At 41.5% G+C, this 72,089-nt stretch overlaps 1 protein-coding gene across 2 annotated transcripts; it reads right to left on the bottom strand.

The window, feature by feature from the left end:
* Nucleotides 1-18,753: 18,753 nt before the first annotated feature.
* Nucleotides 18,754-48,760, bottom strand: LOC117408586 (zinc finger and BTB domain-containing protein 5-like). Of its 2 annotated transcripts, XM_034013709.3 has the most exons (3): nucleotides 48,524-48,760; nucleotides 37,248-37,364; nucleotides 18,754-24,271 (listed from the first exon to the last, which is right to left on the bottom strand). In XM_034013709.3, the coding sequence occupies exon 3, from the start codon at nucleotides 24,266-24,268 to the stop codon at nucleotides 22,112-22,114; it is 2,157 nt and encodes a 718-aa protein (XP_033869600.3). In that variant the 5' UTR covers nucleotides 24,269-24,271; nucleotides 37,248-37,364; nucleotides 48,524-48,760; the 3' UTR covers nucleotides 18,754-22,111. The 2 variants fall into 2 exon arrangements, with proteins under 2 accessions (XP_033869600.3, XP_033869599.3); XM_034013708.3 differs by lacking the exon at nucleotides 37,248-37,364 and having other exon boundaries at nucleotides 48,524-48,759.
* Between the last annotated feature and the right edge of the window lie 23,329 nt (nucleotides 48,761-72,089).

Here is a 72,089-nt window from a genome sequence, read left to right as displayed (position 1 = left end):
CTCTGCTCAGGAGAGCAACCACCAAGAAAAGGTGTTAAAACCAATCCTCGTCCAGGACAACTGGAAGCTGCTAGAGACTGGAAAATGCTGGCAGATGTTGGTCAATGGCTTATTTTTCCGCCTGAGATTGCCACCACTAACCTTCGACCAGATATTGTCTTGTGGTCTGGATCAGCACGCCTTGTTCACCTGGTAGAGTTAACAGTGCCATGGGAGGATGCTGTAGATGAGGCGTATGAGAGGAAGAAACTGCGGTATGCTCAACTAGCCACTGAAGCAGAACAGTGAGGATGGAGAGTCAGGGTTTACCCAGTGGAAGTGGGCTGTCGAGGATTTGTGGCACACTCTACAACCCAGTTTCTCAGGGACGTCGGATTCAGTGGCCAAGAGTTGCGTCGCACAGTGAAGAACTTATCTGAAGCAGCAGAGAGGAGCAGCAACTGGCTGTGGTTGAGACGGAAAGATTTTGGCTGGGGATCTCAAGCACAATGGAAAGAAAGAAACACTGATATACGGGTAAGTAAGCTGGGCTGAGTTGAGTGGGGGACGGAGAGGGGTGATGCTGGGATGCCAGCATCACCGTCGAGCCCTCTTGAGGTGTCGTGGGCTAGTCGACGAAACACCAAGGATGGAAGGTGCCCTCTTGAAGACCCCAGGGATGTACCCTACTTAGCTCAATCCAGACGTTTGTCATGCTGATGCCCTGGGGAGACCGCACTATGGTTGATCCCCGGAGCCAGCATCGCAGCCGTTGTGTGTGCTGATGCGCCAGGCAGGCAAATAAGCTGATCCCTGGAGCCAGCATTACACTTCAGCCATCAACACCAGACAGAAGGATATCTACATCATCGTATGGAAGGAAGCGCAAATGGATGGAGACACATAATGATTATATTAGTTTACTATGAAGGTACGTTTTGGTGCTTATCTTGGCGAGAGCCAAGTTCAAATCAGCATGAAGTTTTAACATCTACTCTCATATGTAATGGAAATCAACCAAAGTTCTGAAGATAAACTGTAGACACAACTAAGTCAGCACACACAGCATTGGGACATTGTATTATTTTTTTTTTAAACCATTAGTAAGTTTGTTTGAAATGAAAATGTGAAATTTGTTTTGTGTAAAATTATATATATAATTCTATATTAGGGCTGTCAAGCGATTAAAAAAAAAATAATCGCAATTAATGTTTAGAGTAAAAACAAATCTCAGTTAATCTTGGTTTTAATCACATATTTAATTGATACATTTACTGCATCCATCTAATTTAAGTGTGTTTTTGTACATATGCTATTATTATTATTATTATTATTATTATTATTATTATTATTATTATCATCCAAAAAACAACCCTATTTTCCTATTTCTGGATTCTCTTCATAGTTTTATATGTATTCACAATCCAGCATTTGTTGTTCAATTGTTTGCACCAACTGCTAAATTATAATGGAGTCAGTTTATTACTCACCTTACTGCATTTAAAATTATCAGTTTCCTTTACTCATAAACTGATGTTTTTCTTTGCCGTTGCAATAATAATAATAATAATAATAATAATAATAATAATACAATTCAATTCTCTATTAATAACTTGAAATTGCCGGAAAATAAAAAAAACATTCACTGAGTAACGATTATATTCCATAACTGTAAATAATATCATTAAAAAACATATGTGGTTACTGAAATAAAACAAAGCTACAATGTTAACAGGTCTGCAGTCTGTAGCTATTGAAACAGCACTGGTTATAGTATCGTACTGAGCTTGATTCATGGGTTTGCAGCGATCCTGAATTTCTAAAAGAGTACTCTGTCGAAACCTGACGGGTTTCATTTGTTGTTATATTGTTAGTGTCTGTAGCAGAAGAACTGCTAGGAAGTGTGTTACAACACGCAGGGGGGTACAGCAGACTAGATGGACTTCTGTGATACTGGAACTCAGTTTGACAATAGATACAAGTAACCCTCTTTCTGTCCAGTGAACCATAAGAACGTTTAAAAAGAAATAAACGTCCTTGCGTGCTTTGTTACCCAATGCGGTTCCGTGACTAATTTAAGGAATACAGGGGAGGACATGTAATTGGATACAAAACTGGTTAAAAAACACAAAGCAGAGAGTAATTGTGAGAGGTGTACAATCTGATTGGGGGGGGGGGGGGGGGGTGTACTTATAGGTGTACCACAAGGGTCTGTACTATTTATATTTTAGTTTCGTTTTCTCTCGTCTCCTCTACTCTCGTTCTCCACTTCCGAACACCCACCCTGAGCGTAGAGAGCTGCAGGCTTTTATTTACTCATTACCCCTCGGCCATATTCCACACAAGTTTTTTTTATTACTACTGGCAGAGGACGAGCTGCCGACCTCGCCTCTGCCTGAACACATTTAAATAACAACAAAACAAAAACGCACGGCTACACTGTCATACATATACATAAATAAATCAGAATACTCATCGTTATAATAATAATAATAATAATACAAAACAAATATGCTTTATAGGAGCAGGGCTTTGCCCTGCCCCCTTCTCATGTACAGGACTACTGGCCCTGTTACAAGGCCGAATAGCCTTTTCTCGTTCTCAAACTTTTGTTATGTTCTGTAATCTTGCTGATTCTGGTTCATCATCCATAATTAAGTGTTGTTAAATCTATGACCCCTGTGCATCAAACTGCACATTGTTAACATCTTTTCAGAACACAATTATAAAAGATACTTGTTCAATTACTGGTAACCTGAAAATAATAAGAACAAAAAACAACTTTAAGGCTTCCAGGCGTTTAAAGCAGAAAAATATATGGTTTTAGACATTTTGTTAATAGGAAAGCATCATTTTATAATGTGTGTTTTTTGTAGGACAAAGGTTTGTATTTTATAAATGTTGATTAAGTATTAATTGTTATTGCGAGTGCATTTCGTGCTGTGGAACTTTCAGCTGCATATTTTAGATATCCTGGCTGTCAAATGTCTGTACAGCCTGAGATCACAGTAATGTTATGAAATAATTGCAAATAATAATAAAAAAAATGTCAATTTTACACTCCTAAAAAAATAAAGTGGGCACAGGTTTTTTTGGTTTTTTTGTTACCATTACACGATTTACTGTTAGATGTGATAATAGTATTAAGCAGTGTATGTTTTAGGGTAAGGCAATATCATTTTTATCAGGAATTACGAGTTTTCATGTCATAAGCGGCCTCTTGTGAGATTTTCGAAAGCAGTCTTTGTTCAGCAAAGACTGCATTCTAAATTTCACCACAAGGCAAACTTGCTCCACCCCCTAGTTAAAGACCACACATATATTTTCTTCCTGCTGGTTAATGCAAAGTACAGTGATGTTTTGTTCTTTGTTCTAATACTGGGATACTACAGGTAAAAATATAAGGTTCAATAGGTATAAGATTATAGCTGAAACACTGAGCTACTCAACACTTCAGAGAAAAAGGGAGTTTTAATTTGTTATTAAAAATCACATCTTCAATAAAAGAGACATCTAACTACTATAAATAAAGCACTTAACTATCAGTCTCTGTATTCTTCAATTCTTCAGATCTGAACTTAACCATACTATATAAAACCTATTTATGCATTCCACTTTCCACTATTGCATTACCTACAGTGCTCATATAAACACACCAGTTTTTGTAAAACAACAAAAGTCACATCTAATAAATTACAAACATACAAAACTTGCAATTATATTCAATACACAACAAATCAAAACCAATTTATATCAACACATATCCTACATTAAATAATAAAACGCTTTATATAAATAGTGAGTATTTCAAAACTCCTATGTGTAAAAATCATTATTATTATTATTTATTTATTTCTTAGCAGACGCCCTTATCCAGGGCGACTTACAATTGTTATAAGACATCACATTATTTTTACATACAATTACCCATTTATACAGTTAGGTTTTTACTGGAGCAATGTAGGTAAAGTACCTTGCTCAAGGGTACAGCAGCAGTGTCCTCCACCGGGGATTGAACCCACAACCCTCCGGTCAAGAGTCCAGGGCCCTAACCACTACTCCACACTGCTGCCCAATCATACATGCACAGCACACTGAGCTACTTCAGTATAAGCAAGATGGGCTGAATGGCCTCCTCTCGTTTGTAAACTTTTTTATGTTCTTATGTTCTTATGTTCTTATAACGTTTACCAGGGACAGTATTTAATACAGGGTTAAAGTAGGTTTAAGAAAGAGCTGAAGTTAATATTCCAATATAAAAGTAGTATTACTGAACAGGTTGTATGTAATGTTTACCAGGGGAAGTATATAATACCAAATTACTTGTGGGTTTTAATAAATTACTACAGTTAAATGCTTTAACTAAAAAGTATTCACAAGTCAGTCACCATACATATAAAACAAAGAGGAGGGAGAGAGAAATGCGAGATTTGAGAGACAGTCTTACTAAACTCTGTAGGTATCACGCAATCACTTCCAGAATTTGTTTCCAAAGCATGTCTGGGTATGGTCTGTGGAAAAGGTGGCAACCCTACTTACAGTGAGTGTGTGTCAGTATGTGTACAGTTCTGTATATGCCTGCATGTCCACAAGGTTATTTTAAGTAAACAAGCATTACTGAAGAGTTCTATCTTTACTTTTCATTACCTAAAATAATTAGTTCAATGAAAGATACGCTCACAAAGTTATGACCCCCCCCCCCCCCCCCCATGCGTCTTTTAAATGGGTTACACGCGCGGCTTCGTTGCAACAGATTCAGGATTTGCGATTGTTATTACTATTATTATTATTATTTATTTATTTCTTAGCAGACGCCCTGATCCAGGGCGACTTACAGTCATAAGCAAATACATTTCAAGGATCACAGTACAAGTGATAATACAGTTAAGAGCAAGATAAATACAATGACTTTGGTTCTAGCAAGTACAAGTATGACAAAATACGATTCAATAACGGAGCAGATAACAGTGTCAGTGATAGTTATATCAGGATATAATTAAATACAAAATACTACAGATTAAATAACACTTGACAGATTACAGTACTCTAAAGTACAGGATTAAATGCAGTAAAATAGGGGGCAGATAAGAACAAGTAAAGCGCATTTAAGGAAGAGTGATAAGTGACCAGGGGGAAAAAAAGAGGAGTTCTACAGGTGCTGTCTGAAGAGGTGAGTCTTGAGGAGGCGTCGGAAGGTGGTCAGGGTCTGGGCAGTCCTGACATCTGTAGGAAGGTCATTCCACCACTGCGGGGCGAGGGTGGAGAAGGAGCGGGCTCTGGAGGCAGGGGAGCATAAAGGAGGTAGAGCCAGTCTTCTAGTGTAGGAGGAGCGGAGAGGTCGAGTGGAGGTGTAGGGAGAGATGAGGGTCTGGAGGTAGCTGGGTGCAGTCTGGTTAAGGCATCTGTAGGCTAGTACAAGAGTCTTGAACTGGATGCGAGCAGTGATCAGCAGTCAGTGGAGTGAGCGGAGCAGTGGAGTTGCGTGGGAGAAGCGAGGCAGAGAGAACACCAGGCGGGCAGGGAGGCCAGCCAGGAGGGAGTTGCAGTAGTCTAGGCAGGAGAGTACCAGGGCCTGGACCAGGAGTTGGGTGGTGTAGTTGGTGAGGAAGGGTCGGATTCTTCATATGTTGCTCAGGAAGAATCGGCAGGTGCGTGCCAGAGTTGAGATGTGCTGGGAAGAAGAGAGGCAGGAGTCCAGGGTGATTCCGAGGTTCTTAGCTGAGGAGAAGGGAGAGAGTGTGGTAGATTCCAGAGGAATGGAGATAGAGAGATCAGAGTAGGGGGAGGAGGAGGAGGGAAAGAAAAGGAGGTCAGATTTAGAGAGGTTGAGTTTGAGCTGATGCGAGTGCATCCAGGAGGAGATAGCAGACAGACAGGTAGAGATATGGGAGGTGATGGTAGAATCAGAGGTGGGGAAGGAGAGGAACATCTGAGCATCATCAGCATAGAAATGGTATGAGAAACCATAGAATGCGATAAGGGGGCCCAGGGAGCGGGTGTAGAAAGAGAACAGGAGAGGACCCAAGACTGACCCTTAGGGGACTCCTGTTGAGAGAGGGTGAGGAGTGAAGGTTGCTCCACGCCAGGTTACCTGGTAAGTGCGGTTGGAGAGGTAGGAGGAGAACCATGCCAGAGCAGTGCCAGAGATTCCCAGGTCAGCGAGAGGATAGTAGAATAGAGTGATCGACAGTGTCAAAGGCAGCAAAGAGGTCAAGGAGAATAAGGACAGAGGAGAGAGAAGCAGCTCAGGCAGAGTTTATTGAGTTGGTGACAGACGGGAGGGCAGTTTCAGTGGAGTGAGCAGAGTGGAAGCCAGATTGGAGAGGGTCGAGCAGAGAGTGGTTGGACAGGAAAGCAGAGACCTGGCGGTGTACATCCCGCTCAAGGGTTTTAGAGAGGAAGGGTAGGAGGGAGACAGGACGGTAGCTCTGGAGGGAGGTGGGGTCGAGGGTAGGTTTTTTGAGGAGGGGAGTGATAGAGTCTTGTTTGAAGGCAGAGGGAAAGAGACCAGAAATTGTATTGCCTGTGTGCAGTACCTTACACTTTTCTCTATTAAATGTAGTTTGCCATGTGTCTGCCCAGTTCTGAATGCTGTCTAGATCATTTTGAATGACCTTTGCTGCTGCAACAGTGTTTGCCACTCCTCCTATTTTTGTGTCGTCTGCAAATTTAACGAGTTTGCTTACTATACCAGAATCTAAATCATTAATGTAGATTAGGAATAGCAGAGGACCTAATACTGATCCCTGTGGTACACCACTGGTTACCTCGCTCCATTTTGAGGTTTTTCCTCTAAACAGTACTTTCTGTTTTGTACTTGTTAATCACTCCCTAATCCATCTTGAATCCCTATTGTGTTCAGTTTGAGAATTAATCTTTTATGCGGGACTTTGTCAAAAGCTTTCTGGAAATCTAAATAAACCATGTCATATGCTTTGTGTAACAGGTGCAATTTGAATTTGCACTGTTCCTTTAAATTTGTATAGCTTGTTCAATAGTGCCTTGTTTTGAGGTCAAGGGTAAGAGCCCATCTGCGCAGGAGCAAGTCACTCCGGGCTTGCTTCTTTCAGGTGAGGCTGCGTGTTTGAGGTGCTCTGATTTATAATAATATCATTTTGATTTTTACATGTATTTTGTTAAACTATTTGATCGGTAGATATATGTTTATGTTATAAGATACACATATAGAGCATTATGTGTTGTGAAAAAATTTTAAAATAATTTTTGTATGCTAACTCCGGGCTTGCTTCTTTCAGACCCGACGCTGCATGTACAAATTAATAAAAGCTGTTGATTTACGAAAAAAAGAGGAAAACAAGTGTCAACGCAGAGTACGTGGGAAGTGGGGTTACATTTGCAATTATCCATTGTCGATGTTGCATCCTCAAAAAAATCAAGCAGGTTAGTAAGACACAATCTCCCTTTCCTAAAACCATGCTGACTGTCTCCCAGGATACTGTTACCATATATGTAACTTTCCATTTTGGCTCTTATTATAGTTTCTATAAGTTTACATGTAATAGAAATCAGGCTTATTGGTCTGTAGTTACCTGGCTCAGTTTTGTATCCCTTTTTGTGGATCGGTATTACGTTTGCAATTCTCCATTCGTCGGTACTACCCGTGTCAAGAGACTGTTGCATGATCTTGGTTAGTGGTTTGTAAATAACTTCTTTCATTTCTTTGGTGAGGCATACTTCTGCACATTTTCATACTTGTTAATTTATTTTTTTTTAAATACAAGTCATACATAAAATGCTTTTAAAATATTACATACATTGTTTGTATTTAATGCATGCACATCAATTACAGTTTCATCAGTGTTTTCGTTCTGTCCAAAACAGGAAAACTGTGCAGTACAAAAACTAGTGTAAACTAACTTATTGTGAGGAACTTTTTTTCCTGAGGTTTGAGAAGTCAGAGCTGTCATGTATAGAACAGTATATCAATTTTTAAGCCATTTTAATGTTTTCAGTTGTCCTGCCTCACATTGGAAGTGCCACACATGCTACGAGAGGTACCATGTCTATTCTTGTTTTCAACAACCTCGTAGCCGGACTGAAGGGAGAGGGGATGCCAAGCGAACTCAAGCTGGACTGAAGGGAGAGGGGATGCCAAGCGAACTCAAGCTGGACTGAAGGGAGAGGGGATTCCAAACGAACTCAAACTGGACTGAAGGGAGAGGGGATGCCAAGCGAACTCAAGTTGTGATGGAATCATTCCAGTTCTTCAGCCGTTTCATCTTGCCACTTGTGACAGTTTGGCTCGCAGTGGTGACGTCACGGACCAGGAAGTAGAAACCAAAACAATGGATGGGCGGTTAAAGCTGAGTGCAACTGCACTCAGCATATTTATTAATAAACAAAATATTTAAACAAACCAACAAAACACAAAACAAAAGGGCACGAGGGCCAAACGAATAAACAAACAAACAAGTAAGTGTCGTGCTGGACAATCCAGCACGTTTTAGCAATTGTTTTTCGAATGTTGCTCGCTCTCTCCGCTCCCCGTACTCTCCTCTGTACACCCAACAACCTCGAGTGCAGAGAGCTGCAGGTTTATATACTCTGGCCGAGGGATTAACTAGTTGGTAATTATCTTATTATCCCTCGGCCAGAGTCTGCACGCGTTTGGTAAGGATGCATGACTGTCAGCTAGTTAAATAATCAGTAGCTGATCAGCCATGCATCCTCACTGGGTTTTTAAATATAATAATAAAAGACGTGGCGCTTTTACCCGCGCCGCAAACAAAAATACAAATAATAATAAATAGAGGCGGGACACTCCGCCACACACTTCATAATGAAAATGGTGCTTTCTGAGTGGAGTGTTGTTAGCAGTTATTTGGTTTGAATGGTTAGAGCACGAGGTTACAAAGTTGTTCTCTCTCTACACCTGCTCCCTGGGCCCCCTCATCGCATCCTATGGTTTCTCATACCATTTCTGTGCTGATGATGCTCAGATTTTCCTCTCCTTCCCCACCTCTGACTCCACCATCTCCTCCCGTATCTCTACCTGTCTGTCTGCTATTTCCTCCTGGATGCACTCGCATCACCTCAAACTCAACCTCTCTAAATCTGACCTCCTTTTCTTTCCCTCCTCCTCCCCCTCCTCTGATCTCTCTATCTCTGTTCCTCTGGAATCTACCACACTCTCTCCCTCTTCCTCTGCTAAGAACCTCGGAGTCACCCTGGACCCCTGCCACTCTGGCACGCACTTGCCGATTCTTCCTGAGCAACATCCGAAGAATCCGACCCTTCCTCACCAACTACGCAACCCAGCTCCTGCTCACCTCTTCAGACAGCACCTGTATTTCCCCTGGGACACTATCACCCTTTCTTAAATGCGCTTCATTTGCTCTTATCTGCCCCCTATTTTACTGCATTTAATCCTGTACTTCAGAGTACTGTAATCTGCCAAGTGTTTAATCTGTAGTATTTGGTATTTAATCATATCTTGATGTAACTATCACTGTCACTGTTATCTGCTGTATTATTGAATTGTATTTTGTACTTGTACTTGCGTGAACTACAGTCATTGTATTTATCTTGCTCTTATTGTATTACTTGTACTGTAACACTTGAAATGTATTTGCTTACGATTGTAAGTCGCCCTGGATAAGGGTGTCTGCTAAGAAATAAATAATAATAATAATAATAATAATAATAATAATAATAATAATAATAATAATAATAATAATAGAGCACCAAAAATCCTTGTCTCAGATAACAGCTCAGCTTCAGGTACCGACATCTGATGGGTGGGGAAATAAGGGCTACATCTTCACAAGTACTCACAGTTTGATGACACGTGGCATGGACATGTTTTAACCCATAAGAATAATGTAGTTCACAGTACTAACCTGACTAGCGAAGCTGATTGTTACATTGGAACCACTTCAGCCGGTTTTAAAGACAATAGTCTGGAGTTGTTCAACCCTTGTTTTATTTTATTTTTTATAAAAATTAAGTACCATTTTGTATGCATGAACATTCTGTAGACAATTTTAAAAAAAGTCAACATTGTGTACATCAAACTATTTAATCCATATAAATAACATAAACACCTCATTAGTTCAAGCTTTGCAGATAACTCTTTTATTCTGAATACAAACACATCGTTTTCATTTATTTTTTTTATTTACCAATATGTTACTCATATGCCTAATAAACCTCTCCCAAGCAAAGACCTGTTTGTCTCAGTCCAACTCTATAACAGTGTTGAAGGAAGACTCCACTGAAAACAAATGTTCAACCATTTCAAAGAAAACTTAGTGGATCAATCGGCATCAGATAATGTTGTGTGTTACTGCTTGACTAGTCAGGTGTCTTTGACTTTCACAATACAAATACAGCATAGGCTGTGACAATAATAGGGAGCCTTGAGCTATCTGGAGCATTTACATCATTCTTTGAGGTGAGGTGGACTAAGTGAATCCTCAATGTCTGCTGAAGTAGGCAATCATAAGTATATCTCCTCTCTAGAAGAGGTTGCTTCACAGGTGAGGTCAGAACTGTATACACATATATTTCAAAAACTTAAGAGGAACAAGCTCTGTTAAACAAGCTCAATACTACAAAAGGAAAACCATTGTAAAAATGAAATGGTGGGGCCAGTGCATTGCTTTTTATTGGAAACGTCTTACCCAATGAGACAACAGTTCAGGGAAATTCAAACCCATGCTTGGGGGCCAAATGTGCCTTTCAGACTATAATCACTGGTATATTGTGTTGAACTGATACAAATTACAAACTGTATGCTGTATATTAAACACAAATGACCAATAGGTCCAGGGGTAGAGGGTGTTCATATTTGGTTATGGTTATGATTGCAATGCTTTTATCTTAAATGTGCTCAGAATTTGACTGGCAAAATAAGCTAATCATCTTTATTGTACTGTATTGTGTTAAAAAATCATCACGAATGCCATCGTCGGGAAAATGTTTGGACACCCCTTCTGATTAAACCTGCAGTCCTTTCAGAAAACTGCATATCCGTGGAATGGATACCGTGGAAAATACACGTTTGGTTTCACAGACCCAAATTAGCAATTAATCTTAGACTGCCTTCTCTAAGGTAACATTAGGTAAACCAAAATTAGTGGCTAGTAATGGTCTGTGAAAACAGTCATTAAAGTATTTACATTCAATTAATTACAGGGGGAAAGAATATGGATGACGCAAACACTTTCAGGATACTTTGACCTTTATTCCAGCTTTTACAACAAGTGAAATGTGGTACACATAGTGAAAGTACAGTAATATTATTCACTTTTGGCATTTCATAACTAGGTGTCTACCTAAAATCGCAATTTTATGGAAATCGGGAAATTGAGGGGTCACTGCGAAATTCACCTCTTTAGGGGCCAATGCATACCGGACAAGTACGGAGAGAAAAAAAAAACAACCTTGTTAAAATTAACTACTGCACAACGCAAACTACGTATCTTCCTTCTGTAGATAGGTATTTTTTTTTTATTCCTTAGTCGTCCTGTGTGCATTGCACTTAGGCAAAAAAAACAACAAAAAAACGTCCTTAGACAAATAACATTTAAAAAAAAATACTCCAAGGTGGTTAACATTCTTGTTTATAAAAATACGATCGATCGCTATTTAGCTTCAGAATCACACAGTAAAACGAAAGGCTACTACTGAGGCTGCTGAACAGAACGTAAAATAAACAGCTTTCAGAAAACAAACTGGAAAGTCAGCACAAACAAAAAGTATCCCTGTCGGTTGTAGCCAAGTTAAAATCAGTATTACAGGTATGATCTAGCACAGCCACCTCACTTCAAAACAACCTGCTGCTTACTTTTTAAATGCAGACCCGAATAGGCACGTTTTCTTTGTTTTGACTCGGTACAAATAAAATAAATTATTGGATGGGACAAATAACATCACATTGAACATGCTAGGCCACCTGCTGTAATGTTTAGGACATAACGTTAGTAACAAATAGAACATATAAAAAGAGGCTCCATCCTTCGAAGGCCCTACGCATATAAAGGGGAGTTGCTTCTTTGAGGAGACCCGACAAACAGGCAGGGGGGTGACCGTCTCCGAGATGACCCGACATACGAAGAAGCTCACGAACCAGAAAGAAAACACATTGATTAGTAATAACATGTAAAAGCAGTTCCGGCTCTTCAGTGGCCCAACATATACATTAGGGGAGTTCCGTCGCTGAGATGACCTGACAAACAGGAGGGGGGGTCACCGTCTTTGAGGTGGCCCGACATACAAAGAGGCTCGCAAACCAGAAAGAAAACAAAGTTAGTAGATGTTAGAACATAGAGCGGGGTATTCCGCCTCTTCAATAGCCCAACATTATAGAAGGGGGGTTCCGTCGCTGAGGAGACCCGACAAACAGGAGAGGGGTCATCGTCTTTGAGGAGACCCGACAAACAAGAGGGGTTCCACCGCTTGGGGCCCTCAATAAATAGAGGCATCAGTACCTGAAAGAGAAGAAGACAAGGAATCATGCATGCTAAAGGAGTCCCTTGACTCATGGAGAACCCTCCTCTATGAGGTAAATGAAGTGATGCTTAAAGGGAATGGAGAAAGTGGAATCACTAACCCCCAAAGGATGGACCGCCGGCTCTCTGCTGAAGATGTTTATGAGAAGAAAAAAGAGAACCACCAATGCATATAGAAAAGAAGAAAACATTTAACCCTTTGTGGTCCTATGTCGGACCTGGTCCGACATCAAAAAGACCTAATAGGTCTCTAGTCGTTTTTTCTCCGGAAAAAGCCGAGAAAACCATTCAATGGCTGAGTGAGACCGATAGGAGCCGAGAGAAGCCGGGGGTCGTATCTCATGAATACAGATAGCCCCGGCACCACATAGATAACACGGACACAAACAAACAAGATAGCTGCTTCTGCATCCAGCGCTCAAAGAATATCACAGACATTTGCAGAGTTTTTTTTAGATGTTATAGTAATAAAATAATGACTTGGATCACATTATAGAGGAGTTTGGTGATAAAACGAGTGATCAGGTGATTATTTAAATCGGTATGCACTACTATGTAGATGTATGTGAAAAACAGAGTGAACAAGGGGTGCGGCGGGGCTGGAGATGTAGTACTCGGTGTCCTGTTGATATGCAGTGCCTTTTAAACCTGTTTTATTGTGAAAAAAATACTTTTAAACAGCTCGTCTAAAATAAACTGTGCGTGTGGAAATAAATTGGACCTGACGCGCCTGAGAAGCACTGAATAAATGGACAGCAAAGGGCTAACCCTTTGCGGTACATTGTCGGACTGGGTCCGACATTGCAATTATTCCTCACAGGTCCTTTGTTGGACTGGGTCCGACATCATTATAGCAACGCAATAAACGGGTGTCTAGTCCTTTTTTCGCCGGAAAAAGCCGACAAAACCATTCAATTGCCGAGTGGGAGCGACAGGAGCCGAGACAAGTCGGAAAAAAAAAAAAAGGCGTATCTCATGAATAGTCATACATGGTATCAGGTATCAGATAACGGGGGCGGACTAAACAAGTTGGCTGACTGAATCAGCGTACAGAAAACACGGACATTTGCAGAGCTTTTTTGAGATGTTATAGTAATAAAATAATGACTTGGATCACATTATAGAGGAGTTTGGTGATAAAACGAGTGATCCGGAGATTATCGATCGGTATGTACGACTATTATTATTATTATTATTATTTATTTCTTACATAGGTGAACGCTATAGCAAACGAAAGGGTGGGGCAGGGCTGGAGATGCCTAGTGAGTGCTTTTTTGATGTGCAGGGCCATTTAAACCCGTTTGACTGAAAGAAAATACTTTTAAACAGCGCGTCTAAAATTAACTGCGCGTGTGAAAATTAGTTAGACCTGGCGTGCCTGACACGCAATTAATAAATGGACCGCAAAGGGTTAACACAAAAAGAAAGAAAAACACTTAACGTGACACAGGGGTTAGTAACTGTACCCTACTAACTACGTGAAGACCCTCTGCACAGTGGAAAGGAAAACCCCCCTTTCATTTTTATTTATTTTCTTTTTAAGGAGGAAACCTTTTGTGGCCCAGGCGGATAGGTCGTCCCCACTGTGGACATACTAGTAATAGACTGATGGGCAGATGCTATTTCGACTGCTGATGAGGTCCAGCGTCCCATATTTTATATTAAATGCTGGTTAATCTTTGCTCTTGCTGCTGAAGTGGCTGCCCCAGTTCTGAATGAATGCGGAGAGTGGAATTGCGGGGAAAGACCTGCTCTGGAAACCAAAATGGACAGCCGAGAACAAAACCAATGTCTTGAGACAACAGACCCGCTTGCATTGATGGATAGGGGGTCGGAAGGAGATTTGGGTTCATGTTCTGAAATGTATTTCAGCATGGAAGCATATGGGCATAGATGAGTTTTTGATCCCCCAATTTGACCTGCTTGAATTGAACAACAAAGGGCCAGAGGATGAAATGGCCTTACGTTGTGCAATGTAACTTCAGTATGGAAATGTACGGGACAGAAGAGAGTTGATTTTTGACAGCTGAATACATTATCCTTGCCGCAGCTGATCCGTTTTTGAAATTCAAAGGAAAAATAGGAATCTTGAATGAGGTTCAGGTCACTGCAGCGAATACCTAGAGTAGGAAAGCTGGAAATAGAAGGAACTAAACCTTTGGAGCATCTCAAAAACCCCAAAAATACTGTTAGGCATATGATTTCCATAGTTAAATCGTCAAATGGAGAAAAGCAACCTAGGCGTAGAAAGTAATCAAGTTACCTAGAACGACTACACAGCTAGCCAGGCGAGCAGGTGGAGCCGAAAAGCACTTTGAAGTTCCTTGCAAGAGGAAACGAACAACTGGGATTCATAGTACAGTTGGAGAAGCGAAAGACATCAAGTGAAATTGGTGTTGAATTCCTGACAAATCGGATTTGATAGTAACTGGTGCCAGATGTAAAGATTATTTTGCATGAACTATGAAAGCCATGTGGTTAAATTGAGTCGGATTAATCCTGATTTGGGAACAGAAAATCAATAGATGGTTCAGCCGGTGAAATAAGAGGAGGGGTGATGGAAGAAGGAGTGCTGCAGCCATGTATGCTTGTGCTGTATTGAGTAGTCCGCTGATAGAAGGGTTCAGTTGAAAATTAGCTGGCTGAACTGGGATGTCACCACTGGAGTTCGCAGAACTGTAGGGACCAGACTAAAATCTGGAAATCGCTGTAGTAATTGCATAACTGGTGAACTGGAATAATAATATGAACTGTAGATTTGTTTTCGCACATGAAAAGTATTCATTTCTTTGATCAAACATGACTCCATATATATGTGCTGCTGCGATAGTTGGGTATATTTGAAGAGCTGTGGATTTTAGATGCAATAGGTTTTCAATTTCTCCAAACCTCATAAATGAAGCGTTTGTAAAGGCCAGGTCGAGAGGTGCTGAAATGAAAACATCATATAATACAGAACAGGTCAATTCACTGTTGAATGAGAGCCGACCACATTTAATTGTTTTTTTCTAGCTTCTGATGAAATATTAATGTAGGAACCCAAGTTTTTTGCTGTTGATGAAAGAGCAAGTAAATCGAAACATGAAATGTCTGACCTTGGAGAAAATGCGAATTACAAATTAAAATGGTCCCACAAAGAGAGCAGTGTGTGTTTCTTGATCTGAAAGTTCTGAATAGGGGAACGAATATAGTTGAGTTTAGATAGAGGGCTTGATTAAAACATCTAGTGCCAGTATGATTCCTAGAAATTGCAGTGGCTAAACAGATATTTTCCATCGCTAGATCTTGAGAGATTAAAGTATTTCAGAACGGTAAAAATGGTAAACAAGGAGAGGTAGATGATGGCTCTTAAAGATCCCACACAGGCGTTGAAGAACGGATATCGCATAATACTGATGTTGGATTCCAGATAAGTAGACTTTGATAGGGAAGAGCTTGGAATGAAGTAAATGCTTTCAATTATATTAATAGTTCTTCAATGTCTACTGGCAGTGCCACACATTAATTATTAGCCTTTAGTAAACATTTCAAACCAAGCTGCAGGTAATTATTTGATTAGAAAATACAGGGCTTAATTTCAAAAGGATATAGATACTGTAGCTTAAAAAAACAATTTGTGGTGTTATACTACCCTCTAGTGGTTAAGATTAAACATGCATGAGTCCACTTCATGAAAGCAAGAGGGTAAAAAACTACAATAATGAGTTGCAAAACACAAAACCAAAACAATGTTGCCATGAGTAACTTTTTTCTTTTTTTTTTTTTTTTTTTTTTTTTAAACTGGGGATCCACAGTTGAATGAGAATTGAATCAAAATAATGTAGTACCCATTATGGTTTTGTGCCTCAGTTACTGAAAGAAATTAGCAATGAATCGCTGCAGCTGGGAGATTGAATGAAAATAGTGCAACTGGGCGTGGAGAGACGAGGCTGTATTGGCATTTGCAATGGCGAGAAAGTAAACAGAATTGGTAATGTTGAATAATGAGTGAATCCAGGCGATTGTGCACTGAAGGGCATCATTGAGAGCTGAATTAAAGCTTGCTGTCTTTAGATATTATAAAAGGGGAGAAAAATAATCTGCGCTACTGGATCCTGTAATGCAGAAAGAGTCAAATGTCAGCGGCTTGAACCAGCTGGGGGAGCGGCACTGCTGCTGCTGGAGTACTGGATTGCAACAGAAAATACCTTTTATGAACAGAGCTTTCAGGATTCTGTGAACCAGTCAATCTTTACAAAGACGTGCTGGAAATGCATGCCAAGGAAGATTTCTCTAGCGGTCCACATACTAGATACAGTTGCTGCATGATCAAGTACTGTACTGCTGCAGCTGATATGGAAGGTCGGTGTTGTGGGGAGTCAGACACGCTATGTTGGTAGGATAAAATGATACCGGGCAGATTTGTTTAGCCATTTCATCTGCTGGCTCTGGAAGAGGGGACGCCCTCATCAGAGATTTGCGGATTCTAGAAAGAAAATTGCTGCGGGTGAGTTTTCTTCTGTATTCCAGATAATCGATTTAGAACGAAAAAACGCAAGACAACCGTAGGTGGCTATGCATTAAATAAGAGTAGATTTAATTGATAGATGAAGATGATGGGGTGCAGGGGGCCTAGCTCCCCCGCCCCGAACCACACATAATACGTTAACATATATATGGCCTTTATTAAAGAATGCCAGATGCCCTTTGGTAACTGAGTTTTGGGACTGTTGCTAATCAATTTCCACATCTCTATAACTTGGCAAAGCTTTGCCTTACACTTCCAACCAATTCAGTGGATGCAGAACATGCAGTCTCAATTTATAGGCAAGTCCACACCAGACAGAGAATGTCGGCAGCAACTGCTGGGGGATGTTGCATGCTTGCCTTTAACAAATGACAGCACTCTGTTCCAAATAGTACTCTAAGGCGGCTCCAATATATTCAAACTGCTGCTGCTCGTGTTCTAACTAGATCAAAATCCCATGACCACATGACACCCGTTCTATCTAAACTCCATTGGCTGCCTATAAAGTTTAGAATAGATTTTAAAATTGCTCTTTTAACTTATAAAGCCTTACATGGCATGGCACCTGCATACGCCCCCTCCCGAAATGTACGTTCTTCAGAGGCTGGTTTGTTGGTTGTTCTGAAATCTAGGCTGCGCACTCAAGGGGATAGGGCTTGCAGTGTCTATGCTCCCAAACTTTGGAATTTCCTCCCAAATATTCAGACACTTTAGTGATTTTTAAAACTCGTCTTACGACTTACTTATTTGATTTTACTTTTGTATAACTTTTTTCTTCCCTCTGTAAAGTGCCCTGGGATACTTGTTATGAAGGGCGCTATATAACTGAAATGTTGTTGTTGTTAGTAAAGAAGCAAGTACCACTATTTTTAGGCTTTTATAGTGCTCTGAAATATTGTCTACTTGGGTTTATTTAATGTTTGAAACAGGCCAGCGAAATCCTAATTTTACTCCATAACCAACCCGTGATTCAAGTAGACCCCTATTCATAACTCTGGGTTTAGAATCCAGTGTTGTAAGGCAATAACGTTTTTATATATTAAACAATAGGACTTGGATTTATACATTAAGGTTATAGAAATAAAATGGTTTTACGGTGTACTTCCAAACATTCACATAACCTGTATGTTCACTTGCAAGAGCCTATACATCTGTGCCTACATAATAAAACATTGCTGGTAATATATTACAGTATCCCTGCTGTCCACTTTAGCATATACCATACACAAACTGGGCATCAAGAATGTACAAGCCAGTCAAGACTGTCAATCAAATTTGTAAGGCATTAACTGTCTGGTCAGTAAAGTTGAGAAAATATCTTGATATTGCAAATAATATTTTTTATGCAATTTGATTGTAAACATTGGCAATATAAATTACCTTAATTGTATGTCAATTACATTCTACAGTATTCTGCAATTCAGTATATGTGCAAGTTAACATAACTTTTAAATTTTTTAAGAGAAGTAACACACTGGACTGACTGACATTTTTTATGCTAAAACAGAAGTGGTTTGGGTTGTCAGTTAGCAGTGTTAAAAAATCACTGGTGGGGCTGAAAGACTTCAAAACACAGGAACATCGCAGTATACAGCTGTGTCCAAGCAGACCCTAAATTAGTGCCCTAGAATGACATAGTGCATTTGTGAAGGCATCAGAAACCGTTCTATTGTGTTAGAATTGTAATGCTTTTCGATAGTTTTACTGTGCTTTTTTATGTTTATAAAACGCAGGATTTAACCAGACGTATTTATACAAAAACATCTAATCCTGCCTGAGTGGAAGAGGAGAAACTTTTATTACAAGTCTAATATTTATTTTAGAAATCACACTGACAAATTAAGTAACAGAAAACAGAGCAGGGGGATCCACAGGATTCAGTCTGCAGTTCAATCAAATATTATGTACGCTTAACACTTTTTTTTTTTTTTTGCATAAATAAAAAAATCTGCATTTCACAGTTTAATAAATCAATCTTGAGCAGGGAAAAAAAGGTACATGGTAAATGAGCATCAGTAGTTTAAATACCCAACAAATGTAGAAGTTGGTGCCCCAGTGTGTCATCTATATTAAGAAGCCTTAGCAAGCAACTGCCCAGACATCCACACAGAGACTAACCTTTGTAGATTTCTCAAAAAGTGCAGTGTTTGTGAGAATCTCAGATGAAATGAAGTTTTATAATTTCCAAGCTATTTACAATACTTTTACAGCAGAAAACTAGGCTTTTTACTGAAGGTATAAAAAATCAAGTCCAAATTCAATAAAGCATATGCTGCAGTAATGATGATCTTGTAAATGTAAATTAATACAGTATCCAGATCTTTTCTCCTTGCTAAGCTTGTAGGGTTTTTGTGCTGCAGAGCTTATAATAGTTTAAGTACCCATGCCTTACAGACTGAACAAGTCAAAATTGTAAGTAAACTAATCAATCATTATAATGTTACCTTGGCATGATACAGGCCATGAAATACAGGGCGATTCATAATTCTCACAACATTGTCAGAGCATCGCAAAAACACTCTGTGGCGCACTGTTTAGCCACCAAAGTTGGGTTGTTCAATAAATGTCAACATTTAAGTAGAATTGAAAGTAATATAATATAGTAGAAAGAAATATAATTGACAAGAATGAGGACAGAAATATCTGAATGAATGGAGTCTAGTAAAACAGTTCTCAATCTCACACAATCAGGGTTTTCTTATGATTGAAACTGATCAGGGACACTTCCTTTTTCCAGCCACAGCAGTTCAATTCAAGAAGAAACAATGGTCCAGATTCACCAAAAATTAAACTCCAGTGACGTTTGTACCTGTAATAAACAGGGATCCTAGGAATCGGTTTTCTGCTGAATAACAAAATAAACAACAGATTTTCTATGTTTGTTTTTGGAGATTTTTTTGTTTTACACTTGGGGAGGGGCAACATACGTGCAAAGCTTTTTTTGTCTGTTTGATAATAACCAAATCAATACACGTATAATATACAAACATTAACACACGCAATTTTGATTTAAATTTACGTAAAACATACCTATCTAATAAAACTGCTTCCAGTATTCATGTTCAGTTTACTTCAGTATTCAGAGCTGTTCAAAAGGTACAGAAAACATAAAAAATCACCCCTAAAGATTGGGTCAATGAGTTTGGCAAAAACAAATGTCACGTTGATGGTAACATGCTGTTTTGTACTTCATGCAGCAAGGCTGTATATTACACTTGTAGGTAGACCATTATATAACATATGGGAAGTGCTAAACAAATAGAATGCAAGGAAACGTAAACAGGATGAGGCCAAAACAGCAGGGCCATCAAAAACACTGAAACAGACTCAATTTGGCCTTTTATTTTATATGTAATATTGCAGATTATTATTATTTTTTTTTTGGTAATAAACACGCACAAAACAATTGGTTTCACATTAGCTATGATTTGGTAAATCTCAACATGTTTGGAACATAAAACCTTGCACTGCAGTAATTGCAAAATGAAAGTGAAAACTCAAGGTTTTTTGCAATGCCCTTTAGCACTTTCATGTCTAACATGCATTTCCCAGCAAGTCCATAACCAGATTTGCTCCAGATCTCCACTGTGGATGTTATATTTCAAAGAGCCTAAATTAACATTGGTATGACAATTTGAAACAGACTGATCTAAAAATAGGTATCTGGACAGGTCAGGTCTGTGACCATTCCAGTCTTTTTGTACAGATTAGGCTGTAAATATATACACATATCTATGGTTTTGTTACCCGATGTGCATAATCTACACATACAGTATAAAAATGTTAGCAGCAATGTTAACTGTGCACACTAACACAAAACAGATGTAAGCAGAAGGGTTGTAGCCATGTTGCGTGCCTGACCAGGCAGCCGATTACTTGCAACCCGAGGTAGGTAAGAGTAAACCTGCAGCAGACAAAGTTGCATTAGTTTAAATGGGGAAACACTTGCCATGCTAAAACAAACTGTTATAGTCTGTGGTTTGCACTTGTATTGCAGATGGACTACTATATAAGGGGGTAATTGTTTCAGAATTATATATATATATTTTTAAATCGTGAGATCTTTGCCCTTAAGACCCTTTACTGCAGATGGACATTTGATAAGCACAATTATTTCAAGACCAAACCCTCCTTTGAGATTTCACACAGTTTAATAAATGAAATGCAACTCTTCTTATCTTCATTTATAATTCAGCTGCAGTAAAATACTGCTACAAAAAGCACACACAAACGATAACGTCACTAGTCCATATACATTTTGTAACTGATTAAAAGGTATACTATTGCAAAGACTATGAAAGTGTGCATTATTTATATTGTAATTTACTTCACTTCAAAAAGCAGTTCACCACAAGCATTTTTTTATTTTATTTTGGAGTGCCTTTTTTTAAGTTAGTTTTTAATTCGTAACAGTCACCACTGGCTGCAATGCAGGCTATGACGACTACCCTGTTTGTTGTGCAGTGTCGCTTCTAAACATTTGCTGCTGTAAAAAAGCTTGTTAAAATGAAGCAGCACCTTCCATTACCTGTTCATTCCTAAAGAGGGCTCCATCCCTCCCTCCAGACAATATACTGTGCAAAATGTACTGGCAAACAAAACAAAAATGATCATGTAAGACAGGATCTTAAAGATATTTATAAAAAAGTAAAAATGAAAACAATCCACTTGGACACGAGAAATAGTCCATGAAATCAATCCGTGGTTGTTTAAAAAAAAAAAAATATATATATATATATATATATATAATCTCACTGAAATGGTTCAATATTATTAGTGTGTATGTTATTTATTTATTTATATTTTAAATTCAAGATTCAAATGCAGATGTTAACCAGGGTCATGTTTGATTTGACAGCTTATATTACAGTGTTAGTGGGAACAAAATAAAAAATAAAAGTACTACACAACAAACTATTGGCATCTTAAAAACAATAAAATAAACATTGACAGCTTTAATTGTACCTTTCAAGGTTAGGATTATTCTATTATGCTGTCTACTATAACTACTGGTTTGGAAACTGTCACTACTAGCCATTTTGGTTTAGGTCCATGATAACCCTGAAAGTAAAAGCCATCCACCTGTGCTTATGTTTTGGGCAAGTAGGTCCAGTTTGAGTTGAAGACTGTGAGTTGAAGGTTAGACAGGGTGTTAGAGCAGAGTGTTGGGCAAGTTGCTGTTCTGCCACCGCAGGCATGTGGTCTTCGAGTGCTTGTAGAGGTGGCTGGACTGACTGAAGCGCTTGCCACATTTGAGGCAAGCGTAGGGTTTTTCCCCTGTGTGCACACGGATGTGCTTCTTGCAATCTGTCAGGGTTAGGAAAGTTTTGCAACAAATTTTGCAGGCGTATTTGCGTGCCCCTTCTACCACTAATACATTGTGCTCCGAGAGTGCTTTCTTACATTTAGACAGCACGTCAGCAGAGGCGCGTGTCAACTGGGGAGGGGCCGCCACCTGCTGACCCCCATCGTAACCCAAGGAAGCTGCCCTGTTGAGCAGCATGTTGGAGCTGCTGCCTCCTCCAACACTTCCAAAGGAAGACGAGGAAGATGACGCATCCTGCAGCGGAGTCCCATCCATTCGCATCGAGGCACTCATCACTGGCATCTTAGGGGCGATACGACGGTAGCCTGGAAAACCCATGTTTGCTGGCATCCCACCTCCACCTCCTTCCACTCCTTTGGTAGACCTGGAGAGGGAGTGTAGGCCCAGGCTGGACCTCTGGAAGTCCAATGCAAACTGATCGCTCCCGCGGTAGCCATGACCCATTGCATCTTGCATTGGCCTCAGGAAGTGAGCGTCCGAGGAATCACTGAAAGGGTTGCTGTCCTCTGACAGGTGCTGATGGTTGGGGTGGTGGTGGTGGGAATGCCCGTTGACAGATTCGGGGCTTATGAGATAGGCTGTATCCCCTTCCATGCGGCAATCCCCACTGGTGGTGTTGGGAAGGTTGTCTTTAGTGCCTTGGCTGTAGTTTCCCCCAGCTGCCCTGCCTTTATTAAGGAAGCTGGAGATGTTGAAGGTCTGCTTGTCATCTAGGTTGCCATTGCTGGAGGGACCTCCTCCTCCGCTGTTCCCTCCTCCACCAGGAGCATCCAGTAGATGTATGTCCCCCACACGGTCGGTAGTGGACTGAGGATCTGAGAAGCTGCGGTCGCTACTCTCTGGACTCAGCTCAATCTTATCAGGCCCGTGCTCCACCTGGTCACTGCCCTCAGCCTGCGAGGTGACATCACTGACCTCATCCTGGGGCTCTGGGGAACTCAGGGGTTCACTCTTCACCACCACATGCATGTGCTGCTCCTCATCCTCTTCCTTTTCACCCCGCACTCCCACATCCTTCCCTCCATCCTCAGGGGCGACCTGACCCTGGAAGCTGCCGTCATCAGCCGCCTGGTCATTCCGGGTCATTCCTGTGTTGCTGCCACCATCTGATTGGCTAGGCAGCTGGGCATCCTCTTGGGTGCCATAGGGCTGCTCGAACAGCATGGTGGTGTCATCTGGATTGTCCACCGATGATACGCTTCCAAGGCCTCCATCCAATTTTGGCCCATTGCCCAGCTTGAGGGAATCCGGGGAGAAGAATTCACGAGCATGGGCTCCTGTGTCCACTACAACACCACCAACATCCCCCATCATCATGGACTCCTCGGCTGTAACTGAAGGCCTCAGCCGCTGCCTGGACCTGTCCTCAGCAGAAGAGGGCTTCCTCTTGTGGAAGCGCCGTATGGGAAAGGATGCTCGCTGTTCCACCACTCCTGCTCCTCCACCCCGGATCGGATTGGTTTCCTCAGCCCCGTTCTGCCCTCCAAGCGCCGAGCTGACCAGGCTGAGACCCAGCTGCTGCAGCAGGAAGGAGCGCTGGAGCCGGGAGCTGGCAGCCTGCTGTTCCTGCTGGGCCCGATCGCTATTGGTGCTGCCAGGGGGGGACATGGGCAGGGTGCGGGTGGTCAGGTAGTGCTTGCAAGCCTTGACCACAGCGTTGAGGTGGAGATGTGAGGCGGCTAGCAGCACGTCCATGACGTTGCTCTCACCTAGCATCAGTGTGGAGGTATACATCATATCAATGAGGGCGGCGAAGGCCTCGGCCGTCACCACCTCGCTGTCCAGCTGGATCATGTTCATGCTGGTGTCTCCCTCTGCCACTGTGAAGAGAGCCCGGAAATGTGTGCTACAAGCTGCTAGCACGGAGCGGTGCGCCTTGAAGTGACGGCTCCCCACCACGATCACACAGTCACACAACTGCCCATGTAGGCGCTGATAATTCAGCTGCTGGAAGATCTGGTCAAAATGCCCTGGGAAATCCATGGCCTGCCAAAAGAGAAATAAGACACATCAGCTTGATCCAATATGGTTCCAGTCAAATTAATCAAATCTTAGGTACACAGAATTTCACCCATGTCAAAGTCAAGCCTACCTGCCTTTTTAACAGATGAATTCCAAATGTGAAGCATCAAATCATTTTGTCTTTAAAAAATTTAAAAACAAAAAAAAAAGTCACAGCACCACAAAATGGTTGCCATATTAGGTAGCATGTCGAACTGCAGGGTATCTTAACCCTTTGCGGTCCAGGTCTAATTAATTTTCACACGCGCAGTTAATTTTATACGCGCTGTTTAAAAGTATTTTTTTTTTCAGTCAAACGGGTTTAAATGGCCCTGCATATCAACAAAGCACTCACTAGGCATCTCCAGCCCCGCCCCACCCTTTCGTTTGCTATAGCGTTCACCTATGTAAGAAATAAATAAATAATAATAATAATAATAATAATAATAATAGTCTTATGTTCTCTGCTCATTATAGAAAGACAACGTACATTGCCATGTTTAGCTTTCGCTAAAAACTATATAAAATATAACTAAACAAGTAAAAGTAATTATAAAACAACAAATAATAATTTAAAACACATATTTATGTACTTGTAAAAGCTGAATGGCTTCCTGCGATTATATCTCAGCCTTCTAAACACCCACAGCTACAGACTGGAATTGCTACATGACACGCAATTGGATAAAAATGTCACCTGACCCTCCCCCAACTTTCATTGCACATTCCACAGTACTAGCACTGCTTTAGAGAATGAAACCTGAAACACTAGACTGAGAAACCAATCATAGAATAGAATGGGAAACTTGACGTACACAGGTACGGCATGGTACTGTAAGTGGGTTTTCAGTTGACGTACGCACGTACGTCATGGTGTTGAAGTGGTTAAACTCCAGCCAGTTTGACTGACAATCTTATCTTTTTTCTTCTTTCTTTATTTTTTTTTTCATTTAAACTTTCCCTTAACTAACATCGCTTATTTGTGCTGTTGTATCACTAGGACCCCATTCACACTTCGATTTTAGGCGGCCCAGGGCTGCCTTTTCTCATGTGGACGCTTCAAAAAAGAAAAGGCAGCCCAGGGCCAGCATAGATTTAGGCCACCATTTCGACGCAGTGCTGTGAAAAAGTATTTGCCCCCCTGTCTTATTTTCTACATTTTTCACATTGTGTTTGGTCAGATTTTTTTGTGTGTTGTAGTAGTATATAGAGGGAGTCTGAGAGAAGAAAGTTTGGTGCTTCTTTCATTTGTTTTGTGTGCAAGGTAATCAAACATGCAATCTTCAGGTGTGAAAAAGTTATTGCCCCCTAGTTAACTCAACCCAATTAAACATTGTGCCAGAGGAGTTTCAATAACGCTGATCATCGTGTTTGAATCTCAAACAATTGAAACAGTATAAGCTATTGAAAAAGGGTCTGCATCTCGCCTATCTTGATTGGAATTTATTTTCTTATGTTGACATCTACTTTTGTATTTATTTTAGTATGTATGATTGTAGGCTATAAAAAGTTTGAAGTGTCATTTGTGTTTGTAGTTGTTAGTTATTATACATGTATACCATGTATGTAACACTTCATTATACATTTATTAAGCATTTAAAATTATGATAGAACTTTCCAACCCAATACACAATTTGTTCATAATTAATTGTTTGAGGAATTCCTCTTCTCATGCATTTTCTCTGTTACTGTTTGCTCACCTCTGCAATAAACTCAACAGGAACAGAAGTAGCCACTGAACACTTACAGTATCATAAGATGTTATAATATGTGCATACAGACGTGTGAAGGTGAGAGTGTACACTGTACATACAGTGAGGGGGGAGTCTGGCAATATTACAAATACGATCTTGATCACATTAGGTATTCCGTTCATGTCCGTAGCGATAGCTTTTGAAAGCAAGCCCCATATTGCCCTTTTTAACTATTAGACAAAATGTTTACAGAATACTTCACTGCTATTAGGACCATGTTGCATGATTTATTTATTATTAATAGCGTATAATTAAAACTATACCAAATCACCTTTTTATTAACAAAAGGGAAAACATGTTTCTGCTGACTTTATAAGCGACACATTATAGGTTACCTTCACTGTAAATAAACGTGATTTAGTATAATTAATGATAACGCTATTAATAATAAACTAATCATGATTACAGCATCAGTTTAAGTATTCTGTAAATATTTTGTATAATAATTAAAAAGTAGTGTGGGGCTGTCAGGTCTTGTTTTCAAAAAATAAATATCGGCACAGACATTATATATGTATATACATATATTATGAATGTATGTAGGTGTGTGAGTGAGAGAGAGAGACACACATTACCATAATGAAAAACAGGTCATTATCTGTCAGCGGTCAGCTATTGTACGGAAAAGGGAGTTTATTTCTCAAACTGACCATTTAAAGAACACAAAGCAGGAAGCATAGAAATACACGGGACTGTAATTAGGAAGTGTATACCTACCATGACACCAGTAGCCAGAGCAATGTGCAACCGAGTAAAATAAATAAATACATAATAATGACATTTAAATGCAGCTGACATGATGGTAGTAGAAAAACCTGAATTCACTTAATTCAATGTGCTTGCAAAATATCTAAAATTATAAACAGCTTTTCATTGTAATCATCAGCTGCATAGATTAACCATGAAGCAGAATGAGACAATAAACAAGTGCTTACTGTTTTAGTAGAACTTCAGTGTCATAAAAAGTTGTTGTATTGAAGTAACTTTCTGCCCATACAAATGCTAATTTAAACGTTATATCTAAAATTGAATTTCACATAAGGAAGCATTTTATTTTATTAATGTAGAACGATCACATTTTAGTATCCTACAATATCATGCAGGTAGGGAATGGTGTAATGAGGTCATAAAACGGCAAGTAACACAATTTGACAAAGGGAGACCTACCTGTATCAGTAGGGCTTGAAGTTTTTGGTTTTAACTGATAACAACCTAAAAAACACCCCCGAAGACCTATTTAGAAGATTATTATTTAATTTTTTTGGCAACATACTTGAAATAATGTCAATCATTCACTACTCTTTCTACATAAAGAAAACATCTTTCAGAAGGCAGACAGTGTGCAAAGACATTGCAACTGACCAGTCAGCAATTGTGTGCACTACATAATACACTCCATTTGCATCAATGTGTTATTTGCTAGCAACAGGCTTAACGACCACAAGCCCAAACAAAGCAGTAATATGGCGTTGCCAGTTTTTATGGGGTTATCGTTTTATTCAGTGATGAACTGAAAAAGTTATTGTAAATACAAAACTGCTGTACAGTTATGCTTCTACTAATGCATATTAATGTCTCTTGTGTACAACTACTGGTTAATTATTATTATTACTATTATGATTAACATTATTATTATAGCTACTGTGGAAGTCTCGCATCACTCACGGGTTCGTGCCCCTTTAAAAATACGACCCAGTACACAGAAATGGATTTTCTCGCGCTGACGCGCTATATTTTTAATAAACACAAAAATAAAACAAACAAACACAAAACAAAACCTAACTCCGTTTTGTAGCGCTAACTAAACAGGTTATTCCCTGACTAACTCGCATGACGACTAAGCCGTTTACCTGACACCACCATACACAAAAACCACGCGGGCTTAACACAGCACTCACTTCTCAGGACTGCTCGGAAGCAGAGCACCTCACTTCTGCCTCCTTCTACTCAGCAGCCTCCATCAGATTAACTGATCCTCTCTTATACCCTGCCCTGGTCCCAATTCCTAATTACTGCCCAGGTGTAGGGGATAATTAAATAATAAAACAGTTAAATTAAACAATAAAACAATTAACAAAAACTAATAGAAACGCAAAACAATTAAACAATAAACCAAAACAACTAAACAAAGGTGCATTTTTACATGTTTTTCTCTTCAGGGAGGCTTTAACCCCCTCCCTGCTGTCTCACACATCCCGCTGCTGTTACACTACATAAATATCAAACCTTAATTAGAGTACCATGATGAATGTTTCATCTTAGGAAAAAATGTAAATAATGTATGCCGAGACTAATTACTACAGTACGCTACAGTCATACGATGGTGTGGGCAGAAAAAAAACAACACACACATGAACTGTAGTGTGATAGATACACGGGCAGTAATGGCTGTAAAATGAAATCTGTTACTTCTCACAGTTCTCGGATGAGTTCTACATTGCCTGAATCCTAAATGTGGACATCCTTACTTCAACACAGTAAGTTAACGTTATGTATTAGTGAAACGTTGTAGCAGGGCGATTGCCCTGCATATGTGTAAATTAGTGTTGGTATAATTTGTATGGGGAAATGGGTTTATTGTGTATCGTTTTGGAGTTGATTTGTATGATTGAATTATTGTTTACAGACGGGCGCTCGATTGAGACTTGCTGCCTGCTAGGTTTAGTTGAGGGGAAGGGCAGCAAGAGATTGGCTGTGCTGGACCTCAAATCAGCAGGTGGGCAGGTCTTGACCGAGTGTCTGTCAGTTTAAAAACATCCGTGGGAGATGGCTCTGGGCGACTGCAATGCCATGCCAGAGGGGAGCGGCGTATACTTGGGAGAAGAGGGTCCGTTCTGCAGGAACGACAGCTACGCAACCCTGAGACTGCAAGCGGTGCTTGTGAAGGCAATGCCCAGCCAAGGCCGTATGAAGCATCACGAGTCGTTGTATGAATACCGGCTCATCAATAGGTTAGTTTAGGGGATAGTGATCCCATGTGATGTATAGCGAGGGTTACGTAGTGTAGCCGGTTCCTGGAGCAGGACGCCTCGTTTTATAAGGCTAGCGCTCGCCCTCTGGGGCACCTTTTATTTGTAGTTTTTGTACTGTGTTTTATTTTCGTATTTTTGTTCAGCTTGGTGTATGTGTTCTCTGTGCGTTACCATGGTGGTAACGTCACACGACCACCTTTATTTACTTTCGTTTCTGTTTTGTGAATAAATCCTGCACGCCTGTGCTGGCGTTTCAACTCCACCCCCAGTTGTCTCTCTGTATTGCTTAAACAGCGGCTAGGAAATGATCCTACTCAGGTTTTGCGGTATTCAAGAGAAGCGGACCAATAACTTCAGAGGCTGCTTTCACATCGATGGCCGGTAACCGGCATAATGTCCCTACATTGTAAACCAGCATTAGATGATATGTGGACTAAACGACTTCCGTGTCAGTTTGCGCAGTGCTGCAGTCCTTCTCGTCCGCGGCGAGCACGATAGAATTCTATACTGAAACCGACCTTGTTTAAAAGCCGAATGGTTGTGTCAGAAGAGACCAGGAGAGATTTTAATGTTGTTTTAAATATGTTTCTGAAATCAGAGGGTAGTGGTGAGATGTATCTGTTGTGTCTAATTTAAACATCACATACTCACTAGTCAATTTTGTTATGTGATTTTAGTTTAATAAGTAGATGCCTTTGCTACATATATATTACATGCTGAGTGAGACTTGCATGGTGATTTCTCAGATGGCTTTTGAATAGTGTTACTGCTTACCTCAGATTTCTTTGTTCTATTCTCTGACTAAATAAATACCACAGTATATTTTCCATTTTTTCTGTAATTCTTAGTGACAGAGATGTTGTTGGGTGATTTAAATCCTGTTTCAGTTGTATGTTGACATTTTTACCTACAGAAACACAGTTTAGATAATTGTTACTATTAAGGAGTCGTAATATTAATAGATCAGGTAAGTTGGTCTATGATGCGATCTTGTTAAGCCAATTATAGTACTTAATTAATCCAAGCTATTTTATAAGAGGGTTAAATCTATAATGTTTATTATAATATCTATGATAAACGCATTATTTTGCAGACACAGCAAAAACTTTAAATAAAGTTCACATTTACATGTTTTCATTTAACAAACTTTTTAAAGTGTCTGATTCATAAGTTGCGGAACACCCAAACATGAGATTATTTTTCACTATATTCTGTTTGTTGCCAGCTGTCGGAAGTGAGTATTAATAATTTATGTAATTTTATATTTATATATATATATATATATATATATTATATATATATATATATATATATATATATATATATATATATATATATAAAATACACACACAGGTAGTGGACAAAAAAATGGAAACACCAATGTAAAGTCACTTAATAGGGTGTTGGGCCAGCAATTCTATTTGAGGAGATGGATTACACGTTTATGATTAGATATAATAAGCTTTACAAAACATCTGTGGAGTTCTTGGCGGACCGTTTTTGATGAAACTGGCTGCTCGCGCCCCAGGTTGAAATTTTCAATCAATTGATCTGCAGTTGCTCGCCCGTTTTACCTTGCAGTTTGAATTAATGCACAGATTATCACAATCCTGGAGTATGCAATTCCACCCACTGTTGCCCTTTGCTGATGATGTCTTTCCCTCGGAACTCCATGCCGACATCACCTTAAACACTGTTGCTTGTGAAACATCAGCAAGTTGAGCTGTCTTGGTCACTGAAGCTCCTGCCAAACATGCCCCAACAATCACCCCTCTTTCAAAGTCACTGAGGTCTCCTCTTGCAGCCATGCTAGCCATAATTATAGGCAACCAGGCCTGTCCAGCATTTTAATACATGACCCTAAGAATGCTGGGATGTTATTTGCTTAATTAACGCATGAGCCACACCCTCATTTACCCAGGTGTTTCCATTTTTTGTCCACTACATACATACATTATATTATATATATATATATATACACACACACATACATACATACATACATACACACACACACATATAGATTATATATATATATATATATATATATATATATATATATATATATATATATATATATATATATATATATATATATATATTAGCTCAAAGAGCCAGCTGCCCAATGTTTCGATATGTTGTACATATCTTTCTCAAGGGAGCCTGTGTTTGAATCAAAACATTAGAGGTATTTATAGGTTTTTGACGGCATGACAACTACTTGTTATTGTTTACATTCAAATCCATGATTTATTCTTACATGATGTAATGGTGTTCTATATATTGTGACATCATCTCTACTTCTATCTTTGAATCTGTATTAATTCTAATTAACATTACTTTATATAAACTTATATTTATTATATCATGCAATGCTGGCTCTGAGAATCAGTCTAGATTCATGCGTCCTTCACAAAGACAAATCTGCCCGATTCCAGCCTTGCTGAAGCACCCCCAGATGAGTCCAATTTTCAGCTTGCCCAACACCTGGTCGTCTAATGGTTAGACGGAGACCTGGAGAGGCCTACAAGCCACAGTGTCTCGCACCCACTGTGAAATGTGGTGGAGGATCGGTGATGATCTGGGGGTGCTTCAGCAAGGCTGGAATCGGGCAGCTTTGGCATGAATCGAACCAAGTACAAGGTTGTCCTGGAAGAAAACTTTCTTCCTTCTGCTCTGACAATGTTCCCCAACTCTGAGGACTGGTTTTTCCAGCAGGACAATGCTCCATGCCACGCAGCCAGGTCAATCAAGGTGTGGATGGAGGACCACCAGATCAAGACCCTGTCATGGCCAGCCCAATCTCCAGACCTGAACCCCATTGAAAACCTCTGGAATGTGATCAAGAGGAAGATGGATGGTCACAAGCCATCAAACAAAGCCGAGCTGCTTGAATTTTTGCGCCAGGAGTGGCATAAAGTCACCCAACATCAATGTGAAAGACTGGTGGAGAGCAAGCCAAGACGCATGAAAGCTGTGCTTGAAAATCAGGGTTATTCCACCAAATATTTCTGAACTCTTCCTAAGTTAAAACATTAGTATTGTGTTGTTTAAAAATGAATATGAACTTATTTACTTTGCATTATTCGAGGTCTGACAACACTGCATCTTTTTTTGTTATTTTGACCAGTTGTCATTTTCTGCAAATAAATGGTCGAAATGACAATATTTTTATTTGGAATTTGGGAGAAATATTGTCAATAGTTTATAGAATAAAACAAAAATGTTCATTTTACCCAAACACATACCTATAAATAGTAAAACCAGAGAAACTGATAATTTTGCAGTAGTCTCTTAATTTTTTCCAGAGCTGTATATATATATATATATATTTCTGAATATTTTTGATACTGAATGTTATCACATCTTCGACCAAAACCTAATTAGATAAAAGAGACCCTGAGTGAACAAAACACAATTTGATACATATTTCATTTATTTATTAAAGAAAGTTATGCAACACCCAATGCCCACGTGTGAAAAAGTAAATCACCCCCTTAGACTCAATAACTGGTTACGCCACCTTTAGCAGCAATAACTGCAACCAAACGCTTCCTGTAGTTATTGCTTAGTCTCTCACAGCGCCGTGGAGGAATTTTGGCCCACTCCTCCATGCAGAACTGCTTCAACTCAGTGACATTTGTGGGTTTTCGAGCATGAACTGCTCGTTTCAGGTCCTGCCACAACATCTCAATGGGGTTTAGGTCTGGACTTTGACTAGGCCATTCCAAAACTTTAAATTTCTTGTTCTTCAACCATTCTGATGTAGACTTGCTTGTGTGTTTTGGATCATTGTCTTGCTGCATGACCCAGCTGTGCTTCAGCTTCAGCTCACGGATGGATGGCCTGACATTCTCCTGTAGAATTCTCTGATACAGAGCAGAATTCATGGTTCTTTCAATGATGGCAAGGCGTCCAGGTCCTGATGCAGCAAAGCATCCCCAAACCATGACACTACCATCACCATGCTTGACCGTTGGTATGAGGTTCTTACTGTGGAATGCAGTGTTTGGTTTTCGCCAGACATAACGGGGCCCATTGTCAGCCAAAAAGTTCCACTTTTGACTCATCTGTCCATAGAACATTGTTCCAGAACTCTTCAGGATCATCCAGGTGCTTTTTGGCAAACTTGAGACGAGCATTCATGTTCTTCTTAGTGAGCAATGGTTTCCGTCTTGCTACTCTGCCATGAATCCCATTTTTGCCCAGTGTCTTTCTGATGGTGGAGTCAAGAACACTGACCTTAGCCGAGGCGAGAAAGGCCTGCAGATCCCTGGATGTTGTTCTAGGGTTCTTTGTGATTTCCTGGACGATTTTATGCCTTGCTCCTGGAGAGATTTTGGCAGGACGGCCACTCCTGGGAAGATTCACTACTGTCCCAAATTTTCTCCATTTGGACAATATGGCTCTGACTGTGGTTCGGTGGAGCCCCAGAGACTTAGAAATGGCTTTGTAACCCTTTCCAGACTGATAGGCATCAATAACTTTTTTCCAGAGGTCTTCAGGAATTTCTTTTGTTCGTGGCCTCTAGAACCTGTGTGCTGACAACTTCACTCTGATGGTAAAGGCCAAAGTTAGTCAGATTTATATTGGGCAGGGCTGGCCCAAATCAGGCCTGGTTGTTGACCAAAGTACTCAAACAGCTGACTCTAATTATCCCTTTAACCCTTTGCGGTCCATTGTCGGACCTGGTCCGACATTGCAATTATTCCTATCATCATCAAAAAGACGCAAAAAATGGGTTTTTAGTCGTTTTTTCTCCAGAAAAAGCAGAGAAAACCATTCAATGGCCGAGTGGGAGGGACAGGAACTGAGACAAGCCGGAAAAAAAAGGGCTGTATCTCATGAAGAGTCAAACTTGCCCCTGGCTGCTGCTGAATCAGCTCTCAGAGAATATCACAGACATTTGCAGAGCTTTTTTGAGATGTTATAGTAAAAGAATAATGACTTGGATCGCATTATTGAGGCGTTTGGTGATAAAACGAGTGATCAGGAGATGATTGATCGGTATGTACGACTATTAATAATAATAATAACAATAATAATAATATATTATTATATTATTTATTTATTTATTAGCATATGTGAAAGCTATAGTGAACGAAAGGGTGGGGCGGGGCTGGAGATGCCTAGTGAGTGCTTTGTTGATATGCAGGGCCTTTTAAAACCATTTGACTGTGGGAAAAAAAATACTTTTAAACAGCGCGTATAAAATTAACTGCGCATGTGAAAATAAATTGGACCTGACGCGACTGACACGCACTTAATAAATGGACTGCAAAGGGTTAATTGGGTTGAGTTAACTAGGGGGCAATAACTTTTTCACACCTGAAGATTGCATGTTTGATTACCTTGCACACAAAACAAATGAAAGAAGCACCAAACTTTCTTCTCTCAGACTCCCTCTATATACTACTACAACACAAAAAAATCTGACCAAATACAATGTGAAAAATGTAGAAAATAAGACAGGGGGGCAAATACTTTCACAGCACTGTGTCGAAATGGTGGCCTAAATCTATGCTGGCCCTGGGCTGCCTTTTCTTTTTTGAAGCGTCCACATGAGAAAAGGCAGCCCTGGGCCGCCTAAAATCGAAGTGTGAATGGGGTCCTAGTGATACAACAGCACAAGTAAGCGATGTTAGTTAAGGGAAAGTTTAAATGAAAAAAAAAATAAAGAAAGAAGAAAAAAGATAAGATTGTCAGTCAAACTGGCTGGAGTTTAAACACTTCAACACCATGACGTACGTGCGTACGTCAACTGAAAACCCACTTACAGTACCATGCCGTACCTGTGTACGTCAAGTTTCCCATTCTATTCTATGATTGGTTTCTCAGTCTAGTGTTTCAGGTTTCATTCTCTAAAGCAGTGCTAGTACTGTGGAATGTGCAATGAAAGTTGGGGGAGGGTCAGGTGACATTTTTATCCAATTGCGTGTCATGTAGCAATTCCAGTCTGTAGCTGTGGGTGTTTAGAAGGCTGAGATATAATCGCAGGAAGCCATTCAGCTTTTACAAGTACATAAATATGTGTTTTAAATTATTATTTGTTGTTTTATAATTACTTTTACTTGTTTAGTTTTAGTTTATATAGTTTTTAGCGAAAGCTAAACATGGCAATGTACGTTGTCTTTCTATAATGAGCAGAGAACATAAGAAGAACATAAGAAAGTTTACAAACGAGAGGAGGCCATTCAGCCCATCTTGCTTGTTTGGTTCTTAGTAGCTTATTGATCCCAGAATCTCATCAAGCAGCTTCTTGAAGGATCCCAGGGTGTCAGCTTCAACAACATTACTGGGGAGTTGGTTCCAGACCCTCAATTCTCTGTGTAAAAAAGTGCCTCCTATTTTCTGTTCTGAATACCCCTTTATCTAATCTCCATTTGTGACCCCTGGTCCTTGTTTCTTTTTTCAGGTCAAAAAAGACCCCTGGGTCAACATTGTCTATACCTTTTAGGATTTTGAATGTTTGAATCAGAGATTCAGATTCAATGGAATCAACCAAAATTACACATTTCTCAAATTATAAATTTACTTCCAAAAAAAGTGAATTGTCACAATTATTGGCACCCTTGTTTTCAGTACTTTGTGCACCCTCCCGTTGCAAGAATAACTGAGTCGTTTTCTATAATGTTTAATGAGATTGGAGAACACATTGGGAGGGATCTTAGACCATTCCTCCATACAGAATATTTCCAGATCCTTGATATCCTTCAGTCTGCGCTTATGGACTGCCCTCTTCATTTTAAACCATTTTTTCAATGGGGTCCAAGTCCGGAGACTGAAATGGTCATTACAAAATGTTGATTTTGTGGTCAATTAACCATTTCTTTCTGGATTTTGATGTGTGCTTGGGGTCATTGTCTTGCTGGAAGATCCACTTGTGGCCAAGTTTCAGCCTCCTGGCAGAGGCAACCAGGTTTCTGGCTAAAATGTCCTGGTACTGGGTAGAGTTCATGATGCTGTTGACCTTAACAAGGGCCCCAGGACCAGTGGAAGCAAAACAGCCCCATAACATCAAAGATCCACCACCATATTTTACAGTAGGTATGAGGTTCTTTTCTGGACACGCATCCTTCTTTCAACGCCAAACCCACCGCTGGTGTACGTGGCCAAGAGCTCTATTTTCATCTCATCTGACCATAGCACCCGGTTCCAATCGAAGTGTCAATGCCGTTTAGCAAACTCCAGGCACTTACGTTTGTTGGTTGCTCTCAATAAAGGCTTTTTTCTGGCAACCCTTCCAAATAGCCTATTGGCATGGAGGTGGCGTCCAATTGTAGATTTGGAGACTTGGTGACCCCAAAATGCAACCAAGTTCTGTAATTCTCCAACTGTGGCCCTTGGATTTTCCTTTGCCTCCCGAATCATCTGCCTCATTGTGCGTGGGGGCAAGATACACTTGCGTCCTCTACCAGGCAAATTTACCACTGTTCCAGTGGTTTTGAACTTCTTAATTATTGCCCTAATAGTGGTAAGTGGTATATTTAGTTTTTTAGCTATTGTTTTGTACCCATTGCCTGATTTATGAAGGTCAACAACCATTTGTCTATTGTCATTTGTGAGTTCTTTGCCTTTCCCCATGGTGATGCATGACAAATGGATTTCATATGTGTGTTATCTCATTTTTATACCCCCAGTGAAACAGGAAGCCATGGAAGGCCACAATACAGTTCCTTAAGACTCAGATGAACTTAAAGAAGTAGAATGTTAATGCAGATTTAATTATTTGATTTTATTTATAGGAATCTGTAGGGGTGCCAATAATTCTGACACCTATCTTTTTGAGAAAAAAAATGTATTTTGTTAATAAAAAAAAAAAAAAAAACTTCTCTGAGCAATTGTATTAGAATAGCGGTTGAGTTCGGGAGAAAAAATGAATGAAAAGAAAAAGCTAAATATGCATTTCAGTTCCCATCCCGGAGTTTTAGCTTCACAGACGGAGGCATTTTTACATTTTCTTAAAAAATGTTGTGCGAAAAACACGAGGTGGGGGAAATTCAGGTTACTTGAACCAGAAGACATTAAGTAACCTAAGGAATCTAATTTAAATTGCCCACAAAGAATGATAAAACTAACGATTACACGCTTACCTGCAACAATGTTTAGTGAAGTTCTAGCGTAATTTTACTGAATAAGAAAAGCAGCAGGTTCAGCTCAAACAATTATACATTTAATTTACTTTATCGTGTAGCAGTAGGAGCGAATTCATGCTTAACTGGAAGACGGTCTTACCTTTAGTTTCTGCCTGTGAAAGCTCTACGACAACTCCCAGGTGAACTCGTGATGAGGACTTGTGGGTGCCGCTGCTGCTAGGCATCATCAACCCCCGCAATGCAATGCAATGCAATGCTGATACACAGGGAAAACAAAACTTATCAGTCTGCGTTTTGTTTCATGCAATTTATTAGAACAAAAATATCGGCCAAATATCAGTGAAGTTTTGGCCGATACCGATATTTATAAAAACCCAAATATCGATCGACCGTCGTCCATTAATAAAATGTATATGGTTTGTTGACATGTATCTGCGCTGCTGCAGTTGCTTTCCTTGAAGTCCTTCAGATGAGATGTAAAACCAAGGTCCTAATGTAAGTGACTCTGCAGCAGCGGGCTGTGATGCAAAGTTCACCCCCTAGTCTAATTGATTAATTATTATTATACGATTATTATTATTATTATTATTTCTGTAAGTTGCAAGAAGAGGGTGTCATCTTTATTTGATGGACAAGGGTTAGGCCACATTAAAAATTAAAAGAAAATACAGCCCATCTTGCTTGTTTGGTTCTTAGTAGCTTATTGATCCCAGAATCTCATCAAGCAGCTTCTTGAAGGATCCCAGGGTGTCAGCTTCACAACATTACGGGGGAGTTGGTTCCAGACCCTCACAATTCTCTGTGTAAAAAAGTGCCTCCTATTTTCTGTTCTGAATGCCCCTTTATCTAATCTCCATTTGTGACCCCTGGTCCTTGTTTCTTTTTTCAGGTCAAAGAAGACCCCTGGGTTGACATTGTCTATACCTTTTAGGATTTTGAATGCTTGAATCAGATTACCGCGTAGTCTTCTTGTTCAAGACTGAATAGATTCAATTCTTTTAGCCTATTATTATTTGGCTTCCAAGCCGTAGGCTGGGGAAGCCTATTGTTTTTGTTAGGATTATTATTTATTTTATTTTTTTCTGCCAAAACATGCTAAAAAACTCACGAAATTCGGTACACTGGTAGATGCCTATGGATGATAGTCGGTGATATTCAGCAAATTTGCTCAAGTCACATGGTTCGGCAGCCATATTGGATTTTGCTGAATTTGTTAAAACGCCTATGTATTGGAAACCGCTTATTGCAGAGTTCTGAAAATTGCTATACATGTTGAGGTCCATGATTAACTGTTGTTAATATGAAGCTGATTGGTTCTGTGGTTTGGCAACCACATTGATTAATGACATAAAATTACCATAAAAATATAAAATCATCAAAATTCAAACATCATCTTCTCTGAAACCGCTTATCTGATTGAAACAAAAATTGGAATAAAACAACTCAGTATGGTCATCTGTTACGCTTGTTCAAGGGAAGTTGCTACTGTGAAAATCATGGCGTCCATGCATCAACATACGCAACTGGCTATAAAACTACGTATAACTTCTTATCGGCTGCACCAAAACGCACGAAATTTGACACGGATGGAGAGGACTATAGGATGTTGTGCCATAGTCAACATGGTGGCCTTTGGTCACATGGTGGGGCAGCCATCTTGGATTTAATGAAAAGTTTGGACAATATTCAAAAGTCTTCTTCTCATGAACGGTAAATAGTACAGCTGTGAAAAATTTTGTACATAGTGTGCTCATGTCCACGACTGATTCTACATAAGGAAAAACGGATCAGTCACATGGTGTGGAAGCTATGTTGGATTTTGTGTAAAACACTTAAACAACAACTGCTGAGCCCTTTGGCTGAGTGACATGAATCTTGGGTATATGTTATCTTTGTACTGTCCTCTAAAAAAGTTAGTCAGGAAAAGTTCCTACATCAACAAACATGACCGCCATGAGCAATCAATATGGGTGACACGCCAGTTTGTCCAAATTTTTCACCCTGAAATTACACATTCCCACCACTGGGGACAGCTGTTAACATGGAAAAGCCTGCAAGGTATGAAAAAAATATAGCAAGGTATAGAAAAAAGTATGTTTGTAATTTATTAGATGCAACTTGTTTTACAAAACTGGTGTGTTTATATGAGCACTATAGGTAATGCAAGTAGTGTAATGTGTAATGCATAAATAGGTTTATATAGTATGGTTAAGTTCTGCTAAAGGTCAAATTTAAAGCTGGCTGTAAGACTTCCCATAATTTCTTATTGACTGCAGATGGTTGTTATATAACATCCAGAGTTCTAATTGAAGCCAAAATGAGCATAAATGATCTAAGTATTATTATATTTTACGTTTTTTCAAGGGAAGTTGCTACAGTACAAAACATGGCTGCTGTGGGCCAGTGAGATTTCAGCATTGATCATCTAACACAGTCAGCTGTGTCCAAAATGATTTGTGACAACGTTTCATCTATAACAACCAATGTGCTTAAATTTCACACTAACTGCTTGGAAGCCGTAAAGTTGCTCACAACTCTAGTTATTATTATTATTATTATTATTCCGCACAAACATCATCGCAGAGTTATGAAAACGCATACGTAAGTAGATGCCTATGGCTGGACAACCAGACTGGCGTCCCCGAATGAAAAAGTCACATGGTTCAACCGCCATCTTGGATCTCGTGGAAATTTTGGGAATTTTTCAAAACTCTTGCCGTTAACCCTTTGCAGTCCACTTATTAAGTGCGTGTCAGGTGCGTCAGGTCCAATTTATTTTCACACGCACAGTTAATTTGACGCGCTGTTTAAAAGTATTATTTTCCACAGTCAAATGGGTTTAAAAGGACCTGCATATCAACAAAGCACTCACTAGGCACCTCCAGCCCCGCCCCACCCTTTCGTTCGCTATAGCTTTCACCTATGCTATATCAATAATAATAATAATAATAATAATAATAATAATAATAATAATAAATAATAATAATAATAATAGTCGTACATACCGATCAATCATCTCCTGATCACTCGTTTTATCACCAAACTCCTCAATAATGCGATCCAAGTCATTATTTTATTACTATAACACCTCAAAAAAGCTCTGCAAATGTCCGTGATATTCTCTGTGCGCTGATTCAGTAACAGCCAGCTTGTTTCCTTATGGCCGCCCCTATCCGATGCCAGGCGCAAGTATGACCATTCATGAGATACGCCGTTTTTTTTTGTTTTTTTGGACTTGTCTCGGCTCCTATCGGTCTCACTCGGCCATTGAATGGTTTTCTCTGCTTTTTCCAGAGAAAAAACAACAAGAAACCCGTTTTTTGCATTTTTTTTGATGATGTCGGACAAGGTCCAACAATGGACAGGATAGGAATAATTGCAATGTCGGACCAGGTCCGACATAGGACCGCAAAGGGTTAAAAACAACTTAAGGTGGAACTATGACAATGACAGCAGAGAGTGCAGCAATGACCTATAAAAAACATATGTTCAAATCGAGGTCGATTGAACAATTACTTTGCCCGCTATGCTGGATTGGCGCCAAATATTCAACAATCTTCTTGTCTTAAACCGCAATGTCAATCGACACCTAAATTGGCACGCATGTTAATGACCAGGTCCTTTCTACCGTTTGTAAAATCCACGCTTTTTCGTTACAAAACATGGTGGTGGCACGCAAATAACCGTTTCACGGCGGCTCTATTTTCATACATTCGTGCATAAATCCAAGGTGCAATACACTACAGTCATAAGCTTTATATGACCATAGAGACTCATGTGAACTACTGGGGATATGAAAATGACACATTTTGGTCACATGGTTTGGCGGCCATATTGATAACTGTAAAAACACGTTTGCAACCCATAACAAGAACACCATTGTACTTATGCCCTTCAATGTCAACACAATTGCACAGACCATTGCAAAGTAATAACTGCTGAAGATTGAAACCGATTGCTCACGGCGCGGTGGCCATATTAGAATTTACGTTGAAATTTTAACTCCTAGGGCATGCCGACAGGGTCATAGTTATAATCGAACACGTATAGGAAGTCATATGTGCTCTATGAAAAAATGTCATTGCCCGCGACCTCATACCTCTCCTAAAGGTCAAACGGTGATGCATGACATCAACATATGCAACTGTCTATAAAACTGCCTATAACTTCTTATAGGCTGCACCAAAATTTGACATGGATGTAGAGGACTATGGGATGTTGTGCCATGGTCAATGTGGTGGCCTTTGGTCACATGGTGTGGCAGCCATCTAGGATTTAATGAATTTCAGGCAATTTTCAAGTCTTCGCATATTTGTGCCAAAATTGACAGTTAGCACAATTGTGATGACAACGTTTCATCTATAATAACCAGTGCACTTAAATTTCACGATAACTGCTTGGATGGAAGCCTTCATAGTTGCTCGCATTTAGATTTGTCTACTTTTGGGATGTAATTGTTTTGTGCCTTTAAAAATGTAGTACTAGAGGCACAAAACAATTACATCCCAAAAGTAGACAAATCTAAATCTAAAACAAAATGGCCAAAATGGTTTAATAGATCCATTAAAAATAAATTCAGTGAAAAAAGGCACTTTACAGAGCATTTAAAAGGGACCAAAAACAAAGTACACAGAAAGAGTACTTGGAACTGCAAACACAAGTCAAAAAGGAAGTTAGAAAGGCCAAGAGAGAGATAGAAATCAATATTGCTAAGGGGGTTAAAACCAATTCCAAAATGTTTTTCCAGTATTATAACAGCAAGAGGACATTCAAAGAGGAGGTTAAATCTAAGAGACACAAATGGCAAAATCATAGATGAAGAAAAAAAAAATAGCAAATATATTAAATGATTACTTTTTACAGGTTTTTACAAAGGAGGACACGGACAACATGCCCCACAGTTTTAAATAACTTTAGCATAACAGAGGCAGAAGTGTTAAAGGGACTAGGAGCTCTTAAAATAAACAAATCCCCTGGGCCAGATGAGATCCTCCCAATAGTACTCAAAGAAATGAAAGAAGTTATTTATAAACCGCTAACCAAGATCATGCAACAGTCTCTTGACACAGGGGTTGTACCGGCAGACTGGAAAATAGCAAACGTAATACCAATCCACAAAAAGGGAGACAAAACCGAACCAGGTAACTACAGACCAATAAGCCTGACTTCTATTATATGTAAACTTATGGAAACTATAAGATCGAAAATGGAAAATTACCTATATGGTAACAATATCCTGGGAGACAGCCAGCATGATTTTCAGAAAGGGAGATCATGTCTAACTAACCTACTTGACTTTTTTGAGGATGCAACATTGAAAACGGATAGGCCTAACTGCAAGGCATACGACATGGTTTATTTAGATTTCCAGAAAGCTTTTGACAAAGTCTCGCACAAAAGATTAATTCTCAAACTGAGCGCAGTAGGGATTCAAGGACATGGAATAGGGAGTGGTTAACAGGTAGAAAACAGAAAGTACTGATTAGAGGAGAAACCTCAAAATGGAGTGAGGTAACCAGTGGTGTACCACAGAGATCAGTATTAGGTCCTCTGCTATTCCCAATCTATTAATGATTTAGATTCTGGTATAGTAAGCAAACTTGTTAAATTTGCAGATGACACAAAAATAGGAGGAGTGGCAAACACTGTTGAAGCAGCAAAGGTCATTCAAAATTATCTAGACAGCATTCAGAATTGGGCAGACACATGGCAAATGAAATTTAATAGAGAAAAGTGTAAAGTACTGCACGCAGGCAATAAAAATGTGCATTATAAATATCATATGGGAGATAGTGAAATTGAAGAAGGGAACTATGAAAAAGACCTAGGAGTTTATGTTGACTCAGAAATGTCTTCATCTAGACAATGTGGGGAAGCTATAAAAATGGCTAACAAGATGCTCGGATATATTGTGAGAAGTGTTGAATTTAAATCAAGGGAAGTAATGTTAAAACTCTACAATGCAATAGTAAGACATCACCTAGAATATTGTGTTCAGTTCTGGTCACCTCGTTCCAAAAAGGATATTGCTGCTCTAGAAAGAGTGCAAAGAACAGCAACCAGAATTATCCCGGGAGGCCATTCAGCCCATCTTGCTCGTTTGGTTTTTAGTAGCTTATTCATCCCAGAATCTCATCAAGCAGCTTCTTGAAGGATCCCAGGGTGTCAGCTTCAACAACATTACCTCGGAGTTGGTTCCAGACCCTCACAATTCTCTGTGTAAAAAAGTGCCTCCTATTTTCTGTTCTGAATGCCCCTTTATCTAATCTCCATTTGTGACCCCTGGTCCTTGTTTCTTTTTTCAGGTCAAAGAAGTCCCCTGGGTTGACATTGTCTATACCTTTTAGGATTTTGAATGTTTGAATCAGATCGCCGCGTAGTCTTCTTTGTTCAGGACTGAATAGATTGAATTCTTTTAGCCTGTCTGCATACGACATGCCTTTTAAACCCAGGATAATTCTGGTTGCTGTTCTTTGCACTCTTTCTAGAGCAGCAATATCCTTTTTGGAACGAGGTGACCAGAACTGAACACAATATTCTAGGTGAGGTCTTACTAATGCATTGTAGAGTTTTAACATAAATTCAACACTTCTCACAATATATCCGAGCATCTTGTTAGCCTTTTTATAGCTTCCCCACATTGTTGACTCAGAAATGTCTTCATCTAGACAAAGTCCTAGGTCTTTTTCATAGTTCCCTTCTTCAATTTCACTATCTCCCATATGATATTTATAATGCACATTTTTATTGCCTGCATGCAATACTTTACACTTTTCTGTATTAAATTTCATTTGCCATGTGTCTGCCCAATTCTAAATGCTGTCTAGATCATTTTGAATGACCTTTGCTGCTTCAACAGTGTTTGCCACTCCTCCTATTTGTGTCGTCTGCAAATTTAACGAGTTTACTTACTATACCAGAATCTACATCATTAATGTAGATTAGGAATAGCAGAGGACCTAATACTGATCCCTGTGGTACACCACTGGTTACCTCACTCCATTTTGAGGTTTCTCCTCTAATCAGTACTTTCTGTTTTCTACCTGTTAACCACTCCCTAATCCATGTGCATGCGTTTCCTTGAATCCCTACTGCGTTCAGTTTTAGAATTCATCTTTAATGCTGGACTTTGTCAAAAGCTTTCTGGAAATCTAAATAAACCATGTCGTATGCCTTGCAGTTATCCGTTTTCAATGTTGCATCCTCAAAAAAGTCAAGTAGGTTAGTTACACGATCTCCCTTTCCTAAAACCATGCTGGCTGTCTCCCACGATATTGTTACCATATAGGTAATTTTCCATTTTCGATCTTATTATAGTTTCCATAAGTTTACATATAATAGAAGTCAGGCTTATTGGTTTGTAGTTACCTGGTTCGGTTTTGTCTCCCTTTTTGTGGATCGGTATTACGTTTGCTATTTTCCAGTCTGTCGGTACAACCCCTGTGTCGAGAGACTGTTGCATGATCTTGGTTAGCGGTTTGTAAATAACTTCTTTCATTTCTTTGAGTACTACTGGGAGGATCTCATCTGGCCCAGGTGATTTTTTTATTTTAAGCGCTCCTAGTCTCTTTAACACTTCTACCTCTGTTCTGCTAAAGTTATTTAAAATTGGATAGGAACAGGTCGACATGTCGGGCATGTTGTCCATGTCCTCCTTTGTAAAAACCTGTGAAAATCATTTAATATATTTGCTATTTTTTTTTCTTCATCTATGATTTTGCCATTTGTGTCTTAGACATTTAACCTCCTCTTTGAATGTTCTCTTGCCGTTATAATATTGGAAAAATATTTTGGAATTGGTTTTTGCCCCCTTAGCAATATTGATTTCTATCTCTCTCTTGGCCTTTCTAACTTCCTTTTTGACTTGTGTTTGCAGTTCCAGGTACTCTTTCTGTGTGCTTTGTTTTTGGCCCCTTTTAAACGCTCTGTAAAGTGCCTTTTTTCGCTGAATATTTTTTTTAATTGATCTATTAAACCATTTTGGCCATTTTGTTTTATTTAGATTTGTCTACTTTTGGGATGTAATTGTTTTGTGCCTCTAGTACTACATTTTTAAAAAACAGCCATCCTTTTTCTGTGGATGTTTTTTCTATTTTACTCCAATCTACTTCTGTTAGTCTGTTTCATACCTTCATAGTTTGCTTTTTTTATTTACTTTTATTTAGCCCAGCCCAACGTGGTTTACTGGGGCAGAACAGAGGGCAAACATGCCACATATGCCAATTGCACAGCTTCTTCGCTGGAAAAAGCATTGCATTTAAAGGGTTAAATCACTTTGGGCTGCTGATTTCTCTGCCGGTACCTAACAAGGGGCACCCCCTCTGCAAGCTATACCTGTATTTAGCCAGGGCAAACGTGGTTTACTGGGGCAGAACAGCGAGTACACTTGCCAGATATGCCAACCGCTCAGCTTCTTATTCGCTCTTTATGTATTTATGTTGAATAAGTAGCCTTGCATTTAACGGGTTAAATCATGTCAGGCCGCTGATTTCTCTGCAGGTACCTGGCGAGGGGCAACCCTCCCGCAAGCCCCACTTGTATTTAGCCCGGCCCAACATGGTTTACTGAGGCAGAACAGAGGGCAAACATGCCACATATGCCAAATGCACAGTTTCTTCACTGGAAAAAGCCTTGCATTTAAAGGGTTAAATCACCTTGGGCCGTCGATTTCTCTGCAGGCACCTGGCGAGGGGCAACCCCTCTTAAGCTACACTTGTATTTAAGCCGACCCAATGTGGTTTAACCCGTTAAATGCAAGGCTACTTATTCAACATAGATACATAAAGAGAATAAGAAGCTGAGCGATTGGCATATGTGGCAAGTGTACTCGCTGTTCAGTAAACCACGTTGGGCCGGGCTAAATACAGGTATAGCTTGCAGAGGGGTTTCCCCTTGTCAGGTACCGGCAGAGAAATCGGCAGGCAAAAGTCATTTAACCATTTAAATGCAAGGCTACTTCAACGTAGACGAATAGATTTATGCACTTAAAAGCTTGCGAATAAGAAGCTGGCGAATAAGAAGACAACTTGAGCCTCGTGTGTAAGTGGGTTCATACTGTTGGCCCACACACAACACACTCAAAAATGCTTTAAATTGTTTAAAGATTAACAATAAAACAATACAAGTACCAGTTTTATCACAAACTCAAAGCAGAAGTGATTAATTTGTTTTTATAACATGTACATTGATAAAGAACGCTGGAAAAGGAGCAAAATACGAATATTCATTGCAAGACTCAAGTGCACGAAATACTGTTAAGAAAAAATGTACAAATACACTAAAACACAACCCTGTTATTCATTAAAAAAACCTTGTATGCATTACAGGTACCTTTTTAAAATAAATTAAATTCAGTTTTATCATTCATCCTCAGGGTCTCTATCGCTGTTGAAAAACAAATTGGTAATCTCGCTGTACAGCCGTGTGTGTGTGTGTGTGTTGGCTGGAACATTCAGTATGATGCGCATTATATTATTATTAGGGCTTTTGTTTTTCGGGTTTATTAATTGTATTTTTTGGTGCTTATTTTTAGCTATTTTTGAGTTTTATGTAAATGGTTACATGCATTGGTGTCTGTTACTATCTAAAGTGCTTTAGCGTTTTTTTCCTGTCAAAATATGTATATAGTTGTAACTGGACAGTACTAATAATACCTTCTTTCCATTGCAGATGGGGTGCCCCTCGCTAGGTACCTGCAGAGAAATCGCTGGCCCAACGTGATTTAACCAGTTAAATTCAAGGCTACTTCTTCAACTTTGACAAATACATTTATGTACTAAAAGCCTGCGAGTACAGCCTCGTCACTTACACAACCTTTTAATTAAGTTGCTGGAATGTTGTAATTTACTTATGTCGTTTCTATAAGCTGTGCAGGCAGCTTTTTCATGATTGCATTTGAAGTATTTGCAGATGTTAGAGAGCTTACATAATAAACGCCGAGTCTCCAATAGGCGCTGGGGCTACTGGCAAATATTGTAAATCAACGCAGGGGTGTTTAGGCTATTTAAAGTTTTACGGTATATACTTTTTTGTTGTTTTACTCAAATGTTTAAACTGAATAATTCAGTAAGGTTTGTTGTAAAAAATAATAAATAAATAAATAAAAACGTGTTAGGCAGAAAACAGTGGATATGCTCCGGAACCCAGCTCCGACTCCGGCTCTCAACCTAACCATGGTTTCCAATCCTGGTCCTGGGACCCACTGTGTCTGCTGGTTTTCATTCCAACTGAGCTCTGAATTACTTATTATTATTATTATTATTATTATTTATTTATTTCTTAGCAGACGCCCTTATCCAACAATTGTTACAAGATATCACATTATTTTTTTTACATACAATTACCCATTTATACAGTGGGGTTTTTACTGGAGCAATCTAGGTAAAGTACCTTGCCCAAGGGTACAACAGCAGGGTCCCCGACCGGGGATTGAACCCACGACCCTCTGGTCAAGAGTCCAGAGCCCTAACCACTACTCCACACTGCTGCCCCGCACTACTTAAACTCTTAATTGAACTTATCATGTGCTTAATTAGACCTTTTAAATTGTTTTCAGCACTTAAACAGTTGCAAAGTTCAAGTTACTTACTTAACAAACTTGAAATCGGTAACTGTTGGGGAATCATTTGCCAATCAATCATACTGCTGCAGTTCATTCAACGTAACGTCAGCATTCGTATTAAAACGTTAAAAAAAAGTTTCTGTAATTGACCAATTCTATTAGCTAAACCATGACAAAATGTAATAAAAAACATTCAGGAAAAACCCAAGAGGCAGAAAAAAAGAAACGTTGAAAGAGATTATTGGGGAAATACACCCCAATCCCCTGTGGATTTTGCAAAGAGAATGAATCGAAAACAATGCAACTAAATCCACCTGAGCTCTTTAATAATTGGCCTTGCCTTTTTCGCTACCACGGAATTTCAAACACAAACATGACTAGCCTGCTGCTGATTGGCGATATCTATCCCATTCTACCAAAAGACACAGGTATTCCAAAAAATTACCGCTTGCATTTTAGAAAAGAAAAATCCGATATGTCTCGTCCCCACCGCCCCCAGCCAGCCAGCCAGCCCTGTTTGATGACACACACGTCACTAGCCAAAACAAAAGAACCACCGTATCTTGCTGCTGAAATCTCATCCCAACAGACCACGTGAAACACATCAGCTCAAGCCCAAACTTACTGAACTGTACACCTGTATAATAACGGCGGTTTGCAAACGGATTTTGTCAATTTATACAAAAAATCAAATTCATTTTTAAATTGCAGCCTTGTCCCAGTCTGTTTTCAATATGCTTTTTATAGTCCAACGCCTGCGCATATTACAAGGACTACGGAGACTCAGAGAGATAGCACACCAAATTATTATTATTTACTTCTTAGCTAATTAAGAAAATTAGTCGTACTCTCACCTGATATTATTGGGACAATCTTTTCCTCTAGCATAGAAATAAGGCTCCCTGTGTCTCTTTTGAGTCCCTCCTGCAGAGATAAGTCTTCCTGAACCTTTCACGAAAACCCAAGCTTTCCTTCTCCTCCTCCTCTTCCTGCAAATCAGCCACAACGACCGGAACGGGAAAGCACTGTCCCAGGCAAGTGACGTCTGTGTATCTATTTTAGAACGAGAACTGTCAACTCTCCCTTATTTGCCGGGACACCCCGTTTTTTGGACTGTCTCCCAGACAACTCCTGGGACAGCGTGTATCCCGTAATTTGCTCCAAACTCTACTGTTAAACCCTTTTATGTCAGCAAACCGTTCATTTCTGCAAAAGTCAAGTACGGTCTGTGGTAACTCTGCAATTCCCGTTGGTTTCTATCACGGTTTAGGACCCAGGGGAGCCTCATTGTGCGAGGCAAGCTTACATATTTGACCATCTACGAGGGCTTCGCGTGCGAGAAGCAGTCTTGATATATATATTCAGGGTTCAACTCCTACAGAAAATAGTTTGTGAACTCTATAGGTTTAACCAATGTCGAGCAATGGTACACATTTTCCTACCCGCAAGGAGTTTTGTCTCCAGGGCAAAACCACTGGGTAACTTTTCACATTTACCGTGCCAGTGAAGTAAATTTTATACCTAAAAAGATGAAGACGTTGGTCTATAGATATTATTTGGGGAGCCAGGTCCATGAAAAATCATACTGTTAGTTGGATGGGAAAATCTTTATTTGCATTTAAATAATTATATTATGTGGAGATTGGAACTAAGTTTTAGGCTACCAATAATCAGTATAATAATTATAATTAATAGTGGAGCATATGCTGTCACTGTTGGGTAGATTGTCTATGGAAGGTTCCCAGCCCAGAATAAGAAAGAGAGACTCTCACGCTCTAAACTAGGAGGGCTATCCTTGCCTGTTCTTGAGAAATATTATTTGACTGCAAGGCTATATTCGGTGCAGTACTGGATTTAAAAAAATGTTAATGCAGGATGTACCCATCACATGAAACCATTTGGGAAAATAATCTGACTATTCACATATCCTGGTCCCCCAAGAAGTTGTTTAAATATTTAAAATAAATTGTATTTTGCATACACTAAATGTCTGATATAATGATTACATTTTTTTTTAGGATTAAACAATAATTTAAAACTGGAGAACAAAGACATTTAAAATAGAAAGCATGGCATCAACACACTGCAGGACATCTCAGGATGGCACACTGCTATCCTTTGACAAGCACAGTCAAGCACAATACAATAGCAAAGGCACTCAGCTCTTTCAAGTCCTCAAAATGACCACAATATAGCCTACACACTAATAGCATACAGCCAGTTGAAGAAATATTATTGGTACATGCCAAGCCAGATAGAATCTTCTGAAACATTTTAAATATTTAAATAGTTTAAAGAGGATCAGGGTATGATGGTTGGAAACATGTTAATACTATCAGAATGTCTTCATGTAAACTAATCGGTTTTTAACATAAAAAAAAATCGAGGGGGGTTCTGCCTTAAAATTCGATATTTGAATCATTCAATTTAAATAACACTGGCAAAATGTGTACAAAGGTTAATAAAATATTCACCGGTCTCAACACCACTCATTACGATACATAATGCCTTTCTAAACATAATAAAAGACCACAAATGAATAAATCTTCACAGATGGCTGACATAAGGGCAGCCAGCTTTCTCGCATCGTGCTTCTCGACAGCGAGATTTCAACACTGATTCAGCTCCTCAATCACCATATGCTGCCGCGCTGAAGAGCTCCGTCTGTAGCCTATCTAATGGGACGAGACTACACTTCTGCATTACCTGAATCTTAAAGGTGCACAAGACTAATAAGTTATGCATTAGTCTAACATTAAACCTACATGTAATATGTTGAAGGTTTATGCGTTGCTCAAGTGAGATTCTAAATGCTTTTATTTTATAGAAACCGAAAGTTGTAACCTAGGGGAGACCGGGGACAGATTGTAACAGTTTTTACATTTTGCGTCATAACTCCGAGACCATTTGAGCTGGTTTTCCCATTTTTGATACAAACAACTTACACCTGTCTGTTACCAATTCCCACAGTTTTCATGTTTGTAGAGGTACTGTAAAGACCACAGTGTTGCTTCAAATTCAAGGAGTCCCACGTTACAATTGACCCCATGGCCGGGGGCAGTTGTAACAGTGGTCGGGGTCAGAAGTAACATTTTGCGTATTTTATTTAATAACAAATAAACAACAACACGTTGTATTTCATTTAAAAACTGGGTATCTTTATTCAATAAGGTTATATATATATATATATATATATATATATATATATATATATATATATATATATATATATATATATATATATAATCTATCTCTTTAATACTCAAACAGTGTTCAACAGTGTAACAAGAACAATTGTCATACATTCTAATTGAATTACTCAAACCTACTGAAATATTGTTGGGTTTTTTTTTGTAACAAGAACAATTTGTAAACATTTATTTTGTAACTTCATTGAATCACTTATAATATGTAGTGCTTTGTACTAGCTGAAAGCAGACCTACTTTCAAAACTTAATACTAGAAAACTGGGCTTTTCAAAATAACTATTTCACTCTGACTCACAATTGTGACACACATACACACACACACACACACACACACATATATATATATATATACACTACCGGTCAAAAGTTTTAGAACACCTCAATTTTTCCAGTTTTTATTGAAATTTACACAGTTTAATGTCTAATGTACTCTGAAATTAAAGCATAGAACAAATAAACAATTGGAGATAAAAAAGAAATCATGGAATCGTTTTGTTTAACAAAATTTAATCTAAATTTTTGACTCATCAAAGTAGCCACCTTTTGCAGATATAACAGCCGAACACACTCGTGGCATTCTTTCTACAATGGAAATCAAATATTGTTCGGAAAGTTCTTCCCAACACTGTTGCAGAAGTTCCCACAAATGTGTTGCACTTGTAGGTTGCTTTGCTTTCACCCTTCTGTCCAGTTCATCCCAAACAAGCTCGATGGGGTTTAAGTCTGGAGACTGTGCTGGCCATTCCATGATTTGAAGCCTACCGTCTTGTTCTTTTCTTTTTAGGTAGTTCTGACATAGGCTGGAGGTATGTTTTGGGTCATTATCTTGCTGTAGGATGAACCCCTGACCAACTAGGCGTATACCAGAGGGTATTGCATGGCGCTGCAAAATGCTGTGGTAGCAGTTTTGGTTCAGGGTGCCACTCAGTCTGTGCAAGTCGCCAACTCTGGATCCAGCAAAAGAGCCCCAGACCATCACACTTCCTCCTCCGTGTTTGACAGTTGGTGTCACACACCGAGGAACCATCCTTTCGGCTACTCGACGGCGTACAAAAACCCTGCGTGATGAACCGAAGATTTCAAATTTTGATTCATCGGTCCATAAGACCTTCTTCCAGTCTTCAGTAGTCCACTGGCAGTGCTTCATGGCCCAGGCAAGCCTCTTTTTCTTATTTTGCCATCTTAGCAATGGCTTTCTTACTGCTTCTCAACCTGTCAAACCTGCAGCTCGAAGTCTTCTCTTCACAGTTGAAACTGAGACTTGCTTACTTCGACCAGTGTTAAGCTGTGCTTGAAGCTGTTGTCCTGTGAGCCGCCTATCATGCAAGCTGTTGACTCTCAGAAACTTGTCTTCTGATTCTGTTGTGGCTTTGGGTCTGCCAGACCTCTTCTTGTCAGAGTTTCCTCCAGTTTCCAAGTGCCTTTTGATGGTGTAGGAAACTGTACTCACTGACACCTTGGCTTTCTTTGCAATTTCTCTAAAGGAAAGACCTACACTTTTAAGGGTTAAAATGGTCTGTCTGTCTTCCTTTGTTAATTGCCTTTTTCTCATCATTATGAGAGCAATATACTACTTCCTGCAGTACAATACTGTCCAAATAATGCTTAAGAGGGTGTAGTAACACAGTCTGTTCCAACACTGCTTTTATACAGACAGAGGGTTTGTAAGTAATCAACAAAAGTTGGGACACCTGTAGGAATTGTTAGCATCAACTTTCAAGGCTTAATTTACTTCCATTGCTGCAGAACAGCTGTAAGTTGTTAACCCATTACTTGTTCCCTGAAAAAGGCCTTTTTGTATAACTCTGAAATGTACATTATTTTTCAGTTTTTGGTAACCTAAACTTTTTTTTAACCTCTGGCAGTTTACCGCTTACCTTTGTACCAGTTCTGGTTATTCACTGGACTTGAACTGCTTAAATTTCAATAAAAACTGGAAAAATGGGGGTGTTCTAAAACTTTTGACCGGTAGTGTATATATATATATATATATATATATATATATATATATATATATATATATATATGAAAAAAGAAAAAAGAAAAGGATATTTCAGGTACTTAAAAAGGTAGAATAATTGATTACAAATCAATTATCAATTATCAAAAACAGTTTTTTGTATTCAGCCCATGAAGGACTTGTAGTCCGAAACGTCCTGATAATTGATTTGTAATCAATTATTCTAACTTAAGTACCTGTGTAACAGGGCGAGCAGCCCTGTACATTGTTTATTTATTTTTAGATCGGGGTCTCCCCCCTCCGCCCCTGTGCAGTGTGTTTATTTTGTATTATTTTTATTGTATTGTATTTATGACGGCGTAGCGCCGTGTTATTGTTTTGTTTATTTTTAAAACGTGTCCTGGCAGAGGCGAGATCGGTGCTCGTCCTCTGCCAGGAGTAATAATTAAAACTCGTGCAGAAGGTGGCCATCTCCCGAATTAATTAGGTGATTTAATTTGTTGCTAATCGGGAGATGGTCACCTGTTATAAAAAGCCTGCAGCTCTCTAACTCGAGGTGGGTGATAGAGAGGAGAGAGCGAGCAGAGAGACGGAGAGCGAGCGAAATTTACGTAAAAATGAAACTAACCAAGGATAGGGTCAGTGTCACAAAGACGGCCGGAGTGGGTGGCGTCAGACCAGAAACAGGAACACAAACGACAGAGACTTGGAGTTTGGTGGAGCTGAGCGAATGGTTTCGCTCAGCATTTAATAAAACAGCACAGAAAATAAAAGGTTTGAAACACAAAAACGCTGGACACGGCACTACACGCCAAAAGAAACATATAAACAAAACAGACTAACATTAAACAAACGGTGCACGGAGAGACAAACAAACACGGTGAGTACAAACACTTCTAGATATTATTTTTACTACTTTTACGTTCTCCTTCTCTCTCACCCGTTCTCCACTCTCGAACACCCAACCCTGAGTGCAAGAAATGTGCGTCTATTTATACTGTTGTGCTGGGATTCAATTACTAATTAATTATTCACTTGAATCCCAGCACGTGAATTAATTCTGTGCAACCCCGTGCTCACATATTACATTTAACCAGCACGTGAAGTGATTTGTGCTCTCCTCGTGCCTAAATACAAATCTACACTTTTTAAATACACGTGAAACACAGACCCGTTTATATCCCGTGTACCAATCTATACACCAACATTTACATACGCACGCATACATACACAAAACACACAAATGCACACAGGGGCGGGGCACTTTGCCACATATACCCCCCCTTGTGCGCAGCACACATGGCCTCAACGGCCACCTCCCCCCTTAAAAACCCAGCAGTCCAGGACAAAGTCTCGGGCTGGGAAGGGAGGCTTCAGTGGGCCCATGGCTGGCCATGCTGTCAGCACCCCTGCCGGTAGTGGCACGGCTGACAGCCTGTTGGTCCCGTCCTGCAGCGAAAAAGCTGCGGGGGCAGGTGGTCCCCCGACCTCCCCCTTCTTCGTAGCCGGCAGCTCCCTCCTGTGGGGCTCCGGCCACAAGAACTCCTGCAGCGAAACTGCTGCTGGGGAAAGTGGTCTCCAGACCTCGTCCCCCTTCTTTGTAGCCGGTAGCTCCCTTTGGTGGGGCTCCGACCACAGTACTGCCGGCAGCGAAGAAGCTGCAGTGGGAGCAGGTCTCCGGACCTCCCCCACGATCTCCGGCAGCGAAACTGCTGCAGTGGGAGCAGGTCTCCTGACCTCCCCCACGATCTCCGGCAGCGAAACTGCTGCAGTGGGAGCAGGTCTCCGGACCTCCCCCACGATCTCCGGCAGCGAAACTGCTGCAGTGGGAGCAGGTCTCCTGACCTCCCCCACGATCTCCGGCAGCGAAACTGCTGCTGGGGTTGGTGGTCTCCAGACCTCCTCCCCCTTCGTGGCCGGCAGCTCCCCTTTCTGGGGCTCCGGCCACCGTACTCCCTGCGGAGGTACGGGCAGCAGAGGCAGCTCCTGCTCCTCTGCTCCGGGCGGTGGCGGAGGCAGAGGCAGCTCCAGCTCCTCTGCTCCTGGCGGTGGTGGAGGCAGAGGCAGCTCCAGCTCCTCTGCTCCTGGCGGTGGTGGAACCAGCAGGCATTCACCCTCTGCTGGTGGAGGTGGGACCAGCAGGTATTCACCCTCTGCTGGTGGAGGTGGGAGGGGCAAGCAGTCCTCCCACTGCGGTGGAGGTGGAACCAGCAGGCATTCACCCCCTGCTGGTGGAGGTGGGACCAGCAGGCATTCTCCCTCTGCTGGCAGCTTGGGTCCTACGGCTGTGGAAGCCCCGACTTCCCTCTTTTTGGGCTGTGGACGCACCGACTCCTCCCTTTTGGGCTGTGGACGCACCGACTCCTCCCTTTTGGGCTGTGGACGCACCGACTCCTCCCTTTTGGGCTGTGGACGTTCGGGCTCCCCCCACTCAGGCGTAGGACGTTCGGGCTCCTCCCACTCAGGCGTAGGATGTTCGGGCTCCTCCCACTCAGGCGTAGGACGTTCGGGCTCCTCCCACTCAGGCGTAGGACGTTCGGGCTCCTCCCACTCAGGCGTAGGACGTTCGGGCTCCTCCCACTCAGGCGTAGGACGTTCGGGCTCCTCCCGCTTGGGCTGTGGACGCTCAGGCTCCTCCCATTTGGGCTGTGGACGCTCAGGCTCCTCCCATTTGGGCTGTGGACGCTCAGGCTCCTCCCATTTGGGCTGTGGACGCTCAGGCTCCTCCCGCTTGGGCTGTGGATGCTCAGGCTCCTCCCGCTTGGGCTGTGGACGCTCAGGCTCCTCCCCATAACTGCGGAAGGGACAGTGGGCGAACAGGTGATCCTGGTCGCAGAGGAGGCACCCTGACGATGGCTTGTTACATCGCCGTGGATGCCTGGCCCTTAGGCGGCACTCCTCCTCCCTGTCCTTCACCTCTTTATCCTCCTTCCATCCCATTTTATTTATTTATATATATATTTTTTTGTAATCCAACACTTTTTTTTTTTTTTCAAAAAAATGCGGTTCCTGCTCTGGCCTGAGTCCTGGAGGCGCTGTCGATCCCACGCAGGACACCACGTGTCACAAAGACGGCCGGAGTGGGTGGCGTCAGACCAGAAACAGGAACACAAACGACAGAGACTTGGAGTTTGGTGGAGCTGAGCGAATGGTTTCGCTCAGCATTTAATAAAACAGCACAGAAAATAAAAGGTTTGAAACACAAAAACGCTGGACACGGCACTACACGCCAAAAGAAACATATAAACAAAACGGACTAACATTAAACAAACGGTGCACGGAGAGACAAACAAACACGGTGAGTACAAACACTTCTAGATATTATTTTTACTACTTTTACGTTCTCCTTCTCTCTCACCCGTTCTCCACTCTCGAACACCCAACCCTGAGTGCAAGAAATGTGCGTCTATTTATACTGTTGTGCTGGGATTCAATTACTAATTAATTATTCACTTGAATCCCAGCACGTGAATTAATTCTGTGCAACCCCGTGCTCACATATTACATTTAACCAGCACATGAAGTGATTTGTGCTCTCCTCGTGCCTAAATACAAATCTACACTTTTTAAATACACGTGAAACACAGACCCGTTTATATCCCGTGTACCAATCTATACACCAACATTTACATACGCACGCATACATACACAAAACACACAAATGCACACAGGGGCGGGGCACTTTGCCACATATACCCCCCCTTGTGCGCAGCACACATGGCCTCAACGGCCACCTCCCCCCTTAAAAACCCAGCAGTCCAGGACAAAGTCTCGGGCTGGGAAGGGAGGCTTCAGTGGGCCCATGGCTGGCCATGCTGTCAGCACCCCTGCCGGTAGTGGCACGGCTGACAGCCTGTTGGTCCCGTCCTGCAGCGAAAAAGCTGCGGGGGCAGGTGGTCCCCCGACCTCCCCCTTCTTCGTAGCCGGCAGCTCCCTCCTGTGGGGCTCCGGCCACAAGAACTCCTGCAGCGAAACTGCTGCTGGGGAAAGTGGTCTCCAGACCTCGTCCCCCTTCTTTGTAGCCGGTAGCTCCCTTTGGTGGGGCTCCGACCACAGTACTGCCGGCAGCGAAGAAGCTGCAGTGGGAGCAGGTCTCCGGACCTCCCCCACGATCTCCGGCAGCGAAACTGCTGCAGTGGGAGCAGGTCTCCTGACCTCCCCCACGATCTCCGGCAGCGAAACTGCTGCAGTGGGAGCAGGTCTCCGGACCTCCCCCACGATCTCCGGCAGCGAAACTGCTGCAGTGGGAGCAGGTCTCCTGACCTCCCCCACGATCTCCGGCAGCGAAACTGCTGCTGGGGTTGGTGGTCTCCAGACCTCCTCCCCCTTCGTGGCCGGCAGCTCCCCTTTCTGGGGCTCCGGCCACCGTACTCCCTGCGGAGGTACGGGCAGCAGAGGCAGCTCCTGCTCCTCTGCTCCGGGCGGTGGCGGAGGCAGAGGCAGCTCCAGCTCCTCTGCTCCTGGCGGTGGTGGAGGCAGAGGCAGCTCCAGCTCCTCTGCTCCTGGCGGTGGCGGAGGCAGAGGCAGCTCCAGCTCCTCTGCTCCTGGCGGTGGTGGAGGCAGAGGCAGCTCCAGCTCCTCTGCTCCTGGCGGTGGTGGAACCAGCAGGCATTCACCCTCTGCTGGTGGAGGTGGGACCAGCAGGTATTCACCCTCTGCTGGTGGAGGTGGGAGGGGCAAGCAGTCCTCCCACTGCGGTGGAGGTGGAACCAGCAGGCATTCACCCCCTGCTGGTGGAGGTGGGACCAGCAGGCATTCTCCCTCTGCTGGCAGCTTGGGTCCTACGGCTGTGGAAGCCCCGACTTCCCTCTTTTTGGGCTGTGGACGCACCGACTCCTCCCTTTTGGGCTGTGGACGCACCGACTCCTCCCTTTTGGGCTGTGGACGCACCGACTCCTCCCTTTTGGGCTGTGGACGCACCGACTCCTCCCTTTTGGGCTGTGGACGTTCGGGCTCCCCCCACTCAGGCGTAGGACGTTCGGGCTCCTCCCACTCAGGCGTAGGATGTTCGGGCTCCTCCCACTCAGGCGTAGGACGTTCGGGCTCCTCCCACTCAGGCGTAGGACGTTCGGGCTCCTCCCACTCAGGCGTAGGACGTTCGGGCTCCTCCCACTCAGGCGTAGGACGTTCGGGCTCCTCCCGCTTGGGCTGTGGACGCTCAGGCTCCTCCCATTTGGGCTGTGGACGCTCAGGCTCCTCCCATTTGGGCTGTGGACGCTCAGGCTCCTCCCATTTGGGCTGTGGACGCTCAGGCTCCTCCCGCTTGGGCTGTGGATGCTCAGGCTCCTCCCGCTTGGGCTGTGGACGCTCAGGCTCCTCCCGCTTGGGCTGTGGACGCTCAGGCTCCTCCCCATAACTGCGGAAGGGACAGTGGGCGAACAGGTGATCCTGGTCGCAGAGGAGGCACCCTGACGATGGCTTGTTACATCGCCGTGGATGCCTGGCCCTTAGGCGGCACTCCTCCTCCCTGTCCTTCACCTCTTTATCCTCCTTCCATCCCATTTTATTTATTTATATATATATTTTTTTGTAATCCAACACTTTTTTTTTTTTTTCAAAAAAATGCGGTTCCTGCTCTGGCCTGAGTCCTGGAGGCGCTGTCGATCCCACGCAGGACACCACGTGTCACAAAGACGGCCGGAGTGGGTGGCGTCAGACCAGAAACAGGAACACAAACGACAGAGACTTGGAGTTTGGTGGAGCTGAGCGAATGGTTTCGCTCAGCATTTAATAAAACAGCACAGAAAATAAAAGGTTTGAAACACAAAAACGCTGGACACGGCACTACACGCCAAAAGAAACATATAAACAAAACGGACTAACATTAAACAAACGGTGCACGGAGAGACAAACAAACACGGTGAGTACAAACACTTCTAGATATTATTTTTACTACTTTTACGTTCTCCTTCTCTCTCACCCGTTCTCCACTCTCGAACACCCAACCCTGAGTGCAAGAAATGTGCGTCTATTTATACTGTTGTGCTGGGATTCAATTACTAATTAATTATTCACTTGAATCCCAGCACGTGAATTAATTCTGTGCAACCCCGTGCTCACATATTACATTTAACCAGCACGTGAAGTGATTTGTGCTCTCCTCGTGCCTAAATACAAATCTACACTTTTTAAATACACGTGAAACACAGACCCGTTTATATCCCGTGTACCAATCTATACACCAACATTTACATACGCACGCATACATACACAAAACACACAAATGCACACAGGGGCGGGGCACTTTGCCACAGTCAGTGAAGGCGATTGCCCAGCCTGACCGGTTGTAGTGTTCGTGATTTGTTTTTGTTAACCCTTTTATTTTGCTCTGTGAGCGCAAGTGTTCTTTTGTTTAAATATTTATTTTATTTTTGTTATTAATAAAAACGGCAGCCAGCCGATTCTTTCTTTTGAACTGCAGTACGTCCCCGGTGTCAGTTTTATTTTTCCCTTCCTGCTTCTGCCTGACGTCAGACCCTCTGTTATTCCTGTCACAACCTGAAATATCCTTTTCTTTTTTTCTTTTTTCTTATTGATCATTTTGGTACACAGCAGTTTTCCTTTTTCTCAAACTATATATATATCATAATTTGCCTCCTTCAGTGCAAGCTTTGTTGGCCCAAAACTTGCAGGACCAACACTGAATCCATACTTCCTTGGGTCGGGATGAAGCATAATCTTCAAATGTTCTCTTCCTCGTCAGAACGATCAAACTCTTCCTTTCTCTGGTGTTTTGTCTTTACCATTTTCTTTCCAGTTTTCTTTTTTTTTTATCTGCCAAATCAATTTTCCTTTTTGCCTTCTGACCCACAGACTTCTTTTTTTCAGCTTCCATGGCTAATTTTACAGGTGTGTCAGTGAGAATTGCTGTTACTTTCCTCTTTCTCCCTTTTGTTTTGACTTGCCTTGGGCCTGCTTTGGGGAACAGGCAGACAGTGACTGGAGAGAAAGCTTCCTCTTGTGTCTCCAAGGGCGGCTGCGGACCACCAGCCTCCTGTTCCGGTCCATCCTGTCGTGAAGGGAGAGGCAGCAGGGGCTCCTCCCCTTCTGGCTGCAAAGGCGGCAGGGGCTCCTCACCTTCTGGCTGCGAAGACGGCAGGGGCGCCTCCCCTTCTGGCTGCAAAGGTGGCAGGGGCGCCTCCTCTTCTGCTGATGGAGGTGGGAGCGACACCCAGTCCTCCCAAGGCGGTGGAGGTGGAACCAGTAGGAACTCTCCCTCTGCTGGCGGAGGTGGGAGCGACCAACAGTCCTCCCACGGCGGTGGAGGCGGCACCAGCAGGCACTCTCCCTCTGCTGGCGGAGGTGGGAGTGACAAACAGTCCTACCACCCAGGTGGAGGTGGAACCAGCAGGAACTCTCCCTCTGCTGGCGGAGGTGGAAGCGAGACACAGTCCTCCCACGGAGGTGGAGGTGGAACCAGCAGGAACTCTCCCTCTGCTGGCGGATACCTGGGCTGTGGACGCACCGACTCTCCCCTCTTGGGCTGTGGACGCACCGACTCCCCCCTCTTGGGCTGTGGAAGCACCGGCTCCCCCCTCTTGGGCTGTGGAAGCACAGGCTCCTCCCTCTCAGGCGCAGGACGCTCGGGCTCCTCCCGCTCAGGCGCAGGACGTTCGGGCTCCTCCCACTTGTCTCCTCTCCTGCAGCTGTAATCCCAGTCTTCAGGGAGGCGGCAATTAAGTGGGAAAAGCCCCCGCTCCCCACAGATGCAGCAACAGTACAGCTGGCTTATGCTGTGGAGGAGGGCTTCCCAGCTGATCTCCTCCTGTTTCTGCTGTTCTTCCTCCTTCTTCCTCCCATCCTCACTCTCCTTTTCTCCACACACAAGTAATATAAAAAAAAAACGAAATAGAAAAATAGCAAAAACGAAAAAAAAGACAAAAACTGCAGTATCCTCTTCTGCCTGAGTCCAGGAGGCATCCCATTCAGGACACCACGTGTGACAGGGTGGCTGGGCGGTGACGTCACGGCAGAAGCAAGAACTTAAAAACACTGACACCAAGTCTGCAGTTTCCAAATAATAAAGATGCGGCGCGCCGTTTTTATTAACAAAAATAAATAAAATATTCAAACAAAAACACTGTGCTCACAGAGCAAAATAAAAGGGTAAACAAAAATAATCACGAACACAAAATATACGGGTCAGGCTGTCCCTGTCCCTGTCCCTGTCTTTTTAAGTTTTGTTTTTCTCTTTCTCTACGCTCCTCTCGTACACCCCACCCCGAGTGCCGAGAGCTGCAGGCTTTTATATTCAGGTGACCATCTCCCGATTAGCAACAAAATTAATCACTTAATTAATTCGAGAGATGGCCACCATCTGCACGAGTTTATTAATTATTCCTAGCAGAGGACGAGCACCAATCTCGCCTCTGCCAGAACACGTTTTAAAAATAAACAAAACCGCACGGCATTTCGCCGTCATATTTACATACAATAATAAATAAATGATAACGATAATAATACAAAATAACACAGGGGGGCGACACCGTTCTAAAATAAACAAATATATTCAAACAGCAGGGCTTTCTACCGCCCTGCTACAGAGCCACTTTCTCCAATTAAACTATTACTATTAAAGGTGATGAAATGTGTTAAATATAATTTGAGCCCTGACATTTGACTCTTTTGCTGAAGAAAAAACATGTTTTATCAATGTGTTGTTTTTCTTCTATTTAACTAATAAAGTAAAATACTTCTAAAAATACCTTATATAGATATCACACGTATGCAACAGATCGCATTAATCTTAAATATGAGTGCTCTATTGTCTCTTTTTTCATAAACTTTGCAGGATAAAATATTCTTCTATAATACATTTAACACAGAAATAAAAATAAGGGGTCACCAAATTAAAAAGAGATTTATCATGTCTCTAAGGCAGCTTATTTAGATATTTTTAAAAGAAGGAATGTAAAATAAAATGAGGATGTGATTCTTTTTTTTTATTTTTTTAATTATTTTAAACTATTAGTATCATATACAGTACTCAACTATCAATTTAAATAATGTTTTAAATAAATTAAATGGGCACCTAGAGACCTGAAACTATTGTATTTAATGATTGCTAAAAACAACATAAAAAGAATATTTAAAGAAATAAAAAAATGTTCTGAAACTTAAAATGTTTTTACAACATGAATTTCACAATGTGAAAATAACTAGTTAATAAATTATTAGTTCATAAATTGTAGCGTTTACTCAGGTAAGGTCCTGATGGAATCAGATGGATGCATGGTGACTGGAAAATGGGGTAGTAGCCCATATTTATTTAGAATAATTGAGATAGAGGGGGGAAGAGCACGGGGTAGGCCGAAGGATGAGGGAGGGATTGAAACACACACACACACAAAAGCACTGAACTCCAGCCGCAGCTCCTCTGGGCTCATCACTCATACTCCTGTCCAGCTTCCCTTCTGTCACTCCCAGTCATTACCTTACCCAGACTGGTTGTCCGTCCTCTCCCTCTCTCTCACTTCCCTCAGCAAGGTCCAGGGGGGGGATCACACAACGGTCAGGGCCTGTGTCACAGCTGGGTGGTCCTCTCACTATGTTGCTTTCTTGCTAGTCGTCAGTTCACCTGTCGTCTCCTTCTCCCCCTCGTATCAAGCCTGCGGCCCTTATATAATGCCTGGCCGCTCTCGCTTCTGAGAATCCAGTTGGAGGATACCTCTCTGTAGCCTTCGCCTCCCGCCCAATCAGCGCTTCCGCCACCTATCCATCACAGAGATCCTCCAGCTCTCCTGAGGTCGTTGCACTGCCCCCCCCAAACAGTGAACCCTCCCGGTCACTATCACACCTCTTACTCCCGGAAACCTCAGAGGGGGGTGGCGTGCCCTCTTACCCCTCTTGGGCTCCCTCACTGGATCCGCTGTGAACAGTGGCTGCCCAGGGAACGGACTGCCTACTCTGCCTGGACCGTCCCCCCCCTCCCAGCCCCCTTGGACCCAACTGACGTGGCAGGGTCCTGTGTCTGCATCCGCTCAGCACCCTGAGGTGGCCCAGTACGGTCACCCGAATCTCCTTCATGGGGCTCCCCTGGCCCGGTCCCTCCCTCCTCTGGAACCGCGGATACACCTGGTCGGTAGGGCGTTAACTGGTCCCGATTTAGGGGCAGCTCGATCAGAGATCTTCAGAGCATGGATCACACCAGGTTGTAGTTAGCAAGTTGAGTGACAATTGACTAGGATTTTACCTTGGTTTTTATAGAGTTTTTGCTTTGCTTTTACCGTCAGAAGTCATAATTAAATCTTAAACATTAATACGCTTTGACAGGTCATGTCCTTCAAGTGAATAACATTTTCAAAACACCCGGTAACTCCTATAAGATTAATTATCCATCATTAATAGAAGAGTCTTCTGTAAGCATTTTCTCAGACGTATGGCATACCATGGTCCTATGCTATGGCTCCCCCTTACTTGTTTTTACCAGGTCTTCATTAATTTCTATGATTTAATGAAGCCATATATATTTCACCGCTGACTCCCCTTTCCTGTACCAGGAGTTATTTCCTATATGTAAAAGATCACTCATTATAGAAACATTGGATTTCAAACCCCCCAAACACTGAAACTCGCATTAGTTGTCAAAAAGTTATTTCCTTGAATTACCCACACACCTGGTACCGTTTCGTTTCAAGCAAAGACAAGGTTAACAAATGAATTACATTCTCTTTGGCAGATCCTACTATATGCCTGACACAGACTGGTACCGTTATGCTTTAACTGAAGTTTTTACTTTAAGTTTCTGCACTATATTCTCTTATTTTCAAACTTAATAGTTCTTCTGTTTAAAGTAAAACATTTACACTTTCTGTTTGAATCATTCTAGAATACCTGTGTTTAGCTTAAAGACTAATTTCAGATCATGCTAAATAAGAAATTTGACTGTGAACATTTGAGTTAATTAAATGAGATTCTTGTTTCTGCTTTCCTCCTCAAGGTTATAAACCTTGGCACCAGTAGTTCAGACAAAGACAAGCTCAGCTCATATCACAGGTGTTTTTTGGTCAGTGCAACCCCAACTTTTCTCCCTTTTTACTCAGACTTACAAAAATACAATAATATTTGTCACTGTTATAACAGAATAACAGGAATATAGATTGTTCTAACATAACTATAGGTTAATACAGAGCATATTATACTTTTTTTGTATGAACAGTGTATTTTAACAATTTGTTTAGTATTTCTGCTGGCTTTATATTATTTAAAACACAGTACAGTTATTACAACATTTTAACACACATGCAGTTTCACAAATGTTCCATTTGTATCCCAAAGATCAGCCTGCTTCCAGTAGCTGTCACAGTCCTGGGTCAGTTTCTGCTCTCAGTGAGTCTATCAAAGCCATCACAGGTGTGTCTTTAAAAGCCTGATACCTGCAAAAACTTAAATCTTGTGAGCAGAGCTTCCATCTCTACTTTCCCAATCCCATCATCAGTGGGAAGACTTCAAATAAATTAAACTGTTTCTATCAAAGAGACATCTATCTCTGCCGCATACACCTTTCACTCAAAAAAAGCGAGCGCACCTTGTACAAGGGAAGACCGGTTTTAGTTTCACTGCTGATGGCCTGGCTGTAGTGGCCGACCACCTGTTCTCCTCCGGGGCCTCTCTGGGACAGGACAGACCCAATTCCCACATCACTGGCATCAGTGTCCAGGACGAACAGCAGTTCGTGGGTTTCGTTCTTAATCCCGCTTCTAACGCCAATGTAGCATTTCAGCAAGGAAGGCAGAAAACAGGAGAGACACTTGTTTCTTTTCAAAGCTTTATTCGGCATGCATTTTTCCACACACAGAGTCCACAGGTCTGTCAGCTTCTCAGGTTACACGCACAGAATACAGGAACCGTAGCAACCAGAACAACAACAACAACAAAAACAACAACAACAACATGGCAGCGCAGTGCCTTCTTATAACTTTAGCTCCGCCCTTTTATTCTAATAGTGTACCGGAGCTTACACATCCCATTGGTCCTCCACCGCACACTTTGGGCCAATGGGAAAACACGGACCACTTGAACACATAGTGACTCACAGACAGGACCAATCACAGAGGAGACACAGACCATGCGCAGCACAACTGACACGGACAGACAGATGACCACTCACAGGGGAGACACAGATCATGCACTACCAGACTAATACAGAGAGACAGGGCCAATCACAGGGAAGACACAGAACATGTTCATGCGCAGGTCAGTATTACACAGACACAGATAAGAGGTAAACAAAACAAGCGGCGGGAAATACAGAGCAGGAAGGGAACACAATTACAACGGAAATTACAGCACAACACAAATGCACAGATCGTTACATTGCCCCCACCTTAGTCTCTTTTTGTCAAAAAAGTCCACAGGGTGCAATGCAACTCATGGCTGCAATTGGCCACCCCCACCCCCCTTAAAACACAACCCCTCTCCCCTTATGTCAGATTTTTCCCCTCCGGATTCTTGTGGGTGGGTTGGCGGGCAGCTCTGTGATGGAGTCTCCTCTCCTCCTCCTATGGAAGGCCACCCGTGTCAAAAATGCGTTATTTAGTATGCATTTCATATATTTAGTACACGTTCTAATTGGACTTTAGTATGTGTTGTAATTCAAATTTATTTACAACATCTGGCCAATCAGATCACTGAAAATGAAATGAGAACCAATGAATTTAAAGAAAATAGTATGTGTAATAAATTAAAAGTCACCTTATATCTACCATTCCTGCCCACAAATTGGGTTAAGCAGGTACCCATTCCATTCTACCAATTAGATATGGACTTCATTGGGCAAAGTGACTAAAGCCTAATGAAAGATGGATAGACCCAGAACCTCCGAGATAAGAATCAAACGGCGGTTTCAGAACCTTATGCCTCTTTTCCACTGTAAAACCGAGCTGCGCCAGGGCCGTACCGAGCCCTCAATGTGCGGTTAAGGGGAGCCTGGGTTGTTTTTCCACTGCAGACGTCACACACAACGAAAGACAGTTTCTATTATTTATTGTTATTAATTAACTCAGTTTGCCAAAAGATGCGCAAACAAATGGTGTTCAAAATTTAATAGACCAATGGTATAGCTGTATCTTGTATCGCTATATTTTGTAAATTTATTTAGGAATTTCTTTGTAATCCACAAAATTTGCTGATTATACAGACTTACTAAGTTCAATTAGTTCTGGTGAAGGGGAAAAAAGAAGGTTTTAAAAATATGATTTGCCCGTTTTAGGATAGTTGTTGTTTTTTCTAGTTGTTTTTTTGTTTGGGTGCTTAAAAAAAAAAAAAGGTTGCACGAGCACAACGAGAGCTGTAGTTGTGTGTATGGTACAACTGTACAGTATTTTGTTTGAACATTTTTGTAAATAAGTTTAGATTGTTTTATTTTTTGCATTTTTTTTCTTTATATTAATACAAAAAAGGATGATAAATTTGGTGGAAGTTTGTGTTTTTGAATGTGTAATGCCCATTTGCTTCAAATCATCATAAATTCAGGCATAAACTTTCTCATTTCTGAAGCACTACTCCAGATCTTCCTGAACACTTCTATTTGCCCACAGAGAAACTAGAGCCTGCACTTCCTCATTGTCCCAGGGCTGTACTTTTCTCTCATCACACTCACTGCCCGCCATGTTTGTTGTTTTTCTTTCTGGAGTGTACTGACTGACGTAATGACGAAAATCCTTAACCCCGCCCCTGGCTCAGCTCGCAGCTGGATTCAGATGTCTTGTGAGGCCAGAGTTTCACAGTTTGGTTCACGGATCAGATGTGCCAGTGGAGAAGGGATATGTGGCAGGCTGGCTTGCAGTGGTGACATCACAGACCAGGAAGTAATTGAGTCAAACAATGGATGGGCGGGTGAAGCTGAGTAGAACGGCACTCAGCTGGATTTATTAATAATTAAACAAAAGATTTAAACAAAACACAAAACAAAAAAGCACAAGGGCCAAACGAATAAACAGACAAACAAGTAAGTAACGTGCTGGCTAATCCAGCACGTTTTAGCAATTGTTATCGTCTGCTCGCTCTCGCTCTCTCCGCTCTCCTTACTCTCCTCTGTACACACACCACCCTGCAGAACGGACAGCTGCAGGTTCTTATACTCTGGCCGAGGGGTTTAACTAGCTATTAATTATCTTATTACCCCTCGGCCAGAGTCTGCACGCGTTTGGTAAGGATGCATGACTGTCAGCTAGTTAAATAATCAGTAGCTGATCAGTCATGCATCCTCACGGGGTTTTTAAATATAAATAATAAATAGGGGCGGGACACTCCATCACAGGGTATTAGAAATCGCTTTAATTCAGTGGTAACCCCACTGTAACTGTAAACAAGTGTTGAAAGACCTGAAATTGAATCTAATACTAAAACTTTGAATCAAATCACAAAACTTTTTGCCACATGGCTACAAAATCTCCTGAGTTTTTTTTTTTTTTTGCATACTTCAAACGAGATTCAAGGTGGGCTTTCTTGAGTAATGGCTTCCTTTTGCCACCCTACCATACAGGCCAGATTTGTGGAGTGCTTGGGATATTGTTGTCACATGCACACTTTGACCAGTCTTGGACATAAAAGCCTGTAGCTCTTGCAAAGTTGCCACTGGCCTCTTGGTAGCCTCTCTGATCAGTCTCCTTCTTGCTCGGTCATCCAGTCTGGAGGAACGGCCTGATCTAGGCAGGGTCTTAGTGGTGCCATACACCTTCCACTTCTTAATAATCGTCTTGACAGTGCTCCAAGGGATATTCAAGGCCTTTGATATTTTTTTATACCCATCGCCTGATCTGTGCCTTTCAACAACTTTGTCCCGGAGTTCTTTTGACAGCGCTTTGGTGCTCATGGTTGAGTCTTTGCTTTGATATGCACTACCCAGCAGAGGGAACCTACAGGAACTGCTAAATTTATCCTGAAATCATGTGAATCACTACAATTTAACACAGGCGGAGGCCACTTAACTTGGGGTGTGATTTTGAAGGCGATTGGTTAAATGTGAGCTAATTTAGGATTGCTATTATAAGGTGGGTGGACACTTATCCAACCAAGCTATTTCAATTTTTATTTTTAATTAATTTTCTACAAATTTCTAGAATATTTTTTTTACTTGGAAGTTGTGGGGTAGGATGTGTAGATAAATGAAAAAAAATAAATAATTTAATGCATTTTAATTCCAGGCTATACGACAACAAAAGGTGAACATTTTGAAGGGGTGTAGACTTTATATAGGCACTGTATATATATATATATAACACAGCTTGGAAAAATAACAGCCTCTGATTGGTTAAACAGCATCACATGACCATGTGTATATATAGCATATAGCATGGCTTGCATACTAATGAGCTGCTTCACACTGAATAAATCACTATGCACTACTAGATTCTAAATTCCATGACAAACTGCCATTTTATTTGTTATTAGTTACAAAACCACAGCCAAAAATGAGTGGCATTTGACCTATTTCCATTATTATTATTATTTATTTCTTAGCAGACGCCCTTATCCAGGGCGACTTACAATTGTTACAAATATCACATTATACATTATACAGATATCACATTATTTTTACATACAATTACCCATTTATACAGTTGGGTTTTTACTGGAGCAATCTAGGTAAAGTACCTTGCTCAAGGGTACAACAGCAGGGTCCCCCCCACTGGGGATTGAACCCACAACCCTCCGGTCAAGAGTCCAGAGCCCTGAGCCCTAACCACTACTCCACACTACTGCATTAATATATTTGGGGATGAAACTCCACATAACTGGTACAACACCAACTTTCTGAGTGAAGCCAGCAGTCCAGGCCTCGCATATAACAAGTTCACAAACTCACTTCAAGATCCGGCTTCAGTCTCCATCGCAGCTGCTCTCCTTATTTCCTTAGTGTCATTTGAAACTCCGCCCATCATCACAGCTTGTACTCAGTCCTCTAGTTTCTTGTGATATGGCAGTTTCGATGCAGGGGACTTTTTTGACCTGAAAAAAGAAACAAGGACCAGGGGTCACAAATGGAGATTAGATAAAGGGGCATTCAGAACAGAAAATAGGAGGCACTTTTTTACACAGAGAATTGTGAGGGTCTGGAACCAACTTCCCAGTAATGTTGTTGAAGCTGACACCCTGGGATCCTTCAAGAAGCTGCTTGATGAGATTCTGGGATGAATAAGCTACTAACAACCAAACGAGCAAGATGGGCTGAATGGCCTCCTCTCGTTTCTAAACTTTCTTATGTTCTTATGTACTATGATACCGTGCTGTACTCTTGATTCTGTTTTGGGAGTTATTCTTTCAGCACCAAGAACGCGTGCTTGGTAAAGAACTATCATGATTGCAGCTTCATTGTTTATATTTTTAAACATGTATTAACACTAGTGATGCTGCTATCACAATCGTTCTTTTGAATATAATCATTATGTAGATGTGGACAGAACCTTGTATGATCTCTGGGTGTTTTCCATTGTTGTAGTACCTCGGAAAGCGCCTGCATTTCACTTCAGTGATTGGATGCGTGAGTGCTGGAGTGATATGCGCAGAGTTAAGGCTTGCTTTTTAAAAGCGTTATTTTGTGCTTTGCAAAACTGGTTTTGTGCTTGGCGCATAATTTCGAACATGGCAGGACCTCTCAAATTGTCAGCCACTCCTGCCAAATTGTGCTATGCATAAATTATATTTGTGCACAGCGCAAAACAGATTGTGGCACGTAAAAAGAAGTTTCAATTATGGCACATTTTGCGCATTCGCGAATAACGGCCATTTGTGACGCGCATAACCCTCTGTGGGCAAACTTTTAGAATATCTGGGCCAACATGCTTTCCTTTCTAAGGTTTTTCATGTATTAAGGCCATGACATGAAAAAAAAAACATATTTAATCATAGTAAGTTACTTACTCTTTCACCATGCATTGTATGTATATACACAAAGTATGTTTGTTAACATACAACAACAGAAAAGTTGGGCAAGTAAATATAGTTTGATATTCAATATTAAAAAAAAAAAGCATGAAGCCAAATAAATTGCAGTGACATGTGGAAACCTTGCACAAGGAATACATATTGGAAATCAAAATCATTTGTCCAGTGCAGGAAAGAGGGACTTTCGCATGAACAAGTTCAATTCAAGAGGACCTTGTCTGTCTCTGATCAAGCTCAACGGACATCATTTGAGGTGAGCTACTGTATCGCACAGGCCAAGAAGCCTCACACAATTGGGGAGACTTTCATTTTACCCGCTGCAGTTGATATGGTGAGAATAATGTGTGGGGAAACTGAGGTGAACAAACTCAGAGCCATACCTCTCTCCAACAACACTGTGAAGAGAAGGATTGAGGTGATATCAGCAAATCAAGAAAACATGCTGGTGGAACGTCTGAACACGGATGCTTTTGCACTTCAAGTTGATTTGAGCACTGAGGGGCGTGATGCACACTTCTTAGCTTTTGTGTGATACTTATGGGAGGGTGCAATTCTTGAAGACATTCTGTTCTGTCTCCCTCTTCCAGGACACAAGACTGCACAAGAAATATTCAATGTGCTACATGGCTACATAAAGGACAGTTATATTCTGTTCGATCGCATGGTGGTTTTTTTTGCACAGGCGGGGCGGCGTCTGTGGCTGGCGACAGAGCAGGGCTGCGCACCTTAGTGAAGAGAGTTGCTCCGTCTGTTGTGTGGATTCACTGCATGATCCACAGAGAGCAACTGGCAGCTAAAGATGTAAGTACAGAGCTAGGTGAAGTCTTGCAGCAGGCCACATCCATTGTGCATTACATCAAGCCTCACTCTCTTGCAAAACTGCAAGTTCGTTGGCTCTCAAGAGGAAGGGTACTGAACGATTTTTTGAACTGAGAGAAGAACTGCTTGCCTATGCGATAGACTGCAAAAAACTGAATTTGTTGATTTTCTCTGTAATCAAAATAAGATGTGCCTTCTTTTATATGCCACAGATATATTTGCAAAACGGAATGAACTGAATGCAGGTTTGCAAGGAAAGAACACCAACATCTTTCAGCTGAGTGATCGAATCACAGCATTAGTGAAAAAAATGGCTTTCTGGAAGAATGATCTCTTGAAGTCAAACAGTGAATCCTTTACAAGGATCGACGATTACAAGGAACATTTGCCTGACTTTCTCTCCCGGAGTTCTGGTTCAGTGTCAAGAATATCCTGCACTCTCAACACGCGCCTTAAAACTGATAGTGCCATTTGCCAGCACTTATTTGTGTGAAGCTGGATTCTCTGCACTTGTGTGCATCAAGTCTCGGTATCGAACCACCGTGGATCTAACATCAGAAATTAGATGTGCAGTTTCAACCACACCACCAGATTTTGAGAAGCTGTGTCACAACATGCAAGCCCACGTGTCGCATTAGACTTGGTGAGTACATTAATGTATTAATGTGTTGGTTGCTGTGTTTTTTGGTTGCTTTGTTGCTTTGGTTGCTTTCTGGGGTCATGTACATTTTGAAGTCTAGGTCAAGCCACGACCCCGACAACCTAGTGATGCCAAGTCCACACTGGCCCAGCCCCCAAAGTCGGCTCACAGAGGCCCCCCAGCCATAGAGAGAAAAACAGTACAGTCACAGGCCCCAACCTGGGGTGCTACAGCCCCACAACCCCATCCTGGAGGCTTCCATGGGCCACCCTGGGTAAAAGTGGGGAAATTCAATGGCACAGGCAGCTAGGAGGAGTTCTACTGTGTGTTTGAAGCTATCGGAGAGGCGAATAGGTGGACGGCCTTAAGAAGGAGGCCCAACTTGTGTGGTGAGCAATGGGTGGTGAGGCCCGCAACTGTGTGCTCGCCCTTCCCCCACATGAGAGGACCAATACAGTGGCGCTGGCTGCCGTTCTGGAACAGCAGTATAGGCTGGTCCCCTACCAGGCGGTGCAATCGACCCAGCTGAGGGAGAGATGCAGGCAACGCGGGGAGTCCCTGGGGGCACTGGAGAATGACATCAGAGCCCTGACTATCCCGCCTGGCCACCTTCCTGCCATGATCAGGCCGCAAGGGACGCCTTTATAGGGGCCGTGACCACCACCGCCCTGAGGGAACACCTGCTACTGAGGGAGCCCAGGTCACTTAAAGCGGCCATTACCGAGGGCAGCCAGCTGGAGAAGATCCTGGTGACCACTCGTGCTGCCCCCCGAGACTGAATTGCATCAGCGGACACTGACCTGGGAGCGGCCCCCAGTCACCTACCCTGACTGGCATTGCAACCAACCAGGGCACCTGCTAGTGCAGTGCCCACAATTAGCGAGCACCATAGAAGGCCCTGGCCC

This window comes from Acipenser ruthenus, chromosome 2 (assembly GCF_902713425.1).
Source record: "Acipenser ruthenus chromosome 2, fAciRut3.2 maternal haplotype, whole genome shotgun sequence".
NCBI classification, from domain to species: domain Eukaryota; kingdom Metazoa; phylum Chordata; class Actinopteri; order Acipenseriformes; family Acipenseridae; genus Acipenser; species Acipenser ruthenus.
This window is presented reverse-complemented; position numbering and strand designations above follow the sequence as displayed.

Coding starts and splice junctions, on each gene's coding strand:
- LOC117408586 (XM_034013709.3), bottom strand. CDS start 24,268: ATGGATTTCCCAGGGCATTTTGACCAGATCTTCCAGCAGCTGAATTAT.